Genomic DNA, 72,089 nt, shown 5'->3' with positions numbered 1-72,089 from the left:
TGTGTGGTAGGCAGTTAGACAGACATGAGCAGAGCAAAGAGGATGGCCCAGGTACAGAAGGTCACCAAGGTGGCAAAGGACAATGGTAGGGTGGGACCTCCTCCCCAGGGTGACCTTTCCTCCCATAGTATATTGCTGGTCATGTTGTTTGGACCCCCTGACCTTTCCTCCTTAGAGTTAACATTTAAGCCTCAGTTGTATTTCAGTTCCAGGTCCAAAAAAGCAGCAAAACCAGACCAGTGACACCAGGGCTGACCTCAGGACCAGCTGCATTGGATAATGACCCCCTGCCCTGGCACGGACCAATCCATCATTCAGTGGAGACCTAGATCCTGAAAATGTTAGGGGCAGAAATTGAATATTGGGGACCAGCTACAATGATAAGAAATATTAATCATGCTCTGCTAACCATGATGGCTCTGTTCTGATGAGAGAAAGCACATTCTAACCTGGCTGAGAGTTGTACGCCCTGGGACATGGGAGCAAACATCGGAATGCAGTCCGTCCTCCAAGTCCTGAGAACTGCCTATCATTATGGAAAGATTTATAACCTTGGGGCTGAAACAATCTAGTCCCAGAGGCACCTGCTTTTTACAACCTCCAGCCCCTATTTACCTGTAATCTGGTCCAGGAGTGCCCAGAGGCGCCCAGGGGCTCTGCGACACCCCCCCCGCCCCCCTCCAGCCCGCATGACTTATAACCTGTAATGATTATACCATGCTACTTTCCCAGGCCTGTAATTCCTGCTTTCCCATGTAATCTTTGTCCTTCTACCCAATATAAGCAGCTGGTTTATGGGGAGAGGAGAGCAGAATTTTGTGGATGACCTGCTGCTCTCCCATACTGCCGGCATTATGGGAATAAACGCTCACATATGATTCAATCCTGTCTCTGCTTAATTGGCTCAAGTAGTGACAGGCAGCTTGGACCTCTTGGTTGTCCGGTTATAAAAAGAACACATGTGGAAAGCCGATGAATTGTCTACTGAGATATTCCCCTGGGACTTCCCCTAAAAACTCCACCCTTAAAACCCTTAGTACCTGCACACTCTCCCTCCTGGGAGAATGTCCTTGCCTTTCCCCTCCCACTCTCCCTTCCACTCTCAGCTGGCTTGACCATGACCTTCCTCACTTCTAAGCTCCAAGGGCCCTTCTTTTGCCTCTATAACTTGTTTCGTAAGCCCATTTCTTATACAAATTACTTTTCTACCTCTGTGATTTTATAAATAAACTAGTGACTGCGTGTCCGGATTCGTGCACACTGAAAGGAAATTAATTAGGAGAAATATTTTAGTATCGCTATTCGCCCTTTCTCTGTAATAGAAGTGTCAGAGATGAAAGAAAATTAGTAAAATGTATATGAAAATAATAAATTGATTAATAAATAAACAATAACAACATGATATAACAACAACAAAGACATGACATAAAACAACAAAAACATGATACAAAACATGATATAAAAACAACATTGATAAAAAACAATGACTGATAAATTGATTAAACTTATTCTAATATCTCCCTGTACACCACATTAAAAGTAAAAACACTTTCAGAGTGCTTGACTAATTTCCCCTGTGATGAAGTATTTACAACTTTAACTTTAATGTTATATACTCTTTGAACTCGAGAGAAAGCAACATGTAACTGACCATGTCCGAAAACGGGTTCAGGTGGAATATTCCTACTCTGACTAGAGTTTGTCCTTGTGATTTATTAACAGTCATCGCGAATGCTGGTATCACGGGAAACTGTCTTCGAATTAATTTAAATGGGAGGCTAGTGTCAGATGGGGACAAATCAATTCTTGGAATCAGAACAACCTCTCCTTCTGCAGATCCTGTTAATACTTCAGCTTTGATTATGTTAGGTCACAATCTTTTGATAATAAATCAAGTACCATTACAAAGACCCCATTTACTATTAAGATTTCTCAGTAGCATGATGATTGCACCTGCTTCAATATGCGTAGTATTCCATTGTGTAGATGTACCACAGTTTTTTAATCCACTCATCTGCTGATGGCACTTAGGCTGTTTCCAAATCGTAGCTATTGTAAATTGTGCTGCTATGAACATAGGGGTGCATATATCCTTTCTGATTAGTGTTTCTAGTTTCTTGAGACATATTCATAGAAGTGGGATCACTGGGTTAAATGGGAGTTCCATTTTTAGTTTTTTGAGGAAACTCCATACTGTTACCCACAGTAGCTGCACCAGTCTGCATTCCCACCAGCATACCACAGCTTTTTTATCCACTCATCCACTGATGGGCACTTTGGCTGCTTCTAAGTCTTGGCTATCCTATATAATAAAAGCCTAATATACAAATCAACCGGATGGTGGAACAACTGGTCACTATGATGCACACTGACCACTAGGGGCAGATGCTCAATGCAGGAGCTGCCCCCAGCCTGCAGGCCCCCCCCCCCTACCCCCCAATAGCCCTGCTGGTCACCCTACAGATTGGCCCTGATTGCCGGCCCAGCCTAGGGACTGTATCCATGCATGAATTTTGTGCACCTGGCCTCTTGTTGTACATAATACTGCTATGAACATAGAGGTGCATATATTCTTTCAAATTAGTGTTTCAGGTTTCTTTGGATAAATTCCCAGAAATGGAATTGCTGAGTTATAAGGCAGTTCCACTTTTAACCTTTTGCACTCGGATGTCAAGTGTGACTCGACACGGTTAGCATCGAGATTAAAAGTACTCTTTGAATGTATCAATAATTTGAAATATAAAAAAATCCAAATAAGTTTGTATGAAAAGAAACTCCAGTGTTTTATTCTACTGCTGCACTTTGTAAAATCTGGGGTATTTAAAAAATTAAATCCCGAGTAGAATAAAGGAATCGAGAAAAAAGCAAGCGAGTGCAAAGGGTTAATTTTCTGGGTTTGTATATTTTCTTACATTAACACAGAATATGTGCTTCTGATGTGGGTCCTCTTCTTGCTCCTCCCAAAGGACCAGTCTGGCTTCTCTGAGGCCCACAACTTCATGTTGACAGACCCAAAGCAAAGGTCTCTGGCAAGTACAAATATTACTGTGATGTGATGTTGAAGGTTGAGGGCTGGCTACCTAGAAGAGCTGTAAGAAGAGCAAATGTGTTCCCTGACACAGGTGGCTGGTGTTGGGTCCAACTGTGAGGTATGTGTGGAAGCCTGACTTTTACAGCTGTCAACTCATCATCTTCAAAGTCACTCAGTGTAATCTCTACCCAGAGGTCTTGCCACACACACTGTTACTACCATGGCATCAACTCCTAGAGGAACGTGGGGGTGGTCTGTGTGGGGAAATAGTCTCCACAATTTGCTTGGAGGAATAGTCTCCACATCACCTCATCAAGGGTGCCTGTGGTTCTGTTCCACGCCTCCCTCACCCCATTCCCACTATGAGGTCCTGCTCTGTTCCAGCTGGTTTGGATTTGCCCTCAGAGCCGGGAGTGCTTTATGTCTCCTACAATGAAGCCCCTAACAATGTTCTGAGGGATGGTAGAGGCAGAAGGGAGATAAGCTTTCATCAGCTCCCTTTGGGATCTTTAGTGCTTGCCTTGTCTAATTGCCTTGTCTTGCCTGGAATCTATAATAGTAAAAGGGTAATATGCTAATTAGACCGGACATCCTTCCAGACATCTTTTCTGATGAAGCTGGGCCGGAGGGAAGCCAGCCGGGGTCCCGGGTGCCTGCCAGGGGCTGGAGGAGGGAAGCCCAGGTCCCAGGTGCTGGAGGGAAGCCGGTGCTGGCAGCCGGGGGAAGGAAGGCCTACTCTTGCTGAATTTTCATGCATCAGGCCTCTAGTAAAGATATAAATGAACAAAACAAAAATAAAAATATTACAAGAAAATTGAGGATACTAGAAAATTGGTGTGGGGAGTGAGCTTCTTAAGCAAGACAAGAACCCAAGATCCATAAAAAAAAGATTAGTGCACAAAAATAAAAATTTTGTAATAAAAAGACAGAATAAACACAAGTAAGTGACACAGATGGAAGAAAATATTTGTATTCATATAATCAACAGATGACTTTTTATAATATACAAAAATCTTTAATGAATTGACATGGCAAAGTCAACAACTCAATAAAAAAATAGGCAACTATTATAAACAGACAAATGATAGAAGAGGAATTCTGAATGATAAATAAATAAATCTAATAAAAGTTCCCAATTTCTCTGCCCTGGCCAGTGTTGCGGCTCAATCCCCAAAATGGAGCGTGCAAGGGACAGCTGATCAATGATTCTCTCTTATCATTGATGTTTCTCTCTCCCCATCTCCCTTCCTAGCTGAAATCAATAAAAATATATTTTAAAAAAACTTGGAAAAAAAAAAAAAGGAAGCATAGGCTATTCTATGAGGTCTTGACCTATGTCAGCCTAGAGACTAAAAAGCCTATTGGATTTCTTTGGTATGCCAATTCTCTGGATGTCTAAATGTGCCAGATTTTGCTATCTTCTGAGTGGCTTTAATCTCACTCTCTATTCTTGGAGCAGCTGAGGTTTTTAACTCTAAGGAATGCTAGAAAGTAGTATTTTACCTTAGACTGTGTTTGATCTTGATGTATTGATATTATATGGTTACATAAAAGAGAAAAAGCAAGAAGAAAAAGAAAGACTCACTGATATCTATACATTAGAAAAAAATTGTAAATGCGAAGGTTTTCCCAGTGGGGGATAGACTTTCAAACCTGACTCTAAGTCCTACAGCCTCCTATCATTCTCTTCAAGGCCAGCTTCACCTCTTGGTTCCGAAGAGTGTAGATGATGGGGTTGACAAAAGGAGTGATGGCTGTGGGGAATAGGGCAGCTGCCCCACCCAGGGGGCTGTTGGTTTCAGGTCTCAGGTAGACGAAGGCACAAGGCACGTAGTACACGGTTACCACAGTTACATGGGCTCCACAGGTTGAAAAGGCCCGGCGCCGCCCATCGGCTGTACGGATTCTCAGGATGGCCTGAATGATCCGTATGTAGGAGAGGAGAATCAGGGAGAAGCAACTGGCAACCACCACCCCAATGTCCACAAGGGTCACCAGCTTGTTGACTGTTGTATCAGCACAGGCCAGCCTCAAAACTGCAGGGATGTCACAGAAGAAGTACTCTACCTGGTTAGGCCCACAGTAAGGCAGACGGAAGGTTAGGATGGCCTGGAGAGCCCCGTGGATGGATCCTGCCACCCAAGCTCCAGCCACAAGTAAGGTACTCAGCTTAGCATTCATGAGCACAGGGTAGTGCAGGGGCCGGCAGATGGCCAGGTACCTGTCATAGGCCATCAGGGTGTAGAGGAAGCACTGGGTGCTGCCCAGGAAGTGATAGAAATAGAGTTGAGTGACACAGCCACCAAATGAGATGGGTGTGATGACTAAAGTGAAGTTCATCATGAAGCGAGGAACAATGATGGTGGAGATGGCCATGTCAATGATGGAGAGAACACCAAGAAAGATGTACATGGGATGGGCATGGAGTTGTACATCTACCCAAACAGTGATTAGAATAAGCAGGTTCCCCAGCTGAGTCAGGATGTAGATCAGCAAAAAGAACACAAAAAGAAATGTCCTTAGCCTGAGTGGGTAGGGAATTCCTGTCAGGATGAACTCAGTCACCAATGTGCTGTTGACGCTTTCCATCGTCTGGAGAATTCTTACCTAGAGAATGGACAAAACAGGACTTAGCATGGGGGTAAGAGAGGAGGAACTAGAGAAAGAGATTGTAAAAATAGGGACAGTGGAAGAGAAGTTTCTCTCTTACGTGGAGAGATGACAAGTAGGGAGAAAGTATGTTCTGTGGCAGGCGGTTGGCCTGTTTTGTAAATAAAGTTTTATTGGAACACAGCCATGCTCATTTACATATGTATTGTCTGCAGCTGCTTTGGTGCTAGGATGGCAGAGTAGTCATTGTGTTTGTTCTGCAAACCCTAAAATATTCACTCTCGGGACGTTTATAGAGAATGTTTGTGCTTAGAAGTTTGTACCTAGAGAACTTTTGCCTAAGATTAAGGAGTTACTGCAAATGACATGTGTGGGAAAGGATTTAGTGGAACCTCAGTTCTGGAACTTAATACAGTCCAGAAGGCTGTTCGAGAAGCGATTTGTTCGAAAACCGAATTATTTTTCCCCATTAGAAATAATGTAAATTTGAATTATTCTGTTCCGGACCCACAAATGATTCCCTGTTTTAACTTTTCTGATATACAGTACATGTTTAATGTACTGTTAATCTATAAATAAACACTTCTTTTCTTCAATTTATCAAATCACTTCTTACTAGCCTTAAATGAGTCACTTTCAACACTGTTCCAGGGATGTCTTTCAGCATTTTTGCTTTTTCACATATCATTGCCTCTGAAATGCTATCACAAGCTAACTGATTTTCATTTATCCAAATTAGCAACACTTTTTCTTCCTCTACAATTGCCTGTGATTTTTGTTTTGTGAGCACTTTCACACCCTTGGCAACATTAACACGCTTGACGACCTCTTTATGTTTTAAAATGGTCCTAATCATTGATTTTGCCCGCAGCAAAAGCATTCTATCCTTTGTTGCTTTAGGGATGCTTTTTGTCATGCTGAGGTATCAACATGAAAGTGTTGCCGGTTGGAGAACTGATTTTTTTTTTCTTGACAAACAGACACCTTTTCCCTTGAATAACTTGGTCTAGAACCTAATTGTTTGAGATGGAAGATGTTTGAGAACTGAGGTTTGACTGTATTTGTTTTGTTAGAATTCTGCCAGTTCAGAAACTTTCAGAGGCCACTGCCTCATTCTTATCTCTTCCAGGATATAAACTTCTATGGAGTGGGGAATATGCAGGAAGGCAATGAAAAATTTTCTTTCCCTCTCTGTAGTAGACAGAATGGAATAGAACTTTGATTAAATGGCTGGTTGTGTGTGACAGTGCTTGGTGCTGTATGAGTCTACTCTCCAAGTTCTTTATAATTAAAGGGAAATAACGGCCATGAAGCTGTGAGCATATAAGTGAAGTTGTGGTTGGTACTTGATGCTATGTATTTTGATTCCTTTGTGTCTAATACTTGTGTCTTGGAACATGGTAAAGGAAGAGAGAAGAGGAGGAAGCAAAGAGGGATGGTCATAGTAAGTCAGGCACCTGCTCTGGTTGAGCAAACCAGAAAAAGTCAGATGTTAAACTCTGCAGGTTTAAGGTAGAAGCTTGATTTGGTCTCCCTACGGAATCAGGCATTGGGAAATCAATTCACACTATTCAAATACCTGAGAGAATGACTTGTAAACCAAACAACCCATTTGTTAACCTGTAGTGGGAGATCTCACTCCCGTGACTGAAATGGTATGTCTAGTACTCCGGGCAATCACTTACTAATATCAAGGTCCCCGGAAATCAAATTAGGAACCAGATGTATTTTTTATGAGTTTTGAATCAGAGCAAAGGGAATTTGATGGAGCACACAATTCAGGCTTCAATAGTTTCAGTGAATTACACCTGGTAAATCACAAGTATCTTTATCTTTATATTTTTCTTCTGGGCAGTAGTGAGGATATGTTCACAAGATTTTAATTATTTTCTTTCTGAGTCTCTATCTCTTTTAGATTGCCTTTATTATTTCCAATGGCTTTCTTCTTTTCAGCACATTTCTCAAATTTTTAGAGTTCCTAAATTATTTTTTCCTTATTTATTTTCTTTACCGTTTTCTTATTTGCTTTAGGGAACACTCTCTCTGTTCTCTGAATTACTCTCTAGGAACAATGACTACTTTTGGGAAATTTCCCGTACATAGGGAGATCCAGTCCACATGTAGTGTGCTGATTCGTGTGTGTGTGTGTGTGTGTGTGTGTGTTAAATGCATGTAAAATTTATTAACATGAGAATGAGAAAACTAGTTAGAATATAAAGTTTCTAAGAGCATCTGAAGAACAGGGAATTTATAGACATTAAAAAAAGACTATTGGCATAAGGTTGCTAGATTAATATAAAGCTGGTTACAGTGCAATGAAACTATAGCCTTTGGAGATAAATTTTCTATCAAAAAGAAATCTATGAAGTTAACATGCTAGTTCATAGAACCTGAACTTAGAATGTTTTTAAAATTAATTTTTTATATTGAGGTATAATTGATATTATATTAGTTTCACATGTACAACACAATGATTTTAATGTTCGTATATGCCAGTTCTCATTTTATTTAACCTGAGAGAATAGTATTTCCTAATCTTGCCCTTAGATTTTAGAACCATCTTAAAGGGAAGGATGAGGGGAAGGCATGTACTAGTAGCCCTATTTGTAATACTGTCTTTATTAGGTGTGATTTTATTCCAGTTGCAATCAAAATTTCTTCTATTTATTTCTCTAACAATTTTCTTCCCAATTTAGTTATAAATATTAACAGGACAATTTTCTTTTACCTTCTTCCCTGTGCCATTGCCATTATTATAGATCTCCAGGCATGAAACTTGGGTGAGCACCCCTCTTCTTACTGTGATTCATTGACATCCCAGATATGGCTCTGAGATGCCTTAATTCCTTTCAATATCAAAATTGGAGGTAGGAGGAGAGAGAGAGAGAGAGAGAGAGAGAGAGAGAGAGAGAGAGAGAGAGAGAAGAACATGACACAAAGAGAAAGAAACATGGCACTGATGAAACCTCAGTGAACTAGGATGGTATGAACTCACAAAATAATGATGGCATTTTACATCTGTGTAGTGATGATCCTTAGAGGAGTTAAATGACAGAGGAGTCCCATAGCTATAAGTGCTAGAGTAAGCGCTACCACTAGGATTTATGATTTCCAGTCTAGTATTCTTTCTACATTTTACTTAACATTCCTTCCCACAAATAAGCCCAAATAATTTCGTAAATCAGGTTATTTCAGATTGTAAATTGTTAGTTTTAAATTTTTTTGACAACATTAATTGTTAGTGTGCTGAAGCCATAGCTTTGTCTATGATCAGAATAACGATTTTAAGAATTTGATGGTTCATTTCGTCAAAGATTCTAATTGCTGCCCTATTTCTAAATCTAGATGTAGTAGAGTTAAGTGCATGTTCTAAAATTAAACACATTTTGTTACCATTAATCTGTGAAATGGCCAATCTCCTTTCACTGTCACACTGATACATTTTCAAAAGAGGTAGACCATTGCCTGGGGGCTTAGCAGTATTTTCATTTTACAGGGACTGTGAAAGTATTGATGCAATATGTTTTTGTATCATGATCTCATATCAAATACAAAAGGTTATCTAGTATAAGCATGTTTGAAAAAATATGGGAATCATTAGTGGATCACAAAATGACTATCAGCAAATCTATAATGCTGATCTTTAAAAATTGTTAGTAACTGATTTGACTAGGGCATTAGGTACCTTTTCTAATAAGGAAAAGAGCAGGCTTTACCCTATTTCCACTTAATTTTGGTCTCAAATTACATACCTAACTCTAGTCATCCATTTATCAAATGGTCATGAAGAAACTTAAATTTTTTATGTCTTGATAGTAAACTCAAAGCACTTTCTTTTAATTTATAAAAAAACACCTTAAATATTTAGAACACATATAATCTATTGCCATTTTCTGAATTTTACATAAGACATGAAAATAATCGACATCATCACAGTCCCCATAAAATAAAACTGAAAATAATCTAAAGAGATTATTTAGTTTTCTCATCTAAATAATCTAATGGATGATAAAAAAATTGAGTTATTAAGTTTGAGCTTCAAATTTCCATTAAAATATAAAACCCTTAGTAGCAATGCATTCGAACTGTCTGTTTAAATAACACAGAAACCAGGTTATAGTTTTACTCACATCCATTCTTCACATTTTGGGCAGAGAACCTGTGTTACAGGAAGAAGGGACCTGACAAGGACCAAACAGCAAGGAGTAAAGATGGAACCACCACAGAACTCCAAGATATTCTTACCTTTTAAGGCAGTGAATGAGCCTGAAGAAAGGTGGCTTTAGAGAAAGATGTAGCCAATAAAAGGCTTGGGGAGATAGTGTTATCCCCGTATTATAAGGCTAAATGGTAGCTGCACAGTTAGACTTAGCAGAGCAGGGAAGAAAATTTCTGTGAGAGCAGAAATAAATATATTGCATAATGAAACAAGAAAAGATAAAATGACTGAGAGTGAAGAAACCCTTTGCACAGTGTTTGAACCCAACATTAATCGATATTTGAAACTTACTCTGTGGTCATCTATAATGAGGAATATCTTCCTCTCTTTTCAGCACCTGTCCACATCAGTGATCAAGTCCTGTAGATGACATTTAACTCCGGAAAATGGGATGGGACTTGGGGGAGAGAGAGAGAATCACCTTCATCTGGAGGTGTCAGTATCCACAGAAAATCCTTTTCCAATCCAAGAGAAGAGATATGAAGCTGTTCCTAGGATAATTTCAATGGTTTTGGGTCTCACGGGGTCAGGATAGTTACTGTGAAGAGCTCATGGCAGAAGACCCAATTGATCAGTTCTGGCTAAAGGACCAAACTAATGAAACACTTTACTATTTGCCTGCTTAGTTGTAGAAGTCCTCTTCCAGTTTCCTTACAAACTGGGGAAAAGAGTTGGGGCTCTCTCTGAAGGTAACTGCTAAGATTGGTCTCCTTTGTGTTCTGTTACATCATTTATTTCCCCCAGAGTCAATTAGAATGTGTGAGACATTTAGCTTAGGGAATATTATAATAGCACCCTTGTTTTTTTTTTCTTATTGTTGACACTTACAGATGTTGTACCTCCCAACTTTGTCCCCTTCCATCCAGCCCCCATCTCTCTTCCCTCTGGCCATCACTATACTGTTGTTGGTGTCTATGGGTTATGCATATATATTCTTTGGCTAATCCCTTCACCTTTGTTCATCCAGGTCCCCCCACTACCCTCTGACAGCTGTCAGACTGTTTCATATATCCATGCCTCTGTTTCTATTTTATTCATCAATTTATTTTGTTCATTAGATTCTACATATAAGTGAGATCATATGGTATTTGTCTTTCTCTGACTGGCTTATTTCACTTAGCATAATACTCTCCAGGTCCATCTATGTTGTTTCAAAAGGTAAGATTTCCTTCTTTTTTTTATGGCAGTGTAAGTATCCCATTGTGTAAATGTACCACAGCTTTTTAAATTTTTTAAAGATTTTAGAAAGGAAGGGAGAAGGAGAGAGAGAGAGAGAGAGAGAGAGAGAGAGAGAGAGAGAGAGAGAGAGAAAGAGAGAGAGAGAGAAACATCGGCATACCCCCTACTTGGGATCAAACCCACAACCTAAGTATGTGCCCTGATCAGGAATTGAGCGGCTTTTGGTGCACGGGATGATGCCCAACCAACTGAGCCATACCGGCCAGGGCTGTACCACAGCATTTTAATCCACTCATCTGCTAATGGGCATTTGAACTGTTTTAAGATCTTGGCTGATGTAAACAACATGGCTATGAACTGAGGGGTGCATATTGGTGCTTTGGGATTCTTAGGATATATTCCCAGAAGTGGGATCGCTAGATCAAGTGGCAATTCTATTTTTAAAATTTTTGAGGAAATCTCATACTGTTTTCCATAGTGGCTGCACCAATCTGCATTCCCACCAATAGTGCACTAAAGTTCCCTTTCTCCACACCCTTGCCATCACTTGTTTGTTGATTTATTGATGGTAGTCATTCTGGCATGTGTGAGGTGATATCTCATTGTAGTTTTAATTTGCATCTCTCTGATGACTAGTGACGTTGAGCATTTTTTCATATGTCTATTGGCCATCTGCATGTCCTCTTTGGAGAAGAGTCTACTCAAGTCATTTGCCAATTTTTTAATTGGGTTGCTTGTCTTCCTGGTGTTGAGTTGTGTAAGTTCTTTATATATTTTGGAGATTAACCTCTTGTCAGATGTATCATTAGCGAATATGTTCTCTCATTCAGTGGGTTCACTTTCATTTTGTTGATGGTTTATTTTTGCCGCACAGAAACTTTATAGTTTGATGTAGTCCCATTTGTTAATTTTTTCTTTTGTTTCCTTTGCCCTAGGAAACATATTGGCAAAAATATTGCTATGAGAGATGTCTACCTATGAGCTTTTACTGCCTATGTTTTCTTTTAGGATTTTTATGGTTTCATGACTCATATTTAAGTACTTTTTCCATTTTAAGTTTATTCTGTGGATGGTGTAAGTTAGTGGTCTAGTTTCATTGTTTTTGCATGTACTTGTCCAATTTTCTTTAAAAAAATGTTTTTATTGCTCTCAGAGAGGAAGGGAGAGGGAGAGAGGGATAGAAACATCAATGATGAGAGAGAATTATTGATTGGCAGCCTCCTGCACACCCCCTACTGAGGATCGAGCCCACAACCCAGGCATGTGCCCTGATAGGAAATCAACCTTCCTGGTTTAAAGGTCAACACTTAACCACTGAGCCACACTGGCTAGGCTACCTGTCCAATTTTCCAATACCATTTGCTGAAGAGACTGTCTTTCTCTTGCCTGCTTTGTCAAATATTAATGACCATATAGATGTGGGTTGATTTCTGGGCTCTCTGTTCTAGTCCATTGATCCATACATATACCTGTTCTTATGCTAGTACCAGGCTCTTTTGATTACTATGGCCTTGTAGTATAGTTTGATATCAGGTATTGTAATATAGTAGCACTAGAGGCCCAGTGCACAAAATTCGTGCATGGGAGTGGGGCCCCTCAGCCCAGCCTGCATCCTCTCACAATTGGGAAGCTGCATGCACTAGTGACTATACTTTTCATACAGGTGAAAGGCATCTTGCTGTTGTATGGGCAGCTACATGTTTTTGCCCTGATTATAAACAGTAGTACATAACATGATCCTTCTCAGGCAGTAGTACCATTTTCCCCATCTTATGGGTGGAAAAACTGAAGCAGAGAGAAGTGAAGTCATTGGCTTTGTCCCACAGTTATGTGTCAGAATCAGGGCTGACCACAAAATGTGCCAGCCAGAGTCTATGCATGTCATCACTTCATCATCCTGGTTTTTTTTTAGTGTTAGAGTAGACTTGCCAGGTTTTAATTTTAAATCTAAGAGACTGTTCCCAATACATAGGGTAGGGTCCCTCGGCCTGGCTGGTGATCAGGGCCATCTGTGGGGTGACTGGTGGGTGGGGCGATTGGAGGGCCCCTGCTGGCACCCGCCTTGGCTGGTGGTCTGGTGCCACTCGCTGGCTGGCCCCGCTCCCCGATCGCCACAGCCAGTTGCCTCCCTCTGGGCGGGAGTGGGGGCAGACACTCAACGCAGGATCTGCCCCCACTTGGTGGTCAGTGCGCGTCATAGCAACTGGTCGTTCTACTGGTTGTTCGGCCGTTCGGTCGATTTGCATATTAGGATTTTATTATATAGGATCTTTGTGATAAGATGAGACCAATATTTATGGTTTGTTTTCTGGGAAACTCCCTTATTCATAACTTCTTTGAATTTTGTAACATCAGTTCGGACAAAGTCTGTGGGGCTTAACAGGGCTTATGGATGATTGCATGCCTGTGATTTCTTTTACCTTCCAAAAACAAATTTGCAAAAAAAGGAAGGAAAAGCTAATGTGGTTGTTATCAGTCAAAATATTATTTTATTGGCATATTCACATTTCACGAAACTCCTATTTCTTTGAATTACTACAGTGCTAACATAGATCTGCACAGACTAGGAGAAACAGAGTGTCAGGGTTAGGGTTAGAGGGACATGAGAAATCATTCAATTCAACTATCATCTACAGTATTTTTAAGTCATGCTCCCTGAGTAGTGAATTTTATTAGTATTTCTTAGTTCTGTTTCTTTGAGTACTTTGAGATTCATTTGACTTCTTTTCTGCTCGTCTGATCTTTGGAACTGTCTGAACGTTTTCTCAAACTTTCTTCAAATGTCTAGTGATGGTCTATATCTTAAGAGAATACCTTGAATGTGATCATTCCCCTGCCCCCAAACTTTTGTGGTTAACTCTGTAGCTCCCAAGTCACCTTGGTGTTGAAGTATCTAGCACAGAGATCAGCACATTTTTTCTGTAAAGTGCAGATAATAAATATTTTTGGCCTTGAAGACCATATAATCTCTGTTGCATCTATTCAAGTCTGCCATTGTACATGAAAGCAGCTATAATTAGTACACTTAAAAATGGACATGGCTGCCAGACCAACATGCTCAGTGGCTGAGCATCGACCTATGAATAGGAGGTCACGGTTAGATTCCTGGTCAGGGCACATACCTGGGTTGTGGGCTCGATCCCCATTGGGGGAGTGCAGGAGGCAGCCAATCGATGGTTCTTTCTCATCATTGATGTCTCTCTCTCTCTCTATCCCCCTCTCCCACTCTCTCGGAAATCAATAAAAATATATTAAAAATGGACATGGCTATATTATAATAAAACTTTATTTATAGATAGCAAATTTTATATAAATTTTGTGTTTCATAAAAAATTATTCTTCTTTTCTTTTTTCCCCAACTATTTAAAAAGTGTAAAAACCATTCTTAGCTTGCAGGGTTTACAAAAATCAGGTAGTAGGTTAAATTTGGGCCACAGGTGAATAGAGGTGACAGGGGAAGAACAAAACTTGTTTGTGACTAATTAGTGAGAGCTGGCCAAAAAGTGTGTGTGTGTGGGTAGATGGAGCCAGGTGAAAATGTTTGTCTTACCTTTTCACAGCCTGGCCTTTTCTTATATTTTGCTGCTTCCACTATACCAGAAAGCATCATTTCAGTTGAAATAGTTTTCAGAAAGGAAACTGTTAAATTTTATGGGTCCAGGTTTGTATATTACAACCAGAATATGTGTGAAGAAGTACTTTGTGAAATAGGGCTGTACAGGTACAGGTTCATGATTTCCTAAGTTGTTCACAACTTAATCTAGTTTCACCATTTCAATTGATCACCTTCTAGATCTGTTCCACAAAAATCACTCTTTTCCACAATAGTAGTTGTGTTCATTGATTAAATTAGCAATTGTGAGTGTGAGAACAAGAAAAAAGGCCTCTCTTTTTCTTTGCTGTGTTATAGAAGACTGGAGAAAAATCAAACAACGCTTAGGGTGAGGAGGCTAAAAGGGCTAATTCCAATGTAACCCTGATATTTGGGGCTAGTGATCTGAATCCAAGCCAGTAAGCTCAGTGTACATTCCTGATAACCTATAATTAAGTCACTACCTCTTTCCCAGATACTGGTCTTGCAGAACCGGTTACAGAGGCCATTGGACTGTGGACAGTACACTGCCCAGAGGGAGGGCTCCTAACTCTGATGCCAGGCCAGACCACCAGATATGGCCTGGAGACCCCCAACACCTGGGGGCCTTCTTGCAAGGCCCGAGAAAAGGACCGGAAGCATGATCCATGCTTGTGGGACAAAGAGCACAGGGAGGGAGATATAAGGGAGGGCCCCATGCGTGTTCCTTCACTCAGATTTGGAAGGCTGTTCCCTGAGTCCGCTGGCGTTATTAAACAGTGTCCCTCCTACTTCCTCAGAAGCGTCCTTGGTCTTCTTGGTCTTCTGCAACAGGGGAAATGGAGTTACACAGCTTTATTACACCAGCGGACTCAGAGGAGGTTGCCTCTCAAATTCTGAGCAAACCAGTATGGTGGAAGCCCCTCTTTTATCCCCTTTTGGTGTCTTTGTCCTCCAAATATGGATTATACTTCTGGACCTTTCACGGGATTTGCAAAAAGCCCCAGGTGTTGGGGGTCTTGAGACCATACCTAAGGGCCTGGCCTGGCGCCAGCGCTGATAACTCCTCTCTGGGGGCTGTGTCATTTTTTATGGCCTCTGTAAAATGTGAGCCTTTAGGTAACAGGTCTTGCAAGACCAGTTTGTGGAGAAAGGGACAATGACTTAATTATAGGTTATCAAGAATGTACACTGGGCTTGCTGGCTCAGATTCAGATTGCTAGCCGCCCCCCCCCCCCCCCCCCCCAATATCAGGGTTACATTGGAATTAGCTTTTTAGCCTTCTCAGCTGTAGCCTTCTACAATTTATGAGGAGCACCTGGTAATTAAGCCTCAAGATTGTTAGCTCCTCTGTTTCAAACAGCCCCTCTGTTCAAACTGCAAGACAGGATGAGTTATTCTCAAGGCTACATTCTTGCATACACCTCCTCCCTGCTGGTTTAACAACTCAAGGATAATTATAGAAAGTTCCCTTCCCCCCTTCTCTTCAAACATTTTGAACTCTTCATAACTTTTACTGTAAGCATGTTTTACAGGCTTGGGTGAAGATACTGATAAAGATACCTCCCTAGGACATCTGCCCAGATTTAAAAAAGCAAACAAACTTTTCATAGACAGCCCCAAATCCTCCTCCCTTCCTTGTCACCTAGCAACAACAGCCATTATCCTTTAAAAGATCAGGCTAATGTTTATTTTTTGCCCTTGTATTGATTAGCAATGCATCAGACCTTTCCCTTGGGGAAAGTAAAAAAAAAAATAAACTTTCTCTCTGCATCTATCTCTTCTTTTAGTTGTGAATTCTTTCACAGCTCCCGTCACCCGCCAAAACTATAACAGTAATGATACACATACGTCTAAGAGAGTAGTTAGGTTTTATGAATTAAATGTGCATATAATCCCAAGATCTCACAGGCTTCACAGCATCTTATCTCCTCTGGTAACAATAATGAGGTCCATGAGGTTAAGTGTTACACAAAAGACATATCCATTAACTCTCATTTCTTTCTAACATTATTTTAGTTGTGTCACAATTGGCAATTTTATTGCTTCTGATGAGAGAGATGCAGATAAAGAGATGGGCAGCCATTGTTGTTGCACCTCTCCCTATGTTTACAAGCTTCTTCTCCTCCAATTGAGGTAACTACCAGGGGATTTAAAGAGCTTGTGTCTTTTTCTCTTCCTTTATTTTTTGCTTTTTATCTCTTCAGGAGACAGACATTAAGATATGAATATTAAAAAGCAACCGTAGCCCTGGCTAATGTTGCTTAGTGGTTGGAGCACTGTCCTGCATATTGAAGGGTCATGGGTTCCATTCCTGGTCAAGGGCATATACCTGGGTTGCAGGCCCATCTCCAGCCCCAGTCGGGTTGTGTGCAGAAGGCAACCAATAGATGTCTCTCTCTCACATCCATGTTTCTCTCTCCCTTCCCCCTCCCTCCCTTCCATTTTCTCTAAAAAAAAACAAAAAGCAACTGCACACACAGGGAAAATGAGAAAGTGACCACGTACGCCCAGGGAAAAGTTAGAAAAGGCCTCAGAATATCTTAAGTTTACATTTCAGGCAGAAGTAGACTACATGCGCAACCACCCCTACCAATGAAAAACAAAACCGAAAACCCCCCAAAACCAATAAACCTGGCAAGCCCTGGGGAAGGAGGAGAATCTGATTTTCAGAGTTGCCACATTAATAGATTCAAATGTCTAGTGTTCAACAAACAAACAAAAAAATCATAAGACATTGCAAGAAATAGGAAAGTATGGCCCATTCAAAGAAAAAAAACCAAAACCCAACAGAAACTGTTCTTGAAAAAGATCTAATGGAAGATATAATAGACAAATATTTTAAGCAAGTGTTTCAAAGATGCCCAAAGAACTAAAGGAAGATGTAAATAAAATAAAGGAGAAAGTAAATAAAATTATTTGTGAACAAAATGAAAATACCAAAAAAAGATAGAAAACCTAAAAAGAAACAAATATAATTCTGGTGTTTTAAACCAGGGCATGTGCCCTGACCAGGAATCAAACCTCAACCTCCTGGTTCATAGGTGGATGCTCAACCATTGAGCCACACTGGCCAGATAGGGACAGTCTTTTTGACAGATGGTGCTGGGAACACTGGATATCCACGTGTAAAGAATGAAGTTGGACCCTTACCTAACGCCATATACAGTATAGTCCCTCCTTACCTATTGTTTTGCTTTCTGTGATTTCAGTTACCTGTGGTCAATAATGGCCCCAAAATATTAAATGATAAAATTTCAGAAATAAACAACTTATGTTTTAAATTTCACACTGTTTCAAGTGGCATGATGAAATCTTGTGCCATCCTGCTCCATCCTGGGCTGGACATAAATCATCCCTTTGTTCAGTGTGTCCACGCTGCATATACTATCTGCCCCTTAGTTACTTAGTAGCAGTCTTGGTTATCAGATTGGCTATCAGAGGGAGAGAAAGACCATATCCACATAACTTTTATTACAGTATATTGTTATAATTGTTCTATTTTATTATTAGTTGTTGTTAATCTCTTACTGTGCCTAATTTAGAAATTAAACTTTATTACATATACAAAAAAACCTCAGACTATATGGGGTCAGTACTATTCGTGGTTACAAACATCCACTGGAAGTCTTAGAACATATTCCCCATGAATAAAGGGGAACTACTGTACAAAAGTTAATGCATAATGGATCAAGAACCTAAATGTAAGTCTAAAATCAATTAAACTCTTACAAGAAAACATAAGACAAAAGCTTCACAAAGTTGGATTTGGCAATGCTTTATTGGCTGTGATCCCAAAGGCACAGATAACAAAAGAAAAAATAGAGAAATTGGATTTCATAAGCATTAAACATGTTTGTGCATCAAAAGACACTATTAACAGAGTAAAAAGATAACCCAGAGAATGAAAGATAATATTTGCAAATTACATATCTGATAAGGGATTAATAAATACCCAGAACACTTAAAACTCAATAAAAAAACAAATAACCATATTCATTAAAAAATGGGCAAAGGAATTGAATGGACATTTTTCTAAAGAAGATATACAAATGGCCAACAAACCATGAAAAGATTCTCAACATCACTAATCATTAGAGAAATGCAAACAAAAACTACAATGAAATACTACTTCATACCCATTAGAATGGTATTAGAAAAAAACCCCAAAACGTCAAGTGTTGGCCAGACTGTGGAGAAATTAGAACTCTCGTACACAGTTAGTGGGAATGTAAAAGATACTGCTGCTGTGAAAAACAGTATGCTGGTTCCTCAAAAAATTAAAAATAGAATTAACACATGATCCAGCAATTCTTCTGGATATATACCAAAAATAACTGAAAGCAGGGTCTCAAAGAGATATTAGAATATCCATATTCATAGTAGCATTATTCACAATACCTAAAATGTAGAAGCAACCCTAGTATCCATCAATGGATGTGTAGATAAAATGTGGTATATGCATACAATGAAATATTATTTATATTTAAAGAGGAAGAAAATTCCACAATATGCTGCAGCATGAATGAACTTTGAGGTGATTGAACTAGGAATTTTTAGGGGTGAAATAGGCAGACTTAGGGAATTTTTAAAATTAAGGGGGTCCATGGATGAAACATAGGGTTACAGAGCTACAAAGGTTACATTTCCATAAGACAAGGGAACTGGGAGTAGCCAAAGGCATATATTTACAAAATAAAGGAGGGCCTCACATGTCCATGTGAGGTTTGACCTTTGAGCTCAGGAGTTGCTATAGTGACCAAATCACAGGGGAATAGTGGCCAATCAGAGGGGATATCTAGGCGCAAAAACTGCAGCCTTCATAAACTTGGGAAAAAAGGAACTCGGTGGGACTCTTTCCCCCTCCCTACGTGAGAGTCTGTACTTGTTCTTCAATAATTTTCCACCTTTGCTATACCATCTTACATCATTTTTCGACTCCCATGAACAAAGAATCTGGGGAAGCCATCCTGCCCTGGGGAATACCACATGTTCCAGTCCAAAAATCCCGTATCATTATTATGCTTAGTGAAATAAATAATCACAAAAAGGCAAATACTATATGATTCTACTTATATGAGGTACTTAAGGGTAATCAAAGTCATAGAGACAGAAAATATAATGGTGATTGCCAGGTGCTGGAGGAAGGGGAGAATGAGGAGTATTATTTAATGGGCATAGAGTTTCAGTTTTATAAGATGAAAGGACTTATGGGGATAGATGATGGTGATGGTTGCTCAACAACATGAATGTATTAAATGCCACTGAATTGTACACTTAAAAATGGTTAAGATGGCCGGGCCGGCATGGTTCAGTGGTTGAGCATTGACCTATGAACCAGGAGGTCATGGTTTGATTCCCAGTCAGGGCTGTGGGCTTGATCCTCAGTGTGGGGGATGCAGGAGGCAGCTGATCAATGATTCTCTCTCATTATTGATGTTTCTATCTCTCTCTCCCTCTCTCTTCCTCTCTGAAATCAGTAAAAATATATTTCAAAAATGGTTATGATGGCAATTGTTATGTGATGTGTATTTTACCACAATAAAACAATCTGCAAAAAAAAAAAAAAAAAAAAAGGGCTAACATGAACATACACTGCTGAGTGAAAAAACTGTCAATAAATGAACACATTTACCTGGTCCTTCATTTTCTGGAAGGAGCTATTGATACTTGCTCTGAACACTGCCCTGTACTTGAGTTCTCTGTTTCCAATTTCTTTTAAATGCTTTCTTGTTCCTCCAGGTAAGACCTGGACAGGTTACAGGGATAAATCAAGGTTATTTACCTCATTCTGGCCTAGCTAGAAGGACATTGCATGATTAATTGATTGGCTCAATGACTGACTGGCTAGTTGGTGTCCAGATTTTTGATGTTTGGCATTATGATAATTGACCAAAAGCTTTCCTGATGCTTTGGATAATTCAAATGTAGTTCAAAAGACTTTCCTGGTGCTGTTGTTGTTTTTTTAATTTTAAATTCTCACCTAAGGATATGTGTGTTTTTTTTTTTTAATTGATTTTAGAGAGAGAGGAAGGTGGAGAGGGAGAAAGAAAAACATTGATCAGTTGCCTCCCATACGTGCCCCAAGGGCATTGAATTCACAACCTAGGTATGTGCCCTGACCTGGAATCAAACCCTCAAACTTTTGGTATATGGATGACACTCCAACCAACTGAGCTACCTGGGCAGGGCTATCCTGGTGCTGTTTTAATTTTTTTTTTAAATTGTCGATTGAGCGAAATATTAATTAGGATGTGGTGAAGCTGCTATAACAAGTAACCCAATAACAAATCCCTGGATTAAAGAAGTTAGAAGCTTATGTTCCTCTGACTTAAAATTCTGAGGTGAGTGTTCCAGCTTGGCAGATGACCCATCTCCACGTGGTTACAAAGTACTGCTAACGGACCTGGGTTCCTGTCATACACCATTCCATCTCAGAGCAGGTAAAGAACATGGGAACGTTTCTGGGCCAGTTTTGAGGGCCAGGTCTGGCAGTATCACATATACATAAACTCTCCTCATATTCACATTGGGGGAACTTAGATATATAAATACACTTGACTGCAAGAGGGACCGGGAAAAAGCCTAAGTGAGGCAGCCACATTCTAGCTACAGCTCTCTGACTAGGGAAGATGGGGAGAATGGATTTTGGTGGGCAATGAGCCATCTCTACTACAGTGCCTACTAGTAGATATTAGGGAAAAGGGGGCTACAACACAAACACTAATAAAACATTATATCTGGTCTCCAGGGACTCTGATCTAAACTACAGTACAGGCCAGCCTATGGTAAGTGCTGCTATAAAATTCAAAGGACTAGAGGAGTACAGGGAGGAAGTGGTAAGTTCTGACCGGGAAAAATCAAAGAAAACTTGTAGGAATAAGAATTTTTCATGGGCCATGAAGGAAGCACAAAACATCAATTTAACAATATGAGGATTATTTCTGATATAGGGATATCTTTTTATATATATACTAGGGACCCGTTGCAGGAATATTTCCTGCAAGACTTCTGGTGGGTTTCTCTCCCGCCACGGCCACTTCTCCCGCCATGGCCACTTCTCCCGCCCCCCCACCTCTCCCGCCCCCCCACCTCTCCTGCCCCCCCACCTCTCCAGCTGCAGTGGGCGGGGCGGGGCGGGCGGAATGGGCGGGGCGCCTCCTGCCCGTCCCGCCAACCCAACCCAGCCCACCGCCACCTCCACCTCTGCGGCTGCAAGCCTCGCCCTGCACTCCTGACCCTCTGTTCCCACTGCCACCGCCTCCTCGGCCATGCGCTCTGCTGCTGCGTGCCCCACCCCGCCCACCCGCCTCACCACGCCCCGCCCGCAGCCACCACCACCTCCGAGGCCACCACAGCCTCGCACACCACCCGCCACTCCCCGCTGTGTGCCCTGCCCACTGCCACTGCAGCCACCGCTGCCGCCACTGCGGCCGCACACACCACCCGCCACGCACCGCACACTGCCACCACTGCCTCAGAGGCCACCATGGCTGCATGCTCCACAGCCGCGCCGCCGCCCGCCCATGCAGCTGCCTTGCTTTCTGCTTTCTTCACTCCTCCTTCCCTCAGCATATGCAAATTAACCGCCATCTTGTTCGCTCTGATTGGCTGTGGGCATAGCGAAGGTACGGTCAATTTGCATATTACTATTTTATTAGATAGGATGTATATATATATATATATATATATATATATATATATATATAATTGATTTTTTACAGAGAGGAAGAGAGAGGGATAGAGAGTTAGAAACATCGATGAGAGAGAAACATCAATCAGCTGCCTCCTGTACACCCCCAACTGGGGATGTGCCCGCAACCAATGTACATGCCCCCAACCGGAATCGAACCTGGGACCCTTGAGTCCGCAGGCCGGTGCTCTATCCACTGAGCCAAACCGGTTTCGGCGATATAGGGATATCTTAAGCAAAGGCTCAGAGGCCCCAAAGAAAGGGGAATGTAAAGAATGGCAGGTAGCCCTAACTGGTTGGGCTAAGCGGATAGAGTGTCGGCCTGAAAGTTTCCAGGTTCCATTCCGGTCAAGGGCATGTACCTTGGTTGCAGGCACATCCCCAGTAGGAGGTGTGCAGGAGGCAGCTGATTGATGTTTCTCTCTCATCGATGTTTCTAACTCTCTATCCCTCTCCCTTCTTCTCTGTAAAAAAAAACAACAAGAAAAAAACCCAAAAGAATGGCAGGTAAATTAACGGAGCCAGTAGGGAAGAGAGATATTTTAGGAGATAATGTGTGTTGGGATATGATTGTGGGGGACTTTGAATTCCAAGCTAAGAGGTCTGGCTTTATCTATATGCAGTGGAGAGGCAGTGAATATTCACAAAGAGAGAAATGACACATTGAGTCTTATGTTTCAGAAAGGAAAATCTGGTAGCGGTATGGATGAGGATGGGGATAACAAAAGGATCACTTAGGAAGCCAGAGAGACATTCCTGAGACGGAGTGAACAGAATTTGGTGAATCATTGCATGGGGGATAGAGAAGGGCTGGAAGGAAACACAGACAATCCACAGAGATTCACACCAAGTGCTTGGGAGGATAACTTTGTCTTGACCTAAGCAAAGCAATCCTGAATGCCTAGTGCCTTGGGAAATTAGGAATGAAGCAAATGGATGAAGAGTGATGGGATGGCATTATGCTGGTTTCCCCTAAATTTGCCTGAAATAATCCTCTCTCCTCCTAGATAGAGCATTTATTCCTCATATTTATTTGTATAGAATGTGCTTTCTTCTGAGAGATGGGTTAGAAAAGTGTAAAACAATTCTGGCCAATATACTGAGGTTAAATATAGCACCAGAAGCTCTTCATAGCAGATTTACATTCAATTAAGCTGAAACTAACACCTATTTGTTGAATGTTTGCCACATGCAGCAGTAGCTCTAAAGAGTGGTAGCAATGAAGATGTAGGTAGTTCCTGAGCCTATGGCTACTTATTTTCACTTGCAGCTCCTCGACCTGCTGTTATTCTCTTCAGAGCAGACTTCACTTCCTGGTTCCTCAGTGTATAGATGAGGGGGTTCAGTAATGGAGTGACAACAGTGTAAAACACAGCCACTGCTCCATCCAGGGGACTCTTGGAGCCTGGCCTGAGGTAGATGAAAATACAGGGGACATAGTAGACTGTGACCACGGTTAGATGGGAGCCACAGGTGGAGAAGGCCCGCCGTCGCCCATCAGCAGTGCGTATCTTCAGGATGGCATGGACTATGTTGGCATAGGAGAGCAGAATCAACATGAAACAACTGGCAGCCACTACCCCAATGTCCACAAAGGTCACAAGCTCATTGACAGTTGTGTCAGCACAGGCCAGTCTCAATACTGCAGGGATGTCACAGAAAAAATAATCCACCTGGTTGGGCCCACAGTAGGGCAGGCGGAAAGTCAAGGTGGCTTGGATAGATCCATGAATGGAGCCAGCCACCCAAGCTCCAGCCACAAGGATGGCGCATAACTTACTATTCATGAGCATGGGGTAGCGCAGAGGCCGGCATATTGCCAGGAACCTGTCGTAGGCCATCAAGGTGTAGAGGAAGCACTGGGTGCTGCCCAGGAAATGAAAGGCATATAACTGAGCCACACAACCACCAAATGGGATGGCCTTGCTGGAGGGAGTGAAATTTAGAATAATTCGAGGAACAATGACTGAGGAGAGCCACATGTCCAGGAATGAGAGCACACCCAGGAGGATGTACATGGGGCGAGCATGAAGCTTTGGGTCAGCCCACACGGTGAACAGAATGAGCAGGTTGCCCAGCTGAGTGAGGATGTAAATGATGAAGAAGACCAGGAAGAGGAGGATCCTTAGATTTTGGGGGTGAGGTAAGCCCAGGAGAATGAAATCTGTCACCACAGTGTCCAGGGATGTGTTTTCAATGTTTTCCATGTTCTTTCTGCAGTCTGTTAAGATGAATGGTGAAGTTAGACAAGGGAAATACAACACAAGGAGGTGGTAAGAATGATTTTTTTTGGTCTGATGACCAGGGTCTAGGAGGTAAATAAAGGATTTCTATATTTTAAGTGGAAAGCATTTGCCACCAATCATCTAGGTTTGTTTGGCAAGACAAGTCCTCAGAGGCTGCTCACTTTCTAGCTGCCCTGAAATGCACCTTCTATGGGAAACACTACATACAAGTGTTGAAAGCCAAGGCACTATCTATACTAATAAAAGGGTAATATGCTAATTAGACTGGATGTCTTCCAAGGCACTATCTATACTAATAAAAGGGTAATATGCTAATTAGACTGGATGTCTTCCGGACTGGATGTCTTCCTGCACACCTCCTACTGGGGATGTGCCCATCTGGACGTCCTTCCAGACAAAGCCACGGTGGCGGGGGCCGAGGCAGAGGCGGTTAGGGGTGATCAGGCTGGCAGGGGAGGGAAGTTAGGGGCAACCAGGTCAGCAGGCAGAGGTAGTTAGGGACAATCAGGCAGGCAGGGGAGCAGTTAGGGGCGATCAGACAGGCAGGAGAGCAATTAGGGGTGATCAGGCAGGCAGAGGCCATTAGGGGCGATCAGGCAGGCAGGCAGAGGTGGTTAGGGGTGATCAGGCAGGCAGGCAGTTGAGCGGTTAGGAGCCAGCAGTCCCGGATTGTGAAAGGAATGTCTGACTGCCAGTTTAGGCATCACTTGGACATCCCTCAAGGGGTCCTGGATTGGAGAGGGTGCAGGCCAGGCTGAGGGACCCTCCCCCACTGTGCACACATTTTGTGTATGGGGCCTCTAGTCTGTAATAATAAAAGGGTAATATGCTAATTAGACCAGATGTCTTCTGAATGTCATTCTGGATGTCCTTCCTGATGAAGCTGGGGTCAGAGGGAAGCCAGCCTGGGTCCTGGGTGCCAGAGGGAAGCTGGTGCTGGCAGCTGGGGGAAGGAAGGCCTACTCTTGCACGGATTTTCATGCATCGGGCCTCTAGTTAATAATAATAGTGTTAATGCATTTGATGGGTCTATGCCCAAAGGGGAATCACATAGAAGTGGGTTTTGGTGCTAGGTAGCAGTGCCATCCTTAATTATTGGTCTCTGACTTATCCTTAAAATGTCTCCTTTGATGATATACAAGAATCTTTGTGATTTGACCCTTGCATATTTCCAGTCTTTTTTCCTTTGGTTCCCTCAGAGCACCACACCCTCCTTCTTTCTGTACCTACTCTTTCTGGAGTTTCCTTATTCATCCTAACAGCCTCATTCCTCAGGATTCACTTTGGCTGCCGCCTGCTTTGGGAAGAGTTTTCCTTTAGAAAACAGTCTTCTGTGAGATAAGAGTTTATATTATAAAAGTCAGTTGCAGTATAGTGTGATAAGAGCTATTTGCTTAAATGCTTATTGGTTTCTTCTACTAGGGTACAAACTCCTTTAGAACAAAACTATAGTCTATTTTGTTCTTTTTATGTTTCTGCAGCACCTGCCTTAGTGCTTGGCAATAGTAAGTTAATTAATAAATATTTATTAGCTGATTGATTGATTGACTGGATTTTGCCAGTTCCCACAATTCTGTATCCTGGTGCCCTCTGTGATCACATTTCTCATGATTTATGTCACATATATTTCAGCAATTGAGTCTATTCCCAGTGTAAACAAAGTCCAAGGCATTATCCATGCTTTTCATTTGCTCTAGAATGTTACTTAAATTTATTGATTGACCAAAGTTGTTTAATAGTTTTGATGTTTTGGATTATAATAGCATTGATTAGTATTGGATTTGACCTTTAGTATGCTGTTATTTTAAGATCTTATTTGCCTTCCAACAGATTAAATTCTTAAAAACGCTTTAAAGGTATTAAACATCTGAGTCAGATGTTATTTGAAAACTACCTTTGATGAATAGTTTGTTCCAAAAGAAATTTTCCTATTAACAAATTTTCAAATACAAATTTTCTTTTGTATTTTTACTTGTTCCTTAACCTAAACCATCTTATAATTCATAAAAACAACAAAAATTAAAATATATTTAGATTAAACTTTAATTAAACAGATATGAACATTAATAGATTCATCACTAAATATACCCTTTTATAAACACTAATCTCAAACATATTTAATCTTCATTATTATTTAACCTTCAAGTAAGTTGACTAAGTGTGGTCATCACTGGGAAAAGAAGGGTTAAGTATGCCATACTTGTGTTTGCTCAGTAATGCTGAATCTGATGCATCACTTATATCTGTACTTATATTGAACTGGAAATTAAGTCTTTGCTCTTGGCTTTATTTCCTCCCTCAAATTGGGAAAAGAAAAAAATAAATGTTTAAAATTCAATTCAAAGAAGAAAGTTCCCAACTCTGGAGAGAGGCCAATTTAGTTAAAAATTAATATGCCTAACTTATTAACTCTGTGAATAGAGGTTCAGTGAGGTAAGGAAGAAGATGGGGCAAAGAGATAGACTAAATACAATTTTTGACAAAGTTACTGAAACTTTTAAAGTCTAGAAATGAAGTCTTTCCTCCTGTTGTGAATTGACCTGGCTTTAGGAATGCTTCCCTTCTTGGACTCACATGGACACGGCAGCAAAACCTTGGAGGAGACTGTTCTTTCTCAGGTAGAATAGCGCAGCAGGCGAAGCAAGTGTCTTTCAGAGCATCTCCTAGGCTTGTGATGATGCTGGATCTCTGCTTTGGAGTGGAATTAAAATCTTCCAGGGGATTGACACATTGACTATTTTAATAATCTATCAGGCCCCTTGCCCTTGGAGGCTCTTTATAGATTGCGACTTCTCTACCTAAGTGGTTTGAATTTTACATCAATTATATTATTGGCTGTATCGCCTTTGATAGAGTCTTTTCTTAAAAAACAAAACAAAAACATTGTCAAGAGATTTATGGAAAACTATTTACCTCTTGAGAGTTCTACCCTGTAACATTTCCCCATGAGACATTCATTCCCTCGATCCTCATTATATTTTGTTTTGACAGCAACCTGGAATCATTTCTACATATCTAGAAACTACACCCTGAAGAACAACATGATCTTGTTGAATGACCTCCAATTTTTGTGATTCCGTTTTTTAAAATGTTGTGGGATCACATATTTACCCACATTATCTCCAGAAATACATTGAAAATGTACTTAATTTTCAATAATTGAGCTAATCTTCCCCCATGTTTTGATCTCTCTGAATCTATATAATAAAAGTCTAAGCAATCTTTACGGTGGAATGACCGGAACCACTGGTCGCTATGATGTGCACTGACCACCAGGGGGAAGACGGTCAATGCAGAAGCTGCCCCCCAGTGGTCAGTCAGTAGCTGGGATCACAGCTGGTGAGCACAGTGGCGATGGCAGGAACCTCTCCCGTCTCCGTGGCAGTGCTAAGGAGCAGCGAGCAGGCAGGTGGTAAGGAACGAGAGTTCCTAGACTGTGAGAGGGATCCCGGACTGCGAGAGGGCCAGGCCAGGCTGAGGGACCCCCTCAGTGCACAAATTTTGTGCACCGGGCCTCTAGTATTGATATAAAAATCCCTAAATTTATGTAAGTTGAGTAAAATTTAGTCACCTCCAGTTTAGTCTTGAGGACTCCATTGTTCTCATTGCAGTAGAGACAGAGGATGGTTTCAAATAGTTGGAGTACTCCTTGGATACTTGCTTTGTTGGGGTGTGGCAGGTTTGGTAGACAACTTGGACCATACAGGTGAGAATGGTCCCATTTAAAATTATGGGGTGACTTCCTTCCCCACAAACTTATTTGGAATCAGTTGTGTGCTGGGTTTTGTTTGTACTTTCTTACAATAGCTTACTGTTAAATTTTCAGAAAATGTTAAAGCTCTGCGTTAAACTTGCTATTAAATGTAATCTTCAATTAAATATACATTTTCTTTTAAAAATATATTCAGTCTTTTTTAAAAATATGTTTTTACTGATTGTAGAGAGAGGGATAGAGAGATAGAAACATTGGTGAGAGAGAAACATTGACTGGCTGCCTTCTGCATGGCCCCTTCTGGTGATCTAGCTCATAAACTGGGCATGTGCCCTGACTGAGAATTGAGCAGTGACCTCTTGGTTCCTGGGTCAACACTCAACCACTGAGCCACACTGCAGGGCAAATATACATTTTCAATTAAATAAATTACATTAAAATGTAATATAATATTCAAAGCTCATCACTTTCTAGTTTTTTTTTTTTTACTATGTTTTACTAGTATCTATAAAGTTATTTTTAAGAACAGAAAAATGACCTTTCTTTTTCTTTGCTGTTGCCTTCCATAGCAACATGAGAAGCACCTGGTATTAAACCCCAAGATTCAACCAAACCCTCTGTTCAAAATGCAAGACAAGATAAGCTACTCTGAAGGCTACATTTTCTCTCTTTTTTTAAAATTGTCTAAAGTTTTACATATGTATCCTTTATCTCCACTTGACACCCCCCCCCCCCAGCAGCCATTCCCACCCTGGGCAAGCCCCCACTGCCCCAGTGTCTGTGTCCATTGGCCATGCTAATATGCATGTGTACAAGTCCTTTGGTTGCTCTTTAATGCCCCCCTCCCCTGCCATTTGTCTCTGGATTCTTATTTTCTCTTTTTAAAAATACAGTTATTTAACTTTCTTTTTTAAAATCTTCAGCAGTTTAATTCAAAGCCCATTTCTTTTGATTCACTAAGGATCACTGATATTAGCTGCCTATGTGTGCAAGTGACTGACTGTTCAGGAATTTTCTATTGTGAGTATAGTGGTTGTAAAGTTTGATAATCTTTGGCTGTGTGCCTGAGACCTGAGAAAAGCCCCTGAAGAATTTTAACCCTCAGTTTCTATGTTTCTAGCACAAAAATGAGTGAATTTGGTGTCATGTTTAAAAGGTAAGTCCTGAGTCAGACACATTTAAATAACTTAGTATTAATTGGCTCCGAAACACACTTTGAGTTTTTATTTAAAAATGAATCTGACTTTTTTTAAAAAAAATTTTCACCCGAGGATATCTTTCCATTGATTTTTAGAGAGAGGGTGAAGAGAGAGGGAAAGATAGAGAGAAACATTGATGTGAGAGAGACACATCAATTGGTTGCCTCCTGTGTGTTTTCACAACTCTGGGTTAATTTGCACCAAGGAGCCTTTAGTTCAGATGTGGGCCTTGTAAGGTCCAAGAAATCATTAGGTCTGGCCCTGCCAAGGCATTAGGGGTGAATTAATTAAATATTTGACCGAATATAGCAGGCTAATTTTTAAGTTGGTAATTTTGTGTGGCCCGAGAATGATGTTATAAATATCCAAATGTCCCTTGGCAGAAAAAAGGTTCCCCACCCCTGCTCTAGTTGTTAGAAAGTTCCCATACTACCTCCCCTTCAAACAAGCCTCTTTTGAACTTTTCATAACTTTTGCTCTAAACATGTTCTACAGGTTTGGAAAAATACTCCTTAGGACATCTGTCGGACTGTCTCCTGGAAAGCAAACAAACTGTAACTTTTAAAGGTAACCCCAGATATCTGTTCAGCCTTAACAGAATTACCCTCCCTTCCTTGTTGCTTAGCAACATCCTCTGCTTAAAAGAGTAGGCTACCCTTTGTTCCCTGCCCTGTATTGACTAGTAATATACAGGCCCTTTCCTCCCTTGGAAACGAAAATAATCTTTCTTTGCATCTCTTCTCTTAGTTGTGAATTCTTTCACAGTCTGCATCACCAACCAAACCCTAACAGTTATTAATATTATATCTTTATGGTGGAAATACTATATAATGGTGTACTGTCAAATACAATGATGTCATGTTGGAGTTTGAAATGGACTGTGCTGGGAGTATTTAAACCATGGAAATTAGCAACCAAGGGCTGTTTGGGAGTTTGAGGGTTGGGGGAGTCAGTTTTTAAACATTACTAGCATGCCACTGGCTGGAATCCACAGTCTCTGTTCTTGGCCTCAAGTTTGAAAGTCACTGCATGCAATGATGACTTCGCTTTGACTCCAGCTGCTGCATGTCATTTCCAATACTTTTCTGTCTTCCCTGGCAAATATGCAAGCATGGGTGGGCTTGAGAAGTTCTGTTATGTTCTGAGGGTATGCCTGCTTACACTTCTAATTATAAACTTGTTTAGAATAACGTAGCAGAGGACTCTGAAAGTTAATTCTAGTATTTCTGATCCTTGGATTTCTAGAAGGATGGTTGAACTGCTCTCTCTTTTGTTGTTGTTGTTAATCTTCACCAGAGGATATTTTTTCCATTGATTTTTAGACTGAGTGGAAGGGAGGGAGAGAGGGAGAGAGGGAGGGAGGGAGGGAAGGAGGGAGGGAGGGAGGAAGAGAGGGAGAGAGAGAGAGAGAGATGGATGTGAGAGAGACATATTGATTGGTTGCCTCCTGAATGCATTCCGAATGGGGCAGGGATCGAACCTGCAATACAGGTCCATGTCCTTCACTGGGAATTGAATCTGAGACCCTTTAGTGTGCAGGCCTGAACTCATGCAAGTATAGGAGCAACACTGGCCAGGGCCTGCTCTCTCTCTTTCTTCTCTTTCCCCTCCTCATCCTATTTATCCTGTGGTCCTAAGGATGGAAGATAGAATTTGTTTTTAGAGAAAGCTCATTATTCAAAGGAAGGACACCTTGGTGAGTACTTTTGTTAATGCAATGGCAAGTCATATACTTTTTCATTTATCCCTGGAGGGCTCTAAAACTTTTGAAGTAAAGGGAAATGCCTCAGCTTGAGATATTAAGATTCCATTTAATTCTGAAAAAATCTGTCCTTATTTTTGTATTTCTTGGAGGAATTATTTTGATATTATTTAATATTATTTAAATTTTTTGTGGTCCAAAGTTGGAGCAGTTTGGTGAGTGCAGCATCTGTGGACTTAAGGAGTGAAGGGAAGATTGAGGAGAACTTCTCTCCATGGAACAGAAGACTGAGGCCATGCAATGAGGTAGAGGGTGGGGTGGGAAAGACATGGCCAATAGGGAATTCCCAAGAAAGCACTGGACGATGAACATGAAGAAGAGTAAAATCTGGTATCCAGTTTAAAGATTTTCTTTTTCTGAGTTGTAATTCTTGTATGCTATCCCAAAGTCTTTGATGTTATTTAAGCATTATAGCCTATATATTCTGTATATAGAGGGAAATACAGATTTTCCCCCTTATGTGTGAATTCCGCTTTCTCTACATCTTATTACATGCTAGAGGCCTGGTGCATGAAATTCATGCGGGGGGGGGGGGGACGGGGGTCCCCCTCAGCCCAGCCTGCACCCTCTCCAATCCGGGACCCCTTGGGGGATGTCCTGGGGATCGAGCCTAAACCAGCAGTCGGACATCCCTCTCACAATCTGGGACCACTGGCTCCTAACTGCTCACCTGCCTGCCTGCCTGATCGCCCCTAACTGCCTCCCCTGCTGGCTTGGTTGCCCCCAACTGCCCCCCTGCTGGCCTGGTCATCCCTTACTGTCCCCCATGCCAGCCTGGTTGCCCCCAACTCCCCCCCCCCCCCCGCCAGCCTGGTAGCCCCTCACTGCCCCCCTCTGCCGGCCTGGTCACCCCTCACTGCCCCCCCCCCCCCCAGTGGCCTGATTGCCCCTCACTGCCCCCCCGCCAGCCTGGTCGCCCCACACAGCCTGCTGCTCAGTCATTTGGTCACCTCTCACTGCCCACCCCTGCCGGTCTGGTCACCCCACGCAGCCTGCTGCTCAGTCGTTTGGTCGCCCCTCACTAATTCCCCTGCCAGCCTAGTTGCCTCATGAAGCCTGTTCGGTTGTCCGTTCAGTTGCGATGGTTGCTTAGGCTTTTATTATTATAGATACTTATTTCTATATATTTTTTCCCTTTAACTTTGGATGCTTACGTTTTTCTATCAGTTAATTTTGGTTCACCCTTTTGGGAAAAATAGAATAAGAGGGACTTAGTGGTAGGAGCTAGGAGATAAAGATAAAGTGAATGTTTTTCATGCGAAAAATACTTTATTGAGCACCTAATATGTGCCAGGCTCTCTTTCAGTTTCTGGAGTGCATAACTGAATAAAAGATCCCTGAACTCATGCAAGTATAGGAGAAATAAACTTGACCCTCAGAACTGGACTTCATTGTCTTTAGGAGGAAGAAAACTGAGATGTATAAAAACAATGCTGATGCCATGTGCTTATAGTATATGGAAGGAGACTTGACTTTGGATGGCGAATGCATAATACAATATACAGATGATGTATCTTAGAGTTGTACACTTGAAACTTGTATAATTTTATTAACCAATGTCCCCCCAATAAATTCAATAAAAAATTTAAAAATTTTATAATATGAATTAGTCGTGAGCTGAGTAAGGGTCGGATAATTACAAAACTACAAGTCAAGTTATCCAAAGAATATTTAAAAAAATATTTTTATTGATGTCAGAGAGGAATGGAGAGGGAAAGAGAGATAGAAACATCAATGATGAGAGAGAATCATTGGTCATCTGTCCCCTGCATGCCCTGCACTGGGAATTGAGCCCACAATCCGGGCATGTGTCCTGACCGGGAATCGAATCATGACTCCCTGGTTGATAGGTTAATGTTCAACAACTGAGCCACACCGGCTGGGCTATCCAAAGAATCTTAATTTTCAAATTACTCAAAGATATCTGGGTTCATAATGGGAGACTCTAAGATATAAAAGCAGAATGATACTGAACATTTGAATGGAGAATTTAACACTGAAGCAAATGACTTATGTGCTATTAGTAAAAACAAAAAATAAAAATTCAAGCACCTCATTGAGATGAGTAGGTAGATTCTAAAAGAGTTCCAGCAAATAGTAAATGGTAAATGGAAATGAACTATAGAATATCAACTATCTTGAATTTGAAGACATGTAAGTTATTGATATTTTCTTTACTCAGCATGCTATCCTTGTATTTAATTAAATGACTATGAGGAATATTCATAAGGACTTATGTAGGCTCATTCTGATCTTGTTTTCATACCTATTTCCCCCTAAAGTTTTAAGTTTTTAAAACCACATGTTTTTCAACCACAGAGATTTTCAAGGAGCAACACCTCTCTTTTTTATGTCTGCCAATAGAATTTCTCTCCTCTAGCTGACCTTTTCCCATTTCCACCTGGGTGCTAGAGTTGGAGCGAGTCATTGTTAGAGGGTAGGAACCAAGGTATTTAGAAGTACTGTGGTTCAGACTGGGGAGTCAGCTTAGTTGTCACATTCAAAGAGCAGTAGCTGTGTAAAGACTCACGAGTCAGAAACTTCTAAGTTCAACCCTGGCTCCACAGGTGCTCAGATAAAATCTCACAGCATAAAAGAAAGGTAGGTTCTCAAGATTAGGAGGAATGTGGGGTGCATCTAATTCAATGATCTACTATGTTTAGAGTGAAGCTTCCTGAGCTCTGATTTTTGAACATCTCTCCACCTTGTTCCCTTGGGTATGTAGGAATGAATCCAGCTTTAGTGTCGTTTGACTTGAGACTATTGGTGCTCTCTGTTCTCAGTGTGAGCAAGATAGAACATCCTTGTCCAGTTATTTTCTAGTCCTTGTGGTGTCTGTGGAGTTTCCAGAGCCATACTGATACTCGGATGTCTGGAGCATGTTCTCACTGTAGCAGTTTAATTCTCTTTAGATCTAGTTCCTGGAAAAAATAACCAAAAGAGTGGTGGTAGAAGATACTCTCATCAACAAGAGTATAACCTATCTCAGGGGTAATTGTTCACTGTTACACATGTAGCTCAGGAAATCCAAGACATGTATAGGGCTGTATATAAGTGTGTCATTACTCTGGAGGAGAGGAATTGGGAAAGTTATGTGACCCTTTTTCTTCTGGCTCTCCTAATTTCCCCCTTCTTTGTCTTATCTGGTCTAGGGGTGGTAAATAGTTTGAATGTCACTAAGCCCCAGGTTACTCAACTTTTTTTGTGTGTGATTCCCCTACTTCCGCATCTTTGTAAATAGAAATCCTCCTCAAATTATCCTGTTTTGAGTGTTCCATATATTTTATTTTGGGAAATCAGAACCATCTATATGCCTTAAGAGTTACTTGCATGTGTACTCTGGGGTTCAGGGCATTGAAAGAGATTAGTTGGAAGAAATGTAAAGGCCAAGATCCTCATTAAAAAGTTTTTTTTTTAAAGAAATTATGAAGGCATAGTTTGACACTCTTTTAAGAAAAGTCCTTAAGAAGTTAGACAATATGGATTTGGTTGGGAAGTGTATTCCACGTAGAGGAGAGAGCTTGGCAGGCAAGTATTAGGCATGCTGAAGGAATGGTAGTAAAGCAGTGAGGATGGGAGAGGGAAAGGAGAGTAGAGATGTCTTGGGAAATAAGGTTTGTTGGGTCCAGATATGTTTTGGACTTTAAATTTCAGATTAAGGAGTCTGGCTTTATTTTACATTCATTGGAGAGTCCTAAAAATTGTATGTTTCAGAAGGATACTTTTGACTGTGGTGTGGATGAGAAGGGAAAAGGACAAATGATTATTTAGGAATTAAGAGAGACATTCTAAAAGTAAAGGGGACAGATTTTGATGTCTGAACTCATGGGAAGAGTGAGAGACAGGAGGGAAACATAAATGATCCAGTATTTTCAAGTTCAAGTGCTTTTAAATGTTTATGCCATGCACAAACAAAGAAACAGAATTTATAGAAGTCTAGGGTTTAAGGACAGAAATAATGAAAAGGGGCTAGGCCAAACATTATGTCATTTTTTCCTCTTTTGCATTTTCTGGCATAATATAACTCTGAAGAGGTTGACACATTCTCATTCTATTCAAGCTTTGATAAGGCATTTTCTTATACCACAAAAAAGGTGGTAGAAGTAACATATTCATATTTCTAAACAAATTATGTAAAACAATTTGAGCCAGTTTAATGAGATGAAAAGATTATGAATCCAAAGAGTTCAGAAATTTCTTCTAAATAGAATTAAATTGAGTTTAATTCATTAACAGTTTATTGAAGGTTTGCCACATGCTACAGTAGCTCAAAAGAGTGGTCGTGACAGTGATGTAGGTAGTTCCTGAGCCTATGGTTACTTATTTTCACTTGCAGCTCCTCGACCTGCTGTTATTCTCTTCAGAGCAGACTTCACTTCCTGGTTCCTCAGTGTATAGATGAGGGGGTTCAGTAATGGAGTGACAACAGTGTAAAACACAGCCACTGCTCCATCCAGGGGACTCTTGGATCCAGCCCGAAGGTAGATGAAAATACAGGGGACATAGTAGACTGTGACCACGGTTAGATGGGAGCCACAGGTGGAGAAGGCCCGCCGTCGCCCATCAGCAGTGCGTATCTTCAGGATGGCATGGACTATGTTGGCATAGGAGAGCAGAATCAACATGAAGCAACTGGCAGCCACTACCCCAATGTCCACAAAGGTCACAAGCTCATTGACAGTTGTGTCAGCACAGGCCAGTCTCAATACTGCAGGGATGTCACAGATAAAGTAATCCACCTGGTTGGGCCCACAGTAGGGCAGGCGGAAAGTCAAGGTGGCTTGGATAGATCCATGGATGGAGCCAGCCACCCAAGCTCCAGCCACAAGGATGGCACATAACTTACTATTCATGAGCATGGGGTAGCGCAGAGGCCGGCATATTGCCAGGAACCTGTCGTAGGCCATCAAGGTGTAGAGGAAGCACTGGGTGCTGCCCAGGAAATGAAAGAAATACAACTGAGCTACACAACCACCAAACGGTATTGCCTTGTTGGCAGGAGTAAAGTCCAATATTAGACGAGGAACAATGACTGAGGAGAGCCACATGTCCAGGAATGAGAGCACACCCAGGAGAATGTACATGGGGCGAGCATGGAGCTTTGGGTCAGCCCACACAGTGAGTAGAATGAGCAGGTTCCCCAGCTGAGTGAGGACGTAAATGATGAAGAAGACCAGGAAAAGGAGGATCCTTAGATTTTGGGGGTGAGGTAAGCCCAGGAGAATGAAATCTGTAACCATGGTGTCCAGCGATGTGTTTTTGGTCTTTCTCATGTCTTTTTGTAGTCTGCTAAGATGAATGGTGAAGTCAGACAAGGGAAATACAACACACAAAGGTGATAAGAATGCTTTTGTCTGATGAATAATGCCTATGAGTTGTGAGAGAAATGGAATACTATTTAAACAGTTTTTTTTTTTAAAAAATAAAAGATGGTGTTGCCATTAGTTATTTTGGTTTACTTGACAAGAGAAACCACCCAGAGGTTGTTTAGTTTTTTAGTTTCCTAGATGGATGGAAACTTACCTGTTGGGAGATACTGAGAAGCAGTATTTGGCAGATCAAGGAACAGGGTAACTTGTGACTGATAGGGAAGGACTTATAACTCCAACCAAAAAAGGTTCAACAAAGAGGGGCTAATGTTGAGGCTAAGCAGTGTGGAATGTGTATGCTACAATTACTACATCTACTTCTCCCTTCATTTACCATCACTGCAATGCCTCCTCTTTGTGCTCAGCTAAAATCCCATCTCCTCACAATAGCATGCAGAAATATTCATTATCCGGCCCTTACCACTGTATCACATCACTTTTATTTATTTTCCACCCCCCTTACAATTCCTTGTTGTTCAGATGCTTAGGACACCTAAAGGCTTTCCCAGTAGCATGCTCCATGCACAGGCTGCCTTCTCTGTCCCTTCACCTACATAATGCTCCCTTCATCACTTTTCCTTTAAGAAGGCTTTCTTGGTTCCCAGGGACCATGCTTCCACTTTTCAGAGCACGCGACCCATTATATTGCTATTGCCAAATTTCTTAAGTAGCCTCCATTAATTGTCCCATCTAGTACAGTACAGGTGATAATTATTTTCTGAATGACTGAATGGCTGATTGAATGGATGTTGCCACATCCCACTCATCTGATTCAGTGCTTCTTTCTCTCCTTGATCTTGTTTGCCGGTCCCTTGGTTCACCTGGCTGGCTGGGGACCATCTCAATCTAACGCAATATGGGTCTAGTTTTATTATAACAAACTCCATGGATCATTTATGGCTTTTATTGCTCCAGGACATTGCTTATATTGATTGATAGATTTATGTGGTCCATTGGTTTGGGATTGGATTTTTTGGTACAGAGGAATTATTATTGTTTATTATTAATGGAGGACCTGATCTTTAGTTTATATATATAAAACTTGAAGTACCTAATTCAGATGATAAGAAAAGATAGAGGGATAAAATGTGTTTGTTCCACTCCTTCTGTTGAATATCCCTACACTAGAGAGTTTGAGATACATTCATCTGTCATTTAACTAAAATATCTTGTAATTTAATGACTATTTTCAGGAAGCAAATAAAATTATAAGAGAGTTTTACCAACTTAATCTCCATCAGAAAATTATATTGGCTATTTTCTAAAATAACCTAATTCCTATATTAACATTTAAGGTCTATCAATAGTAATAGTAATACTTATTATAACTGGCTCTTCAGGATCCACAGAAAATGTTAAGCATGCCCTTTGCCACAAAGGAAGAAGAAATACCAGATGTTTACTGCTTGAGTTTCAGGAGGACACCTTGGTTTATTTGAAAATGGATGAGGCCCTGACCAGGTAGTTCACTTGGTTAGAACATCCTTCTATCGTTCTTGGTTAGAACGTCCTTGGTTAGAATGTCCTTGGTTAGGAAAACACAAGAAGCAATCAATACATGCATAAATAAGGGGAACAACAAAATCTCTCTCTCTCTCTCTCTCTCTCTCTCTCTCTCTCTCTCAAATCAATAAATAAATAAAAATTAAAAAAAGAAAATTAATGGGAAGACTTATTTTTTATTTCTTTAGTGAGGGTATAGAAAAGAGACAGAAAGAGTTAAGATTAAAGTTAGACATAAAATACTATTAATGAGGGAAAGTAACATTTTTGTCAATACAGATATTTAATATCCATGTGTTTCTACTTAGGCAAATTATATATTCCTGAAATGTTTTATAAAAATTAATTGTATATCAAATCAGATAAAACTACCATTTGGGGGATTATTTGAAGGATTTCCATAATGCAGATGGATGTATGGTGAAAAAACTCTCCCTAATTTATTTGCTTTGCCAGTCTTACGTTTCCCACTTGTTGTGCATACGTCCGATTCCACTTCTCCCAGGTGCCCCGTTGGAAGAAAGCTCCTTTACCTTCTCAGTTCTGAGTGCCCTGACTCGGTAGGACCAGGAAACAGAGCTGAGTTACAGCTGGTGGGTGTGAGGATAGGCTACCTTTTTGGGTCGACTGGGCAGAAGATGGAGGTTTTGATGTGGGGCGTGGTGTTTAGGGGTTGCAGAGGAGGGCAGTCTGGTGCAGTGAGGTGAGCACAGTGGATATCCGGAATTGGGGTTTTGGAGAGAACAGTCTCCTCCCCACAGTCCCTGCTGTTCCCCCTTCTTCTTCTGGTAGATTCTTGTGTCCACTATGTAAATAATTTTAGTATATCTATCCTTAAGTAGCCAAAGAATTTACACATTTTACCAATTTCAGACTATTTGATGTTGCTAAAACCATGTAAAATAAGTTGGAATTTAAATATGAAAGCACATAAAAACAGCACGAGGTTAAAATTCAATACAAAAACTATCTGCAAATGAGGGCCTAGTGACATTAGGGGATAAACCATACTTGTTTAAAAAGCAATTATCCTGGAAACTCTAGGGAAAGGCTGTGGGGACAGGGTGAAAGAGTGGTACTGAGAAGGTAAGGACGGGCTGGGGAGTTGCCAAGAGCACTTTTTAGAGAACTCCATGGAGCCATGGGGCCATGAGCTAGGCTGCTTTCTGTGCTCTCTGTCCACCCCCCGCCACCCGCCCACCCCTGCTCAATTAGGCCAGTTTGATGTGAGCATATCCAGCTATTTTAAACTTTTGATTTACATAGTGAACGTTGGGATGTGGGCCATTAGGGAACAGTTATGAGATCCCAAAGATGAGGAATGAAGACTGGTCCAGTGTTGTGTTAGACATTCTAGGATCAAAGGACTTCTGTTTACCCTTGGGAGAAGACCCAGCCCAAATCCGTTTCTGGAAAGATTTCCCTTCCTTCACATTCATTCAGTTAGAGGTCCTGGTAGAGCTAGGGCAGAGTGAGGGAAACGGATAGGGTTTGGGGTACCCTAGGTATATTTTATTTCTCTCCACAAGAGGATATTCTTGCCCTTCTACCGAAAGCTTTAAAAAACGAGCTTGCTGAAAGAAAGGTACTTTGTGTCCCCCTCACTGGAAACAGAAAAAGTTACCAGTTTGGCCTGTGTTTACAGAATTACCAAAGACTCTTCCTCACAACGTCTGTGACCTTATCACTGCCCAACTTGCCCTTTATCATTGCAAGAAAGAAAGAAAATAAAATAGTGTTAAGATTTATTTTCTCAATACAAAAAAGAAATTCCCTACATATAGGAAGAAGAAACTTAATTCTAGCAGTTTGGTAAAGAGGCGGTGAGAAGATGGAGAAAAGAAACTGGCTAAATTTATATTTGAATAAAGTAACAGAAAAATTTAAAGTTTCAGAATTAATGGCCTCATTCTGAAGGGAGCTGGTGTCAGGCTGGCTTTTCCATCCTCTTAGACTCACATGTACAGAGCTGCGAAATCGTGGGGGAGGCAGGCTGTCCTTGAGTGGAGAGAGAGACGTCCTTCAGAGATTCGGGCTAGCCTGTTGCCAAGGGCTCCTGGGACTGTTTTGGAAAGGCTTTAGAATTCTTTCAGCGGTTTACCTGGCAAACAAGCATTCAGGATCTCTGAGAGCACCTGCCTTTCAGGGCTCTTCGAAGAGTGTGATTTCTATATCGCTTGAGTCATATTTTACATTTGTTTTCATCAGCTGTTGCCTCTCTTGCTCCAAATCATAATAATTAAAAGAAAAACATTGTCAAGAGAGTTGAAGAAAAATTCGAACCTCAGGGGAAATTCTACTCTAAAGTAGTATTTCCCTAATGAGATCTTCCCTACCCAAATCTTTATTATTTTGTTTTGAGAGAGAACAGCAGCAAACATTTCTAGTAGGTCCCTGGATAGGGGGCTGCGGGGAATAACCTCGTCCATATAGTTTTGGATGGCTCCCAGTTTCTTTGAGGTGATGTGAAGTCTCAATTGATCACTGTCTCCCCCAAATAGTTACCAGGGGTCCTCCACCATCCCTTCTGGTTTCTGTTCAGAAGTCACCTAATTAGTGAGATCTCTTTTTAATCCTCCCCCAAGGATATGTTTTTATTGGTTTTTAGAAAGAAAGTAAGGGGGGGAGAGAGAGAGAGAGAGAGAGAAAGAGAGAGAGAGAGAGAGAGACAAAGAGAAACACACACACACACGCACACACACACACACAGAGAGAGAGAGAGAGAGAGAGAGAGAGAGAGAGAGAGAGAGATCAATGTGACCGGGAATCGAACCCGAACCTTTTTAGTGTTCGACCAACTGAGCCACCTGGCCAGGGCAGTGAGATCTCTCTTGATCTTCCTCTCTTTCTTTCCTTGTGTTATTTTTCTCAGAAGCACTTAACACCATCTGACATATTATATTTGCTCTTATACTTGTTTATTGTTTGTCTCCCTTCACTAGAATGTAGACTTCATAAGAGAAGGTGGGTTTACTCACTATGGAATCCCCAACACTACCGCATTCCCTGGAACATAGTAGGGTCTCAAAGAAACCCCACACTTCTGAATACATGAATAAGAGAAACCACTACACATATTAAATGCTGTGACAGAAAAAAGAGCTGTGCTCTTAAATATGAACCTCCAATTTAAAGTTACCAGGTGTCGATTTGATATCAAATTGATTCTCACATTCATTGCAGGTCTAGGTAGCATATACAGTACAAGTAGCTTTGGGTATTCATTTGTTTCTTTTACAAAAGTTAATGTTAAGTAGTGGGGAATTGGCTAGCAAGGAAGAAATGAAGCCTGGAGTGTGATATATAAGGATGTAACTGGACAGAGACTAGCTGATTCCTGAGATTCTTTTTAATTTTAAATTATTAAAGATGTTTAGCACTTTGTGTATGTACATTGCAAAGCTACATCTGGCCACAAGATGACAGTATTATCTGTGTTAAAACCAAGTACTGTACTGTGTCTGCTATATGGACTAAATCCAGAGGAATCATGAGATATATAAATTCCTTTAGCAAAAATACTGTATTTGAGGCGTACATACATTAGCTTGGGAAAACTAAGTATCAAAGAGATAAATATTTTTGGTGAAAATTGGGAAATAGTTTGAAATATCCCTCCCTCCCTCCCTCCCTCTCTCTTTCCCTTCTTTCCTTCTTTCCCTTCCTTCTAGTTCTCTTCTTTCTTTCTTTCCTTCCATTTCATTTTTTTCAAATTCTTATTTTATTACATAAAAAATGACAGGTCAAATGAAACAGAGATGTAAAAGAAAAGGTTAATAGTCTCACCATTTCCTTTAAATCTCAACCTTCTGAAGTAACTAAAGTTAATAGCTTCCTTGTTTCACATTTCTTTCTCTATACATATGTACAGACAGATATATTGTATTCCTTTAGCTATTTAAAAAAAATCTCATGAACTGTTGGGAGATACATTTAGATGGTAGAAAACCTCTCCCATCTCCTCTGTACTGTCACAAATATCACCACTGCACCACACACACACACACACACACACACACACACACACACTCCCACCACCAATAAAGTGTGCATAACCCCCCTCTACCAGCACCTTTTCCCACTTTCTCCTGTTTTGAGAAAGGGAAACTTGTAATAGAGAAATTGACCACTTCTGCCTTAGCTTTATGCCATTTTCCCATTTCTTATCTCTGTTCTTTACCACACAATTCTAACGTTCAATGCTCACAAAATCACTCGGACTAAAACCTGTGGATTCATACACAGGAAACTTTCGTGTGAATACGCCCCGCCAGGGGAACCCAGAGCAGCTTGGGCGGAAGCTTCACGTCACCCCTTCAGGAAAGGAGCTCCGCCCTTGCTTTTTCTTCTCCTGGGTTTTGCATCCAGATTGAACTTCTTCCCTCACCACAGAGAGGGCGGCGGGAGTGGACCTGCTGCTGGCTCCGGGGATGCAGTGCCTGGCTCAGGGTGTCCGGCAGCAGCTGTGCGGAGTTTTCCTTCTTTGTGCTTTTCTGACAATGGGAGGTAAGTCTCCAGTTAATAGGAATCATTGCTGGGAAGGTTTGAAATGGCTTTCTTACAGCTAAATGAAGTGATGGCAACTTCTTTTTTTTTTAAATATATATTGAGAGGGATAGAGAGTTAGAAACATCGATGAGAGAGAAACATCGACCAGCTGCCTCCTGCACACCCCCTACTGGGGATGTGCCCGCAGCCAAGGTACATGCCCTTGACCGGAATCGAACCTGGGACCCTTCAGTCCGCAGGCCGACGCTCTATCCACTGAGCCAAACCGGTTTCGGCTGATGGCAACTTCTCACGCTTGTCTTAGAAGAGTCTTTCCTGATACACAGTTTCCTTACGTGGTGCTAATTGTCCCTGTTCTCATCCTTGCCCTTCTCCTCCTCCTTTTACCATAGTTTGTTTCTATCGAAGGAACTTCTCTACCAATGGCAGTTTTTTGTGTGTGACTACGTGGAAACGAAGCCTTTTCATAATGGTGTGGCTTCCAGGAGCGCCGCCCTGGTAACGGTCGTGTGTCTTCTCCTAGGCGCCGCGGGACCAGGCGTTCAGCAGCCCGCCGAGCTGACAGCGATGGAAGGAGCTTCCGTCCAGGTCAACTGCACGTACCAGACATCTGGGTTCAACGGGCTGTTCTGGTACCAACAGCGTGATGGCGGAGCGCCCACATTTCTCTCTTACAACGTTCTGGATGGCTGGGGCAGGAGAGGTCGTTTTTCCTCCTTCCTTAGTCGCTCTGACACTTACAGTTACCTCCTTCTGAGGGAGCTCCAGAATGAAGACTCGGCCTCTTACCTCTGTGCTGTGATAGACACATTGCCTACGAGGCCGCTGCAGCTGCACCAAAATCCAAAAGGCAGCCATGGCAGTGAGAAGTTATGTTTCCTAAGCAGGTACCTTCTGTGAGTTAAGACGACATTTCAGAACCAGACTGCCCGGACTTGCAGTGCATTTTAAGATTTTCCTTCCCTGCTTTGTAATTCTTTTATATTGTCTTCAAATTTTCAATGAAGTTTGTTACATGTTACAGCCTTCTACTACCAGCTAGATTTAAGCAGGGGTGGGGAACGTCCGGCCTGAGGGCCGTATAAGGCCCGAGAAATCATTTGGTCTGGCCTTGCCAGGGCAAAATTCAATAAATCTAGGTGTTTATTCATAGCAACATACATTCATATTAAGTGAATTATATTAAGGGAATGATGTTATAAATATCCAAATGGCCCTTAGTAGAGAAAAGGTTCCCACCCCTGGTAGAGAATAAGTAATTATTGCTGTGGCTTTGTCCCTATACAAGACAAAGCTGATCAAAGCTTAGATGGTCAAATTGTAGGTTATTTGGCTATCAAAAGTAAAGGCCGCCTAAGTTAAAATAAGGTATAGTCAGTCATATGTTACATAATTTGTTGGAATCAAAGATTAAGCAAAATTTTTTGGGGGTGAACTTTTGAGATGGAATTTGGATGGATATAATTGTGTTGGAAAGCAATCTAACATTATGAATCAAGATCAATAAAATGCCTGTATTTTTTTTTTTTACTGGATAATTCCATTTTTTAAAAAAATATATTTTTATTGAATTTAGAGAGGAAGGGAGAAGGATAGAGAGATAGAAACATCAATGATGAGAGAGAATCACTGATCGGCTGCTTCCTACACACCCCCTATTGGGGATTGAGCCCGCAACCCAGGCATGTGCCCTTGGCCGGAATCGAACCTGGGACCCTTCAGTCCACAGGCCGTCGCTCTATCCACTGAGCCAAACTGGCCAGGGCGATAATTCCATTTTTGAGCTCTCACTTAAAGAGAGGCAGTTAGAAAAGAGAATTAGGTTTAGAGGCTTTAGACTTTGGCATATTTATATTTTTAAAATATATTTTTTATTGATTTTTTATAGAGAGGAAGGGAGAGGGATAGAGAGTTAGAAACATCGATGAGAGAGAAACATCAATCAGCTGCCTCCTGCACACCTCCTACTGGGGATGTGCCCGCAACCAAGGTACATGCCCCTGACCTGAATTGAACCTGGGACCTTTCAGTCCGCAGGCTGAGGCTCTATCCACTGAGCAAAACCGGTTAGGGCTGGCATATTTATATTGCAGCATTATTCATTGGGCACAATATGGGCAACAATCTTAAGTAAGTTATGATCAATGGAATATTTTTCTTTCATTTTTATTTATTGATTTGAGAGAGAGAGAGAGAGAGAGAGAGAAGCAGAGAAACACACACACACACACACACACACACACACACACACACAGAGAGAGAGAGAGAGAGAGAGAGAGAGAGAGAGAGAGAGAGAAAGAAAGAGAATTCTGTTCCTTGTGTTTATAGGACTGAGTCCTCATTTTCTTGCTGTTTGTGGGTCGAGGGCATCTTCTGCTCCTTAAGGGTACCTGCATTCCTTCTCACATAATCCCCTACATCTTTAAACCAGCAATAGCACTTCTCATGTTTGGAATCTTTGGACTTCATCTTCTGCCTTCTTCCTCTGCCACCAGACAGAGAAAGCTCATGTACTTTTTAAGGCTCATGTGATTAAGTGAGGCCTACCTAGATATCTCCCTTTTTATTTTTATTTTATTTTATTTTTTAAATCTATTTTTATTGATTTTAGAGAGGAAGGGAGAGGGGAAGGGAGAGGTAGGGAGAAACATCAATGATGAGAGAGAATCATTGATTGGTTGCCTCCTGGATGCCCCCTACTGGGGATCGAGCCTGCAAACTGGCATGTGCCCTTGGATGGAATCAAACCTGGGACCCTTCAGTCCTCAGGCCGACGCTCTATCCACTGAGCCAAACCAGCTAGAGTGATATCTCCCTTTTTAAAGGTCAGCTGTGTCATGTGACACAACACAATAGAGTGATATTTCATCACATTCAAGGGTCTGGGGATTAAGGCATGGAATCTTGGGCCACACTTGAAACTTTACCTACCACACAGCCAATAAAAGACATTTATAAAGACTACTAGAGGCCCGGTGCACGAATTCGTGCATGGGTGGGATCCCTCTGGGTGTCCTGCAGGGATCGGGCAAAACCCACAGTCCAATGCCACCTGTAGCTCTTACCTGCTGCTCCTGCTCATTCAGGCCCCACTGTGCCTGCTATGGATTCGCACCCAATCAGTCCGATCGGGAGAGGCTCGCGCTGCCACAGCAGCACTTGCCAGCCATGAGCCTTGCATCTGGCGCCCTCCCAAAGGGAGTAGCCTGCAGGATTGGGCCGAAACCGGCTCTCTGACATTCCCTGAGCTGCCCTGGATTACGAGAGAGTGCAGGCCAGGCTGAGGGACCCCACAGTGCACGATCATGCCGGGGAGGGACTACGGAAGGGCTCCAGGGTGTGTCCGGCCCCATCTCATCCAGTTCTGATTGGACCGATCAGGGTTGGCTGGCCAGGAAGAGATGCAGGAGGTTGGCCAGCCAGGGAGGGACTGTGAGAGAATTCCAGGGCGTGTCCAGCCCATCTCGCTCAGTCCCTATCGGCTGGACCCCAGCAACAAGCTAACCTACCAGTTGGAGCATCTGCCCCCTGGTGGTCAGTGCATGTCATAGCGACTGGTCAACTGTCTGCCCTCTGGTGGTCAGTGCACTTCATAGCAAGTGGTTGAGCAGCCTCAGCATATCATTAGCATATTATGCTTTGATTGGTTGTTCGGTTGTTCTGCCATTTGGTCTATTTGCATATTACCCTTTTATTATATAGGATTAAAAACTCTGAGTTACCAGAAAAGGGGACAAAGCCCAAATACACATTTATTACTACAAATCATAACATCATCGTTGACTTAAAAAAACACACAATGGTTATAAACTTTTATTACAAATTAAAAATGAGGTTTTTAAAAATCTCAACTTGACCAGATATGAAACAATTGAAAACCTTTAAAGGTGTATTGAGAAACACCAGGTTTAAAGAAAACCACTCACTATTTGCCTTTACCCAAACAGATGTGGATAATGTAAAACCCCCCAAACTGACTAGATAATGCAGATAGTTTTGCTTATCTGGTCAATGGACAAAAAAGAAAGAATGTATGGTCTTCAGCTCTAATCTTTTGTTCATTCCTTATTGCTGGAATTGTATATTCATTTCTTCTTTTTGGACAACTGAACTGAATGATGGTAAAGGTGGTAAGCTGACCTTTACTCAGGCTGGGCCCTGCTCAGCCTCAGACAAACAAATTCTCAGCTGGTGAATCAGCTGCTTTTGTCTCTTTGCCATGTTGTGATTTAGGTTTTTCTGGGCATCTGTAGAAGTAATTGAAGTTGTGGTGGTACCGATATTGAGATGGATACTGACCTTGGGTCTCATCTCCTTGATTTTCCTTCTCTTTATTGCTGTCCTCTGTGCTGTCTTTGGTGAGGAGGGTCTCTGAGGAATCGTGATCTATGACCCCGATACCTATTCTGTCTCCCTGGCCTACCTTGTTCTCCCGCATCCTGGTTGTCAGCACCCTCCATCATTTCTTCCTGCACAGGAGAGCTGGGGTAATGTGCTCAGTGCTCAGAGGGTTTCCACAGATAGTAAGGTGAGAACTGTGGTCTGAGGTGGGCTGACACTATTGGGCCTGGTCTTCACGATCATTTTTCCATCCCTCATTTTTTTTTTTTTTCCTACTCTCACTGTTCTGGTAATTCTGGTAATTGCATGGAGGATCCCTACCATGTGGGTAGCATATAATGGATACAGTCTACTGTATATTTACTGCCTTGCACTGGGGGAACTCCACCAGGGCCTGTAACATTTTCTGTCCCCATATCCTTTTCTCCTCAAAAACTTCAAACTCTATGCACAGTCTCTCCATCTCTCACACTGCAAAGGTGGATACATGTTGTATCATATATTAGTACTCATTCCTTTTTATTACTAAACTAGTGGCCTGGTGCACAGATTTGTGCACATTGAAAGGAAATTAATTAGAAGAGATATTTTAATATCACTATTCGCCCTTTCTCTGTAATGGAAGTGTCAACCAAATTCACGATCGACAATGACAGATCGAAACACATGCGTATGATTGGCGCCAGTGAGAGCTTTATATGTATCACACATGCACGAGTCAACATTTATTTTTAAATTGCCAGTGCACATCATATGTACCACCGGTCGGTCGGATGGTCAGACGTACATACAGTTGGTCACTTAGTCTTTTATATACAGTATATAGATAATATTGCATTTTATTGTTATACCACATTTTGTTTATCCATTTGCCAATTAATAGACATTTTGATTATTTCTACTTTTTGGCTATTATGAATGCTGCAATAAATATTTGTGTATAAGTTTTTGTGTGGACAAGTTTTCAATACTCTTGGGTATATGAGTGAATTTTCTGGGTTATGATAACTCTGTGTTTAATATTTTGAGGAGTGGCCAAATTATATCTAAAATTGTCTGCACCATTTTACATCCCTGCTAGTAATATTTGAGGATTCTAATTTTTCCATACCCTTTTGACACATGTCATGTCATGGTTTTTTCCAATTATAATCATTATAGTGAATGTGCAGTGGTACCTCATTGTGGTTTTGATTTTCATTTCCTTGAAGGCTAATTATGTTGAAAGTATTTCATGGGTTTAGTGACCATTTGTATATCTTCTTTGGAGAAATGTCTATTTAAATTATAAACCAAAGAACTTATATACTTACATGCATAGCCCATGGACCTGGGCAATAGGGTGGTGAAGACCTGGGGGGGGGGGTGTCTGGGTAGGGTTCGGGAGAAAATGGGTATGGGGGTGGGGGAGGGAACGGGAGACATCTGTAATACTATCAGCAATAAAAAATGTATTAACAAATTACTTGCCCATTTTTAAGTTGGGTTGTTTTTTTATTGTTGAGTTATGAGAGTTCTTCATATGCTCTGAATACAAGTTAGACTATTTATATTTAATATAATTATTGATGGGGTTTGGTTTAAATCCACCATTTTGCTATTTGTTTCTTATCCTCATTTTTCTATGCTCTTTCTTGAATTTGGATTGAGTTTTAAAAAATATTTTGTTTTATCTCTACTATTACATTATTAGCTATACCACATTGTTTTAGCTGTTTCTTTAGCATTTATAATATACTAGAGGCCCGGTTCACGAAATTCGTGCATTGGGGAGGGTGTCCCTCAGCCCAGCCTGCACCCTCTCCAATCTGGGACCCCTTGGGGGATGTCTGACTGCAGGTTTAGGCTTGGTCCCACAAGGATTGGGCCTAAACCTGCAGTTGGACATCCCTCTCACAATCCGGGACCACTGGCTCCTAACCACTCACCTGCCTGCCTGATTGCCCTCTAACTGCTCCCTTGCTGGCCTGATTGACACCTAACTGCTCCTCTGCCAGCCTTATTGCCCCCAACTACCCTCCCCTGCTGGCCTGATCACCTCCAAGGCTTTTATTAGTATAGATATGACCCTTCACAGAAAATTTTACTAACCCTGCTTTACAATAGGGCTTGATGATTGAATCATTTGGGCCAGACACCAAGATTTTCTTTCTTTGAATAGTGGAGGGAATAATTATATTGTCTTTAAGTTGCTCTGAAATTAAAATGAGATAATGACTTAGAAAAGTATAAAAGCACCATATAAAGACAACTATCTTTTTCATGTACTGAAAAGATAATAAAGTGGTAAAATGAAAAACACTATTTTTATTCTCCCCCTTCCTTCCTTTACAGCCTTTATTTAAACTTTGAAATTTATAAAAATTTCACTCCCAAAAGGAGATCCAAGATGGCGGTGTAGGTAAACATCTGGGCTGTTGCCTCCACAACAATTTCCAAAACTACAACTAAAAGACAGAACGTCTATCACCCAGAACCACGGGAAAGCTGGCTGAGCGGAAGCTCTACAACTAGACCAAAAGAGAGGGGAGCAAGCAGGGCACAAACACTGAAAAACTGAGGTACAGGACAGCGCGCGCGTGATACAGGCTGGCTGCGGAACCCAGCTAGCGGTGGGCGTTGCTTTCTTCAATCCGTAGAGAGACAAGCTCCCAATCTCTCTGAAATCCAGTTTCTGGGGAGAGACTGGGCTGTCTGCCATCGGGTCGGAGAGTGAGGGTGGCTTGCTAGCAGAGCTGCGTGGAGGTACAATTGTTGGCTGCACTGGGGCGCGAGACGTGGGGACCCGGTTGGAGGCGGCTCACTGCCAGTCATCGCTGTTTGCCAGGCCCTAGCCTAGTGACACCCTGAGACTCCGCCCCGCACAATCTACAAACACACCCAAGCTCCTAGTAGCGGCTTTTGCATATGAATGGCCTTCTCTATTGCAGTTTAAGCTAGTAAACTTGCAACCTGGTACAGAGAGCTCCAAAGCCACCAAGCTCCAAGCAGGGAGGAGAGGCTCGCTGTAGCTCCTGCAGGGTGGCCTCAGACAGTAGCTGAACTGCACCCCATTGGAGATCTAGAAGCCAGTGTACCTAGTGGACAGGTGAGACACCAGATTTCAACTCCTCACATCCATAAGTGACACATTCGGGAGGCAGACTCAGTGAGCACCAAAGCCCCACTGAAACAAGTCCTGTACCATAAGCGTGTCTCCAGCGCAGCAGTGCTTCCATTATAGACACAGCGGGTCCTCACAGCCAACTGGCCTGGAGGTCAATTCCTCCCAGTGTACCAACAGCAATCAAGGCTTAACTACACCAAGACTTTGCACGCAGCCCACAAAGGGGTGTACCAAGAGCGACCACCTAGGGTGATTGGGGAAGCTGAGCTACCGGCCCTTGTAGGTCACTGACCATACAAAGCCACTCCATCAACACAGGGAGACAGCCCAAATGTGGAGACACCGAAGCATGTCACGAATAGGAGAGATGGAGGAAAGTAAACTACTGGAAGACACAGTGTTCAGAACCACATTTATAAGGTTACTCAAGAATCTTCTAAAAACCGCAGAGAAACTTGAAGAGACCTCCAAGGAACTTAGTGAGACCTTCAAGGACCTTAATGAGAATGCCAAAAAAATGGAAAAGGACCAGTCAGAAATTAAGCATACACTGTCTGAATTAAAGAATATACAGAAACTCAACTGTAGATCACTGTACTCCAAGAGTCAAACCAAAGATCTGGAATATGAGGAAGCAAAAACCACCCAACCAGAGAGGCAGGAAGAAAGAAGAATCCAAAAGTGTGAGGATAGCGTAAGGAGCCTCTGGGACGGCTTTAAGCGTACCAACATCCGAATTTTTGGGGTGCCAGAAGAAGAGAGAGAGCAAGATACTGAAAACCTATTTGAAGAAATAATGACAGAAAACTTCCCCCACCTGGTGAAAGAAATAGACTTACAAATTCAGGAAGTGCACAGAACCCCAAACAAGAGGAATCCAAAGAGGACCACACCAAGACACATCATAATTAAAATGCCAAGGGCAAAAGACAAAGAGAGAATCTTGAAAGCAGCAAGAGAAAAACAGTTACCTACAAAGGAGTACCCGTACGACTGTCAGCTGATTTCTCAACAGAAACTATGCAGGCCAGAAGGGAGTGGCAAGAAATATTCAAAGTGATGAACAGCAAGAACCTACAACCAAGATTACTCTACCCAGCAAAGCTATCATTCAGAATTGAAGGTCAGACGAAGAGCTTCACAGACAAGAAAAAGCTAAAGGAGTTCATCACCACCAAACCAGGATTACATGAAATGCTGAAGGGTATTCTTTAAGAAGAGGAGGAAGAAGAAAAAGGTAAAGGTAAAAATTATGAACAACAAAAAGACATCAAATACCTACCTACCAACAAGTGAATCTAAAAATCAAGTGAATAAAAAATCTGAAGAACAGAATAGACTGGTGAATATAATAGAATCAGGGACATAGAGAGGGAGGGGACGGACAATTCTCAGGGGGAAGGGGGTCTGAGGGGTGCAGGAAGAGACTGGACAAAAATCTTACACCTATGGATGAAGACAGTGGCGGGGGGTAAGGGCATGGGGTGGGGTGGGGAATCAGGTGGAGGGGAGCTATGGGGGGAAAAAAAAGAGGAACACCTGTAATAATCTGAACAATAAAGATTTATTATTTAAAAACATATATAGGCCCCTGGAGCCGGGTGAGCCCTGGGCCCCGGGTCGGGGCGAGGCCGCGGGCCCCTGGAGCCGGGTGAGCCCTGGGCCCCGGGTCGGGGCGAGGCTGCGGGCCCCTGGAGCCGGGTGAGCCCTGGGCCCCGGGTCGGGGCGAGGCCGCGGGCCCCTGGAGCCGGGTGAGCCCTGGGCCCCGGGTCCGGGCGAGGCCGCGGGCCCCTGGAGCCGGGCCGGGCGAGGCCGCGGGCCCCTGGAGCCGGGTGAGCCCTGGGCCCCGGGTCCGGGCGAGGCCGCGGGCCCCTGGAGCCGGGTGAGCCCTGGGCCCCGGGTCGGGGCGAGGCCGCGGGCCCCTGGATCCGGGTGAGCCTGGCCCCGGGTCGGGGCGAGGCCGCGGGCCCCTGGATCCGGGTGAAGCAGTGCCCCTGGGTCCAGCCGAGACCAAACCAGAGGGAGTCGGACCTGCATTACCACCATTTGTCCACCATCCAGAGCTGAGGGGTCAGTGCCGACATGTACTCATAGGGAACCGGTGGACATTGATATTGGGTCTCAAAAGAACTGTTGGTCCAGAAAGAAACTCACTACAGACTGATTCATTTGCCTGTCAGCATAACTATTATTGCTCGTCGCACATTCAATTCTTATAAGTATATCTATAGTGACACATGATTTCGCTCATCTAGGGGAAATGATGAACAACATAGACTGATGAACAAGAACAGAACCAGAAACAAGGAGGCATCGATTGGACTATCGGGCCTCAGAGGGAGGATAGGGGAGGGTGGGGGGAGGGGGGAGAGATCAACCAAAGGTCTTGTGTGCATGCATATGAGCCTAACCAATGCTTAAGTTCAACAGAGGGTTGGGGCATCCAAGGGGAGGGGTGTGGGATGGGAATGGGGGGATGAGGACAAATATGTGACACCTTAATCAATAAAGAAATTAAAAAAAAAAAAATAAAAACATATATATATTTTAAAAAATTCACTCCAATTTTCATTTTTTACATTCAATATTATGTTGTATTGGTTTCACGTTTTATATTAGTTACAGAATAGTGGTTAGACAATCATATACTTTACAAAGTGTTCCCCGATATTTCCAGTACCCACCTGGCATCATACCATCATTACAACACTATTGACTATATTCCCTATTTAAGTGACAATGGGTTTTCAGGTTCCTTCCAGTCTTTCTTTTGTGTTGTTCACCTTTCCGTTTCTTTCTCACTTCTTCCCTCATTTTCTTTATATAGTATCTCAATTGGCCATCAAAGCTCAGTGAAGGCACTGGGACACGCTTAATCCATTTTATAGACCAGGAAACTGAGGCCAATTCCAGTTGGCTGTGGAACTTGACTCAGCACACATGGAGCCCTCAGAGCCATGCTTTCTGCCCTTCCTAAGGGGCAGCTGCCGGGTAAACAGAACAAACCTTCCCATCAGGCTTCCAAGCCTCTTTCTCAAGCACCTCTTCATCATGGACGCTCCACATTCTTTCTTCTCCCTGGTCCCCTGCCCCCATTCTTTACTGCCCCCCTTCTCCAGAGCAGGTGGTAGGCTTCCCACTCACTGGCAAGACATGCTCTGCTGTAGGGCAGGGTGGCGCGGGCTTGCTTTTGGGTAAAGGCGGGAGCAGGAGTCATCGCCTCTGAAGTGCGAAGGCTGCCTGGGCGAGGCCCGTTGGCACTGGGAGCTTCTCTGAATCACGTCAGTCAGTCCAGTACCCTGCAGTGCGGCACCCCTCCACTGAGGTGGTACCACCCCTCAACCCCCACCTCAGGGCTGACGTGATTCAGAGAAGCTCCCAGTGCCTTCGCCCGGGCATCCTTCCATGCCCCTTGATCCCTGGCCTGGCCCACCCACATCTTGGGGCCACTGCAGAACCTCTCTCTCTGCAGGTGAGGCAGATCCCTGCCCTCGGTCTCCACAAAGCTGTGAATCTGTGGCCAGAAGCCCGGTCTGGGTCTCAGCAACCCCATGCCTGTGATGTTCCCAGGGCCCCACGGGAGTGGCTAGGCAGGCCCGCTGCCCCTCCCTGGGCCTGCAATGGACCTGGACCCCTCAGGTGGCATCTGGCACTGCCCACCCTGCCTCCCCAGGCCCCGATGGACTGGTACCTTGTGGGCAGTGTCTGGCACTGCCCGCCGGGCCTCCCCTACCCCCGATGGACCTGGAAACCCAGGAGTGGGCCATGGCACTGCCTGCCCCGCCTGTGCATGCAAATTAAACACCATCTTTGTTGGGTTAATTTGCATACTCACTCTGATTGGCTGTAGGCGTAGCAGAGGTACGGTCAATTTATATGTTTGTCTATTATTAGTTAAGATAGCTTTAATGTAGTATACCATCAAATAATATTATACCACTGCCTATCTATTCTAATAAAAGGGTAATATGCTAATTAGACTGGACATCTTCCAGATGTCCTTCCTGACAAAGCCAGGGGCTTGGCCGTCCTGCAAACCACCCCAGGCCCCTCACCCAGGCTGGCCCCATCTCCCAAGGGGACTCCCACCACAATCTGGGACCCCCTTCAGGGCAGACCAGCCGGCCCCCACCTATGCACCAGGCCTCTATATTAATAAAAGGGTAATAAGCTAATTAGACCGGACGTCCTTCTGGACAAAGCCATGGTGGCAGGGCCGAGGCAGAGGCAGTTAGGGGCAATCAGGTCGGCAGGGGAGGGCAGTTAGGGGGATCAGGCCGGCAGGCAGGTGAGCAGTTAGGAGCTAGCAGTCCTGGATTGGGAGAGTGGGTCCCAGATTGGAGAGGGTGCAGACTAGGCTGAGGGACCCCCCGCCCCGTGCATGAATTTTGTGTACTGGGCCTCTAGTATAAGATAAGAATCTTTCAAACTTCTATTTTCCTTTTCCAAACCTTTTTGTTATTATTTTCATATATTTTATCCCTGCATGTTATAAATTCCACAATGTATTATTATTGTTATTATTTTTCTTTAAGTGGTCAAAATTCTTTTAATGCAATTTAAAAACTGACTGGTTATAAATCTCTAGATATTTTTGCCTCATTACTGAAACAGGTTATCTCATGCAGACATTCTGTTAAGTGTGGATTATATAGCTTTTGCTTTTAACTTTTATTCAATCAGTAGAAAAGACAAATGAGGTGTTGAGTCAGATACTTCTGGAAATTAAGTTAGTTCTAGGCTATATATTGGACATTTTTGGTGTCCATGGGTTGGTACCAATTTACTTAGTATTCATGGGTGAGGTGGTTTCATTTGTCATTGGCCTTTGAATCCCTGGTGTGTATGCAGTGGTTAGTACAGTGGCTAACCAAACTGATATGATTCTAATTGCCAAAGTTTGGAACTCTTCCATATTTGGAAGCTGCTGGTTTTATTGTCCAGGTATTAAATTGCTAAATGAATGAGATGACTTACCAGAAATTAATTGAAATGGAAAACTTTTAATAATACTCCTGAGTATTAATTGATGGCAAGTTCAGTTACAGTTATTCAGTGATCACTTCAAAATCCTACGTCAGATAGATAAAAATCCCAAAGCTTTCAAGCTTGAAATCCATCCTGTGCAGAATTTTGTGCTTTGCATTTTACAGCTGAAGCTTCTGTAACATAGGATAAGAGAAGAAATGAATCATTAGAAGATGCACAGGAGATTATGGTAAGTGCTTGATGTTAGTAGAAAACCTATTTTCAATGAGTAAGCGAAGTCCATAAATGTTACTGAGTATACATTGAAGAATATTGCTTTGGCCTTTAAAAGAGAGCCAGACTTTAATAGAGTTACTAGTTTTATTGAGTTGATTGGATTACACTGAGTTTTCCTATCCTCTTGCTGCCTCACCTTTATAAAGTGATAATAATCATTGTAAGTTATCTAAGGTGGATGTTGAGGGAGGAAGAGAAGAGATAATGAGATCCTCAAAGGAAGTTTATTCCTTGAGAGTGATAAATATATCTAAACTTTCCTAACCCTAAACCACATTCCCATCTTTACCAGTAATACCATTGCAAAACAGGTAATTGTATTAGTCAGGGTTCTCCAGAGAAACATAACCAATAGGATTGATCTAACTATCATCTAACTATATCTATCTATCTATCTATCTATCTATCTATCTATCTATCTATCTATCTATCTATCTATCATCATCTATCTATCATCTATCTATCTATCTATCTATCTATCTATCTATCTATCTATCTATCATCTATCTATCATCTATCTATCTATCTATCTATCTATCTATCTATCTATCTATTATCTATCTATCTATCTATCTATCTATCTATCTATCATCTATCATCTATCTATCTATCTATCTATCTAGCTAGCTATCTATCATCTATCTATCATCTATCTATCTATCTATCTATCTATCTATCTATCTATCTATCTATCTATCATCTATCATCATCTATCTATCTATCTATCTATCTATCTATCTATCTATCTATCTATCTATCATCTATCTATCATCTCCCTATCTATCTATCACCTATCGATCTACAAATTACATTTACATGGAAAGAAAAAGAGAGATTTATTTTAAGGAATTGGCTCATGAGATTGTGAGGCCTGGTTAATCTGAAGTTTGCAGGATGAAAATTCTGGCAGGAGTCAGTCTTACAGTCTTGACTCGGAAGACAGTCTGTAGGCAGAATTATTTCTTCTGGAGACCTCAGTCTTTTCTTTTAAGGCCCTCCACTGATTGTATTAGGCCTATCCAATTATGGAGGGTTAATCTGCCTTACTCTAAGTCTACTGATTTAGATGTTAATCACATTTGAAAAACACCTTCATAACAGCATCTAGACTGGTATTCGGTAACACCATTGGGTGCCATTGCCTAGCCAAGTTGACAAATAAAATTAACCATCACAATAATTAAAGGAATAAAAGTATTACTTACTTTCCAAATAATGAAAATCAAATCAAATGACTTGCCCAAGAAACAGAATCTAAATTTTTAGATATGTTAGCTCACAAAATAGATCTTTATTCAATAATGTTTATTATTTCAGCAATAGAATAAAATACTAACTTGCTCTGATTTGACACAATTGCTTAAAAACCTTTATATTTTCTTTTCTTCCCAGCTTTAATGAGGTGATGATTTTATACTTAGAGTGACATGATTACCACAATCAAAACACTCCTATATTTTCTTGATACAAAATTTTAAGCTTAAAGTTAATATCAAATAATATCTCTTAAAGTAGTCATTTGTTTATTAAAAATAATTACTTTTCTTCTATAGTAAATGTTTGTTGGAACCAGTGCAAATATAATTCTATAATGCCATAGTAGTTACTCATTAAAGTGCAAATGACAAGTAGGCTTATTTCTACCTCACTTGGCCAGAGGAAGACAAAGCTATTGAAAAAGACAAATGCAAAATTTACAGAGAATGAAAAGGTTTAAAAAAAATTCAGGGACCAACATTGAAAGGGTGGAACTATTTAAACAGAAAACCAGTTACTAATGTCCAAATCAGAGTGTTTTAATTTGGTATTTAAAAAATATTTTTGTTTTCTGTTTTATTTCATAAGGAATTATGAAATAAGTGAATTAAAGAATATTATAACAATCAGCCAAATCACCCCTGCTTAATTGAAGAGAATTGGTAAGCTTTGCCACCTCTTTACCTGCCATGCTTATTGTGGGTATGCACATATGTACATGGTGTTGAGCAAGACCCCATTTCAATCACTTGTCTGATATGTTGCATAAGTGTGTGGTGTTTAGAAGTTTAATAGGTGGCCTTTTAACTTATGATAATTCTTTTAACTTCTCTTCTGTCTCAGGGCTCAATGCATTTTTTCATTGTGTTGTTTTCTATGAGGGCACCTACACACACACCACAAATACACACATTCTCCAAGATTCCTCAGAATGCCTAGTATTATGACTTGTCACCTTTTAGATTTTGCCGTGGCACTTGTTCTTTTTTATCTAGTTATCAAAAAAAAAAAATCATAGAATTGTGAAGTTTGGGGGTTGGTAGGGATTGAGACCACCACTTCCCTCTGCCTCTTTGCATTTGAATCCCTAGCACAGTTTCCAGCTCAGCACTCACAATGTTTATAGAATGAATGTTAAATATGCTACAACCTTCCGAACAAAGAATGAGTCTCTTCTGCAGTCTTTACTTGTTTGTCTAAGCAAGGTTGTCCTTATTGCCACTGGAGGAAGCCTGTCCTTTCTGTGCTCTGAAGGCCAGCGTACAGACTAGATTTGGGCCGTTCTGAGGAAATGGAAGACCACAGCCGGCTGTATGACCGCTCTGCCCCGCTGGGCTTCCCTGCTCAGTGTCACTCTCTGGGCCGTCACTCACCCTGACTACATCCTTGGAACATATGGGGGAAGTGCTTTCTCTGTATGCAGGCAAGAGGACACCGTTTAGTTCTTACCATAAAAACAATTCTTACCTTTAAAACCTCAGAGCAGCTTTCTTTCTCAGAATTTTTTTTTTTCCTCCTGTTTTGGTTGACAGTCTGGTAGATAATGTCATGACATACTATGAAGGATCAAATACATATTTTAAAAAATTTATCTTTATGGTTGAAAGCATTACAGGTGGAGCTAATGATACTTTCCCGAACCACGAATGAAGCCAGAGATCCTTCCTATTCCCTGGCTTTTCTCGTAAGCTTTTCAGTAGAAGACCTAGACGTGTGCTACACCTCATCACGTAGAAGAGCTGCATCTAGTTCCTATTTCATAGCTCAGAAAACCGAGGCTTGGGGAGGTGAAGCCGAAGGTCAGTTACTTGAATTCATTGAATGTTCTCTTATGAGGAGCCTCTGTCTCTCCTTTCTAGGTGAAAGCAAAGCAGTTCCTGGTTCTCTGCTGCTAATGCACTGCTGACCAGCAGTTTATAGGGAAGATATTCCCCATCTTCAGAACATTGCTTTATAAGAAATACAACCATATTATAAACTCTCAGACATGGATGAGTAAAATTGTACTCATGATCCCATGAAGTCCGCATTGTAGTTTCTTTTTTGTTTTTCTCCCCCTACATATGCTTTTTTTTTCCTTTTTAAAATCCTCACCCGAGGATATTTTTCCATTGATTTTAGAGAGAGGGAAAGACAGAGAGAAACATCAATATGAGAGAAACACATCAATTGGTTGCTTCCTGTACAAGCCCTGACCAGGGCTCAGGCCAGGGAGGAGCCTGCAACTGAGATACGTTGCCCTTGACCGGAATCAAACCCGGGACCCTTGGGTCCACAGGCCGACACTCTATTCACTGAGCCAAACCGGCTACATATGCTTTTTAATACTTTGTTTTTTAAACAAAGTAACCCATGCTTATTATACAAATTTAAACAACACAGAGATTAATGTAAACATTAATAAAATCCTACTATCCCTTTCAATTCTTTACTTCACAGGTAACCAATGTTACAATAAATGTGTATTCTTCGACACCTATCTTCTATCCTTTTAGGAATAAATACTACATACAAACATAAGTCATCAATATGTATATATGTTTGAATATGTATAAATATATTGAAACATACATGCATATATATATATATATATATATATATATATATATGCATATCTACACATAAAAATCTCTCTTCATTTTTTCCTTCATGTTTTCATTTGTTTGTTCCTTCTTTCTTCCCTACCTTTCTCTCTCCTTCCCTCCCTTCCTTCCTGGTTCACAGCATATTTATAATATGGTTTTTTCACCAAGAAGTTAATAATCCATGAAGTTAATAGTTTACAATCTTGGCTGTTTGGAATCAACAAGGAACTTTAAAAGTACTGGTGGGTCTGAATTAATTGTCTGAGATGAGGCCTGGGCAGCAAAATTTATACCCCCCACCCTAGGCATTGTGAATCATTGCTTCACTATACTTAGACCTGACTCATTCTTATTAGTGACTATATACTAGTAAGTAATATTGTGATTGTACTAAATTTATTTACCTATTCCTCTATTGATAAACATTCAGTTTATTTCCAGTACCTTGTTTTGCTAAAAATATTTAAATAAACATATATCCTTAATTACTGATTCCTTTATATCTAGGAAATACAGGGTAGGGAAAAAGTAGGTTTACAGTTGTTTGAATGGAAAATTATACAATAATTGTAAATAAATAATACAATAAAAAGAACAATTATTTATCTCAATTTTTATTCTTCATAATATTTCAATATTTTTTCATATTGATAATTCTTTATTACTTCCATTCCTAATAGCTGCACACAATTCTATTCAAGTTCCACTATATTTATTCAGGCTTCAAAAACAAATGCCATTGGGATTTTGATGGGGAAAAAAAGCCCCATGACTGCTATATTAAATAATGCTGTAATTAATATTTTCTTGCATTTAGTTTTTTTCATAGTTAGAATGCTTAAGAGATTCCTACAAGTGAAATAATTGAATCAAAAATATAAGTATTTTTTATGATTTGTGGTAATTATTTCCTAAACCCTGTTATAATTTTTGGCCAGCCCATCAGTATAGAAAATTACGGGTAATATAACATTAGTATTTATAAAATAATATGTCCTCAGGGACAAATCAGATTGCAAAATTAAAAAAATTATGTTTTAGTCACTTATTAGCTCTACTGTGAAGGAAGGGTTGTATTCTTTTTCAGGTTACTTCAGTCAAATAAAAGCATTTTTACATACCTACTGTGTGCAAGTAACCATCCTAAGGGTTACAAGGGATAAGTCATATGTGGTTATTGCTTTTAAAGAAAATGCCAACTTGTCCAGTCTTTGTGGCTCAGTGGTTGAGCATTGACCTATGATCCAGGAGGCCGCAGTCCCGGTCAGGCATATGCCCGGGGTTGCGGGCTCGTGTAGGAGGCAGCCGAACAATGACTCTCTCATTATTGATGTTTTCATCTTTCTCTCCCTCTCCCTTCCTTTCTGAAATCAATAAAAAAAATATAAAAAAGAAAATGCCAACTTAATGGGGAGCAAAGCCAAATATTTTCTTTTCTTTTACAGTTAAATTCCATATAAAAAATATGAAAAGGAAGAGATAAGATTTGATTGTGTCAGGAAAGTTTCATGAAAGGTATTGGTCTTTGAGAGACTTGAAAGATGAATAATATTTAAATAATCAGTGATGAGGTGAAGAGAGTACATTTGATTAGAGGGTATGTTTTTTGAGCAGAGGAAACAATAAATAGAGACAAAGATTTTGAAAGTAAGTAGGTGGAGGTAGCATGGCTGAAGCATAGTAACTTGCTTGGCTGGAGAAAAGAATGCACAGGGGGAAAGAAGGTATGCCATAGTGGGAAAATTAATGTGCAGCAGACTGTTGCAGGCTTTGAAGGTACATTTAATTTGATAGAAAGAGTGAAACAATGAATGATTTTATCTGGGAGTTGTGTTTTGAATATTAATTTGGTGGTATCTACGGATTAGACTAAAATGAAAAGAACTAGCTAACTAGTGACTAGGGATTTTGGGCAACTTATTTATTCTTGCAAAGCTCACTTATCTCATCTGCAAGACAGAACAGTCATGCCTATGTCAGGGTGTGGTTGTTGTTAAATAGAATGGTGGATATAAAGTGTCTGGAATGGCTCCTGACACATGGTGGGTATATTGTAACAATTATTATTAAATCGGTCTTAATTATAAATGCTCTAAAAAGAAATAAGCAATTCAGATAGGAATGCAGAGTCACTTCAGTTAATTCCATTCCTATAACAGTGAAGCTAAATTAGATTTTATTCTACCTCCTTCCCACCAAGGTCCCTTGGAAACCTCAGTGGATGGATGCACTAAACCAAACAAGAGTGACTGAATTTGTCTTCTTGGGACTTACTGATAACTGGGTACTGAAGGTATTATTTTTCATGGCATTCTTAGCCATATATGTGCTAACTCTTTGGGGGAACATTCTCATCATGGTCACCATAATCTTTACTGAACATCTCCATAGCCCTATGTATTTCTTCCTGAGCAACCTGTCGTTTATTGACATCTGCCACTCATCTGTCACTGTGCCCAAGATGCTGGAGGGTTTCCTTTTAAAGAGAAAGACCATTTCCTTTGACAACTGCATCGCACAGCTCTTCTTCCTCCATCTGTTTGCCTGTGCTGAGATCTTTCTGCTGACCATTATGGCTTATGATCGTTACATAGCCATCTGCACGCCATTACACTACACCAGTGTGATGAATATGAGGGTCTGCATACAGCTTGTCATTGCTCTCTGGTTGGGGGGTACTGTTCACTCTCTGGTGCAGACCTTCTTGACCATTCGTCTGCCTTACTGTGGCCCCAACATTATTGACAGCTACTTCTGTGATGTGCCTCCTGTCATCAAGCTGGCCTGTACAGACACATATCTCACAGGAATGCTGATGGTGTCCAATAGTGGAATCATCTCCCTCACCTGTTTCCTGGCTTTGGTCACCTCCTACACAGTCATCCTGGTTTCTCTTAGAAAACAGTCAGCTGAAGGGCGCTGGAAAGCCCTGTCTACCTGCTCAGCTCACTTCATGGTGGTTGCCCTCTTCTTTGGACCATGTATCTTCATCTATACTCGGCCCGATACCAGCTTCTCCCTTGACAAGGTGGTATCTGTCTTTTACACAGTGATCACCCCTTTGCTGAATCCCCTCATTTACAGTTTGAGGAATGAGGAAGTAAAAAGTGCCATCAAGCATCTCAGACAGAGACAAGTTTTTGGTGTGAAATCGTGTACATGATGGTCTTGGGATTGCACATATAATCATGGCCAACTCTTCAATGAGAGAGCAAAAAATAAACAAGATCATTAGGTGAAATGGCATGCAGCAGTTCAGACTTGTGCATGAAAGAGAGGGACTTGTTAACTATTACTCAAATAAAGAAAAAGATCATGGTGGAACATGTAAGGAAAAAGAATGCGGAAAAGTTTAAAGAAGGTTTCTGATTTCACCAGTAAAAGAACATAATTTGGGCACAGACTCATTTTTAGGAACAGGTTATAGTTGAGAGTGAACTTACTTTCTTGATTTGTACTGTTCTGTGGGTTACTGGCTCTGGGAAGCTATACACCATACCTGTGTTTTATACATTACACTGGTTTCAATCTTGCTCTCAAATGCAGGGTGTTCCAAAAAATGTATACGCACTTTAACAGCTCATAGCTCAAATTTATTGAAAATGAAATTTATTTTACCAAACACTGCTTTTATAATTATTCAAAGTGTGTGTATACATATTTTTGGGCACCCTATTTATTTTCAATGTGTTTAAGCCTTTACTTGTTTACATTGAATTAAATTTTGCTACTTTTGAAGGTAATTCTCTACCAAACTTATGGACCTTGGTTGTAGAGAACATTTTGTAACTTGATCCCAAAGGCAAGGGAAATAAAGCAAAAACAAGTGAATGGGACTACATAAAACTAAAAAGTTTCTGTACAGCAAAAGAAACTGACAACAAAACAAAGAGCAGCCAACCAAATGGACCATATTTGCAAACAGTAGCTCTGACAAAGGTTTAATTTCCAAAATACATAAAGAACTCAAAACTCAACACCAAACAAACAAACAATCCAATCAAAAAGTGGGTAGAGGACCTGAAAATACACTTCTCTCAAGAAAACATAAGAACAGCCAATAGATATATGAAAAGATGTTCAACCTCACTAGCAATTAGGGAAATGTAAATGAAAATTACAATGAGATACCATCTCACACTTGTTAGTGGCTATTATCAACAAGACAAGCAATAACAAGTGTTGTAGAGGTTGTGGAAAAAAGGGAACCCTTATGAATTGCTGGTGGGAATGTAGACTGGTATAACCACTATGGAAAGCAGTCTGGCAATTCCTCAAAAAACTAAGAATAGAGCAACCATACGACCCAGCAATCCCTCTCCTGGGTATATACCCAAAAACCTTGAAAACATCCTAGATGTAATATGCAAATGGTTGTTATGCCATGAAGCGTAACGACCGGCCACTTAGTGACCAGATCACAGATCAGCAGGAGGGTGGGGCAGTGAGCTACAAGTGGACGGTGGAGAGCTACAGGAGGGGGCAGGGCAGCAAGCTAAGAAGTGGGGTGGGAGGAGGGGGTGGGGGAATTACAGGAGGGCGGGGCAGCAGGCGGAGAGCTACTGGAGGGTGGTAGTGAGCTACTAGCACACGGATTCGTGCGCAGGGCTACTAGTGTATTCATAAGATACATATACTCCTATGTTCATTGCAGCATTATTCATGATGGTCAAGACATGAAAACAAACAAAATGTCCTGTAATAGAGGACTGGATACAGAAGATGTGGTACATATACACAATGGAATACTACTCAGCCATAAGAAAGGATGAAATACTGCCATGTGCAACAACATGGATGGACCTTGAGAGCATTATGCTAAGTGAAATAAGTCAGTCAGAAAAAGCTAAGAACTATGATTTCACTCACATGTGGGATATAAAACTGAAACTCAGGAACACAAACAGCAGTGTGGTGGTTGCCAGAGGGAAGGGGGTCCTTTGGGTTCATATTTGACTTTGGGTGATGGGCACACAGTATAATATACAGATCTTGTAACATAGAAACCCACACCTGAAACCTATATGGTCACATTAACCAATGTCACCCCAATAAATTAAAAAACAACAACAACCCAGCTCTTAGTGAAAAAAGTGATTTTCTTATTATTTCTAATATTCTTTGTATTTTTATTTTGACAACATCAAGGTGGATATGTATGATGTATGTATTTTAAAATAAACATTATCACCGAAACTGGTTTGGCTCAGTGGATAGAGCGTCGGCCTGTGGACTGAAGGGTCCCAGGTTCGATTCCGGTCAAGGGCATGTACCTTGGTTGCAGGCACATCCCCAGTAGGGGCGTGCAGGAGGCAGCTGATCGATGTTTCTCTCTATCTCTCTCCCTTCCTCTCTGTAAAAAATCAATAAAATATATTTAAAAAAAAACATTATCAAGGTAAAATTTAGTTACATAAAAGACACCCATTTTAATTGTAAATTTTGACCAATTTTTACAAAGGCACATATACACCAATGTCACCACCACTCTAATTAAGATATAGCATATTTCCAACATCTCCAAAAGTTTCTTCAGCCTCTTCCCAGCCAATCCCTCTATCCCCAGGTAAGCATCCAAGGATCTGATTTTTATCACTATAAATTAGATTTGCCTTTTCTAGAGTTTCATATAAATTACATCATACGGTATGTACTCTTCTGTTCCTTTACTTTTTGCTTTGCATATTGTTTCTGAGGCCAATCCATGTCTTTATGGTATCAGTAGTTTGTTCCTTTTTATTGTTGAGTAAACATTATTCTTTTTTTTATTGATTTTTAACAGAGAGAAAGGGAGAGGGATAGAGAGTTAGAAACATCAATGGGAGAGAAACATTGATCAGCTGCCTCTTGCACATCTCCCACCAGGGATGTGCCCGCAACCAAGGTACATGCCCTTGACTGGAATCGAACCTGGGACCCTTCAGTCCGTAGGCCAATGCTCTATCCACCGAGCCAAACTGGCTAGGGCAACATTATTTTTTTTAAATTACAGTTGATGTACAATAGTATATTAGCTTCATGTGTACAGCCCTGTGATTAGATGTTTACATAACTTATGAAGTGATCTCCCTGATAAATCTAGTACCCCGATAAATCTGATACCATGTATAGTTATTTAAATGTTATTGACTATACTAGAGGCCCAGTGCATGAAATTTGTGCATGGGTGTGTGTGTGTGTGTGTGTGTGTGTGTGTGTGTATGTGTGTGTGTGTGTCCCTCAGCCCAGCCTATACCCTCTCCAATCTGGGATCCCTCTCACAATCCAGGACTGCTGGCTCCCAACTGCTCACTTGCCTGCCTGCCTGATTGCCCCTAACTGCTTCTGCCCAGCAGCCTGATCACCCCCTAACCACTCCCCTGCCAGCTGGATAGACGCCTAACTGCTCTGCTGCCGGCCCGATTGCCCCAACTGCCCTCCTCTGCTGGCCCAGTAACCCCTAACTGCCCTCCCTTGCCAGCCTGGTCGCCCCCAACTGCCATCCCCTGCAGGCCTGGCCCCTCCCAACTGCCCTCCCCTGCATGCCTGGTCACCCCTAACTGCCCTCCCCTGCAGGCCTGGTCCCTCCCAACTGCCCTTTCCTGCAGGCCTGGGTCCCCCCGAAATGCCCTCCTCTGCCAGCCCAGTCACCCCTAACTGCCCTCCCCTGCCAGCCATCTTGTGGTGGCCATCTTGTGTCCACATGGGGGCAACCATCTTTGACCACATGGGGGCAGCCATCTTGTGTGTTGGAGTGATGGTCAATTTGCATATTACTCTTTTATTAGATAGGATTCCCTATGCTGTACTTTACATCCTCATGACTATTCTGTAACTACTGATTTATACTTCTAAATCCCTTCACCTTTTTCACCCATCCACCAACTCCTCTTCCATCTCACAACCATCAAAATGTTCTCTGTATCTATGAATCTGTTTCTGTTCCACTTGCTTATTTTGTGTTTTAGATTCCACATATAAGTTAAATCAACGGGTATTTGTCTTTCTGACTTATTTCACTTATCATAATATCCTTGAGGTCTATCCATGTTGTTGCAGATAGCAAGATTTTATTCTTTTTTAAATGAATCATATTCCATTGTATATATGCACCACTTCTTCTTTATCCATTCATCTATTGATGGACACTTAGGTTGCTTCCATGTCTTGGCTATTGCAAATAATGTGGCAATAAACAAAAGGATGTATATGTCTTTTCAATTTAGCATTTTGGGTTTCTTTGGATAAATGCCCAGAAGTGTAGTTGCTGGTTCCTTCTTTGTATCTTGTTATAATAGCCTTTGTTTTAAAGTCTATTTGTCTGGTATATGTATTATTACCCCAGCTTTTTGTTTTGTTTTGTTTCCATCTTCATGATATATTTTTTCCCATCCCTTTACTTTCAGTCTGTGTGCATTTTTCCATCTGAAGTTAGTCTTGTAGACAGCATATGTAAGAGTCTTGTTTTGTGATCCATCACTCACCATATGTGTTTTTTTTAATTTAATAAATCTTTATTGTTCAGATTATTACAATTGTTTCTCCTCCCCCCCCCATATCTCCCCTCCACCTGGTTCCTACCCTCCCCTCTGCCCTTACCTCACCCCCTGCTGTCCTCATCCATAGGTGTATGATTTTTGTTCAGTCTCTTCCCATACCCCCCCACAGACACCCTTTTCCCCCTGAGAATTATCAATCCACTCTAATTCTATGCCCCTGATTCCATTATATTCACCAGTTTATTCTGTTCCTCAGATTTTTAATTCACTTGACTTTTAGATTCACTTGTTGATAGATATGTATTTGTTGTTCATAATTTTTATCTTTACTTTTTTCTTCTTTTTCCTCTTTTTATTTATTAATTTTTTATAATCTTTTTTTTAAATTAAGGTATTATATGTGTACATATCTTACCATTGCCCCACCCCACCCCACTCCCATATATGCCCTCACCCCACAGAGTTTTGTGTCCATTGGTTATGCTTATATGCATGCATACAAGTCCTTCGGTTGATCTCTTATCTTCCCCACCTCTCCCTAACCTTCCTGCGGTAATTTGACAGACTGTTTGATGCTTTACTGCCTCTGTATCTATCTTTTTGTTCAACAGTTTATAATGTTCTTTATTATCCATAAATGAGTGAGATCATGTGGTATTTTTCTTTCATTGACTGGCTTATTTCACTCAGCATAATGTTCTCCAATTCCATCCAAGTTGCTGCAATAAGAATTCCTTCTTTTTTATGGCAGCATAGTATTCCCTTATTTTTCCTCTTTTTAAAGAATACCTTTCAACATTTCATATAATACTGGTTTGGTGGTGATGAACTCCTTTAGCTTTTTCTTATCTGTGAAGCTCTTTATCTGACCTTCAATTCTGAATAACTTTGCTGGGTAGAGTAATCTTGGTTGTAGGTTCTTGCTATTCATCACTTTGAATATTTCTTGTCACTCCCTTCTGGCCTGCATAGTTTCTGTTGAGAAATCAGCTGACAGTTGTATGGGTGCTCCCTTGTAGGTAACTAACTGTTTTTCTCTTGCTGCTTGTAAGATTCTCTCTTTGTCTTTTGCCCTTGGCATTTTAATCATGATGTATCTTGGTGTGGTCCTCTTTGGATTCCTTTTGTTTGGGGTTCTGTGAGCCTCCTGGACTTGTAAGTCTATTTCTTTCACCAGGTGGGGGAAGTTTTCTGTCATTATTTCTTCAAATAGGTTTTCAGTGTCTTGCTCTCTCTCTTCTTCTGGCACCCCCATAATTCTGATGTTGGTATGCTTAAAGTTGTTCCCAGAGGCTTCTTACACTATCTTCAACTTTCTGAATTCTCTTCTCTTCTTGTTTCTCTGGAGGAGTGTCCTTTGCCTCTTTGTATTCCAAATCTTTGACTTGATTCTTGTGTTCCTCTAGTCTGCTGTTGGGTCTCTGTATAATATTTTTTTATTTCAGTCAGTGTATGTTTAATTTCTAGTTGGTCCTTTTTCATATCCTCAAGGGTCTCATTAAATATATCGGCCTTTTCCAGGAAATTCTTGAAAAACCTTATAACCATGGTTTTGAACTCTATGTCCATTTGTTTGTTCTCCTCCATTTCTTTCATTTGTGATCTGTTTCCTTGCCTCCTCATTTTCGCTGCTTCCCTGAGTTGGTAGGGTAGCTTTGTGTACTAGGTGTCCTATTGGTTCAATGGGTCAGCCTCCCAGTTACCTGAGGTGGACACTCTTGGTGCACCCCTTTGTGGACTGTGTGTACAGCCTTGCTGTAGTTAAGTCTTGATTGTTGTTGGTGTCACTGGGAGGAATTGACCTCCAGGCCAATTGGCTGTGAGGACTTGCTGTATCTATAATGAAAGAATTGCTATGCTGGAGACAAGTTTATGGGGCAGGACTTGTTCCAGTAGGGCTTTGATGCTCACTGAGTCTGCCTCTTGAATGTGTCCCTTATGAGAGTAGTTGAAATCTGGTGTTGTCTCACACAGACCACTAGATACACTAGTTTTTGGATCTCCAATGGGGTGCAGGTCAGCTACTGTTTGAGGCCACCCAGCCGGAGTTACAGCAAGAACTGCAGTTTTCTCCTCTTTGCTTGGGGTTTGGCGCTTTTGGAGCAGTCTGACTGGAGCTGTGGTTTATTTGGTTATGCTGCCACAGGGCAGGCCATTTATATGCAAAAGCTGCTGTGTGGAGCCTGGGTGGGTTTGTAGAATGTGCGGGGCGGGGTCTCAGGGCGCCACTAGGCTAGGGCGTGGCAAACGCCGATGGCTGTCATCAGCCGTCTCTGCCTTTCTGCGTTTCCAAGTCCCCACGTCCCGCGCTCCAGTGCAGCAAACAATGATTGCTTGGCGCACCTCTGCAAAAAAGTCACTTTCACCTTTCGACCCGATGGCTGACAGCCCAGCTTCTCCCCGTAGGCATCTGGGTCCCCCACATGTCCCCAGAAACAGGACCTCAGAGAGATTGGGAGCCTGTCTCCCTTCAGGTTGAAAAAAAAGCCGCGCGCCTCGTCGCCTGCCACCAGCCCGATTCGCGCGCCTCCGCACCTCAGGTTCTCAGCGTTTGTGCTCCTTTCTCTTTCCTTCTTAGCTGTAAAACTTCCAGTCAGCCAGCTTTCCCGTGGTTCTGGGTGGTAGACGTTTTGTCTTTTAGTTGTAGTTTTGAAATTGTTGTGTGAGGCGGCAGCTTAGTTGTTTACCTTTGCCACCATCTTGGTTCCTCCTCCTCACCATATGTGTTTTGATTGAAGCATTTAATGCACCATTTGCATTTAAAGAAATTGTTGCTCAGCCCTAGCCAGTTTGACTCAGTGGATAGAGTGTCAGCCCTTGGACTGAAGGGTCTCGGGGTCAATTCCAGTCAAGGGTACATACCTTGGTTGCAGGCTTGATTCCCGACCTGAGTCACTGTGCCTCGGGGAGGCAACCAATGAATGTGTCTCTCTCACGTTGATGTTTCCCCTTCTCTGTCTCTCCCCTGCCCTTTTACTCTCTCTAAAAATCAATGGAAATACTCTAGCCAGTTTTGCTCAGTGGATAGAGCATCAGCCTGCAGACTGAAGGGCCCTGGGTTCAATTCCAGTTAAGGACACATACCTGGGTTGTAGGCTCCTCCCTGGCCTGGGGCCCTGATCAGGGCTTGTGTTTCTTTCACATTGATATTTCTCTCTGCCTTTCCCTCTCTCTTCCACTATCTCTAAAAATTACTAGAAAAATATCCTCGGGTGAGGAGTAGAACAAAAAAATATGGAAAAGTATCTCTGGGTGAGGATTAACAGTAACAACAAAAAAGTAATTGTTGCCTGGCTGGTGTGGCTCAGTGGTTGAGTGTCGACCCGTGAACCAAGAGATCTCATTTCAATCCCACGTCAGGGCACATGCCTGGGTTGTGGGCTCAATCCTCAGTAGGGGGCATGCAAGAGGCAGCCGATTGATGTTTTTCTCTCATCAATGTTTCTATATCTTTATCCCTCTCCCTTTTTCTTTTCATTTCTTCCTTCATTGATAGATATGTATTTATTGCCATTTTATTACACTAGAGGCCCGGTGCACAGATTTGTGCACTGGTGGGGTCCCTCAGCCTGGCCTGCACCTCTTGCAATCTGGGACCCCTCGGGGGATGTTGGACTGCCTGTTTGGATTGGGCAGAAACCAGCAATCTGACATCCCCCGAAGGATGTAGTAGTGCACAAATGGCAGGAGCTGGGGAGTAGCCTGCGCCTGGGCTGAGCGCTGCTCCTGCTCATCCTGGCCCCACTGCACCTGCCGTCGCTGGGTAGCGCTGCCACAGAGGCGGAGAGGCTTGCGCAGTGGCAGCTGTGCTTGCCAGCCGTGACCCTGGTATCTGGCGCCCACTCATCAACTGAGCAGCACTCTTGCTGTGGGAGCTCACTGACCACCAGAGGGCAGCTCCTGCATTGAGTGTCTGCCCCTGCTGGTCAGTGCGTGTCATAGCGACTGGTCGACTGGTCGTTTGAGCGTTCAGTCATTCGGTCACTTAGGCTTTTTATAAATAGATTATTTATTTATTTTTTCTTCTTTTTAAAGAAGACTTTGTAACATTTTATATAATACTGGTTTGGTAGTGATGAACTCCTTTACCTTTATCTTATTTGGGAAGCTCTTTATCTGTCCTTTGATTAGGAATGGTAGCTTTTCTGAGTAGAGTAATCTTGGTTGTAGATCCTTGCTTTTCATCACTTTGAACATTTTGTGCCAATGTTTTTTGGCCTGCAAATTTTCCTTTGAGAAATTGGCTGATAGTTTTATGGGAGTCCCTTTGTAGGCAACTAATTGCATTTCTTATGCTTCTTTTAAGATTCTTTCTTTGTCTTTAACCTTTTGCATTTTAATTCTGATATGTCTTGGTGTGGGCCTTTTTGGGTACATCCTATTTGGGACTCTCTGCACTTCCTGGACTTGTATGTTTGTTTTCTTTATCAGGTTAAGAAAGTTTTCCATTATTACTTTTTCAAATAGGTTTTCAATTTCTTGCTTCTCCTTCTGGTACCCCCATAATGTGACTGTTGGTGTGCTTACCGTTTTTGGATATTCATTTTTCTTCTTTTTTTTTTTCTGATTTTATTGGGTGTTTACTGCTTCCTTATATTTCAAATCACTGATCTGATTCTCTGTTTCACTATCCTACTCTTGATTCTCTGTAATTTAGTCTTCATTTTAGTGTATCCTTCATTTCTGACTGGTTCTTCTTTATGGTTTCTATATTATTTTTATGCTGTTGAAATTCTCACTAAGTTCCCCGAGTGTGCTTATAACCATTGTTTTGAACTCTGTTTGCCTCCATTTAATTTAGTTTTATTTTGGATATTTCTTCTGTTCTTTCATTTGAGACCTGTTTCTTGGTCTCCTCATTTTGGCTGCTTCCCTGTGATTGTTTCTATGTATTGGGTAGAGCTGCTATATATCCTGGACTTATGTAGTAGGTGTCCTGTAGGGCCCAGTGACATGGCCTCCCTGGTCACCTAAGCTGGGCACTTCAGGTGCACACCTGTGTGGGCTGTGTGCATTGTCCTGTTGTAGTTGAACCTTGATTGCTGTTGGTGCATCACTGGCCAACAGGCTTCGAGGACTGGCCGAGATTACAGTGGAGGAGCTGCTGTGCAGGGGACAACCCCATGGAGCAGAACTCACTTTAGTGGGGCTTTGGTGTCTGCTGAGTCTTCCCCTTGCGTGTGTTGCACGTGGAGATGGTTGTGTTATAATCCAGTGTGGTTGAAGTTGACCACTAGGTGCACTGGCTCTGTGGCCTTCCAGGAGGTACAAGGTCAGTTACTACCTGTGCGATGTCTGGGATCACCTGGCATGAGCTAGAGAAACTGCTTGGGTGGGCCAGCAAGTTGGGTGGGGCATGGTCTCAGGGAATCACCAGGGCAGGTTGAACAGTGTAATCTGCGTTGATGGAGACTTAGATATGGTGTCATCCTACCTGCTCTGTGTGTGTGTGTG

The 72,089-nt window shown here is 41.7% G+C and overlaps 4 protein-coding genes across 4 annotated transcripts; 1 reads left to right on the top strand and 3 right to left on the bottom strand.

The window, feature by feature from the left end:
* Nucleotides 1-4,690: 4,690 nt before the first annotated feature.
* On the bottom strand, nucleotides 4,691-5,620 carry OR10G3 (olfactory receptor family 10 subfamily G member 3; the record flags this gene model as incomplete). Its single annotated transcript, XM_079769826.1, has 1 exon — nucleotides 4,691-5,620. The coding sequence occupies one exon, from the start codon at nucleotides 5,618-5,620 to the stop codon at nucleotides 4,691-4,693; it is 930 nt and encodes a 309-aa protein (XP_079625952.1).
* A 17,933-nt stretch (nucleotides 5,621-23,553) lies between these two features.
* On the bottom strand, nucleotides 23,554-24,538 carry LOC307098879 (olfactory receptor 10G2-like; the record flags this gene model as incomplete). The annotated part of the gene is made up of 1 exon (XM_079770001.1): nucleotides 23,554-24,538. Exon 1 carries the CDS (start codon nucleotides 24,508-24,510, stop codon nucleotides 23,554-23,556), a length of 957 nt encoding a protein of 318 aa, XP_079626127.1. The 5' UTR covers nucleotides 24,511-24,538.
* Nucleotides 24,539-35,538: 11,000 nt separating this feature from the next.
* On the bottom strand, nucleotides 35,539-36,495 carry LOC307097809 (olfactory receptor 10G2; the record flags this gene model as incomplete). Its single annotated transcript, XM_079767989.1, has 1 exon — nucleotides 35,539-36,495. The coding sequence occupies one exon, from the start codon at nucleotides 36,493-36,495 to the stop codon at nucleotides 35,539-35,541; it is 957 nt and encodes a 318-aa protein (XP_079624115.1).
* A 24,883-nt stretch (nucleotides 36,496-61,378) lies between these two features.
* Nucleotides 61,379-62,320, top strand: LOC307098008 (olfactory receptor 4E2; the record flags this gene model as incomplete). Its single annotated transcript, XM_079768382.1, has 1 exon — nucleotides 61,379-62,320. One exon carries the CDS (start codon nucleotides 61,379-61,381, stop codon nucleotides 62,318-62,320), a length of 942 nt encoding a protein of 313 aa, XP_079624508.1.
* Between the last annotated feature and the right edge of the window lie 9,769 nt (nucleotides 62,321-72,089).

This window comes from Cnephaeus nilssonii (genome assembly GCF_951640355.1).
Source record: "Cnephaeus nilssonii genome assembly, chromosome: 4".
Taxonomy (NCBI): Eukaryota; Metazoa; Chordata; class Mammalia; order Chiroptera; family Vespertilionidae; genus Cnephaeus; species Cnephaeus nilssonii.
Note: the sequence above shows the minus strand (reverse complement) of the source record. Positions and strands in the feature narration are given on the sequence as shown.